The 72,089-nt window shown below is 44.5% G+C and overlaps 2 protein-coding genes and 1 long non-coding RNA gene across 3 annotated transcripts; 1 reads left to right on the forward strand and 2 right to left on the reverse strand.

Moving 5' to 3' along the window:
- Positions 1–26,700: 26,700 nt before the first annotated feature.
- Positions 26,701–39,323, reverse strand: LOC109778186 (MADS-box transcription factor 1). Its single transcript, XM_020336739.4, has 8 exons — positions 38,940–39,323; positions 31,380–31,455; positions 30,421–30,482; positions 30,229–30,328; positions 27,763–27,804; positions 27,599–27,640; positions 27,286–27,401; positions 26,701–27,087 (listed from the first exon to the last, which is right to left on the reverse strand). Exons 1-8 carry the CDS (start codon positions 39,122–39,124, stop codon positions 27,033–27,035), a joined length of 678 nt encoding a protein of 225 aa, XP_020192328.1. The 5' UTR covers positions 39,125–39,323; the 3' UTR covers positions 26,701–27,032.
- LOC141021347 (uncharacterized) lies at positions 28,018–28,640 on the reverse strand. The gene is made up of 2 exons (XR_012182321.1): positions 28,388–28,640; positions 28,018–28,271 (listed from the first exon to the last, which is right to left on the reverse strand). It is a non-coding gene; the product is annotated as an uncharacterized lncRNA (long non-coding RNA).
- LOC109778185 (uncharacterized) lies at positions 29,221–34,446 on the forward strand. Its single transcript, XM_020336738.4, has 2 exons — positions 29,221–29,837; positions 34,073–34,446. The coding sequence occupies exons 1-2, from the start codon at positions 29,221–29,223 to the stop codon at positions 34,146–34,148; spliced, it is 693 nt and encodes a 230-aa protein (XP_020192327.1). The 3' UTR covers positions 34,149–34,446.
- Positions 39,324–72,089: the final 32,766 nt, after the last annotated feature.

A 72,089-nucleotide genomic window follows, 5' to 3' on the forward strand; every position in this document is an offset into this window, starting at 1 on the left:
CGGGCCCGATCCTCTGCCCGTGCTGCTCACTCCGACACAGCACCGGCTCGAGAGGTCCTCCGACCCTTCTTCCTCCCTGCCGTATTGTCCGTAGATCCGACCTGACGCCGCCGACATCCCGATGACCCTCAGGTATAAGTTCTTCGAAAGCGGCCTTGCTCTACTGCCCCAGCTCCCCACGTGTCTGCATGTGCATCTTTTTCTACTCCCATCAGCTCTTCCAAAGCCACCTAAATTTTTAGTATTATTAGAGGTAAAGCTACTTCATGCATTCGAATCTAGGGCTTTGTTCAAACAACGAAGAAAGGGGGAAAGTTGTAGCATAAATCTTGGACTTTATTCAAAGAGGAAATAATATGGTGAAAGTAGTAGAGACCGAACACCCAACCGGTCTCTTGGTTGAAAAGGGAAATAATAGGAAAACACAGTACAAACTGGATAAGGAACATATCTATTATTGATTGAAAAAAGGATAGAAAGTGGCGGCTGGTGGAAAAGTCAACAGAGTATGTCCAGGATTAGATTTGTTGCCCTCACATAGTAAAAGGTCTCCAGGATTAGAATTGCTGCCCTCACATAGTAAAAGGTCTCAGAATTAGATTTGCTGCCCTCACATAGTAAAAGGTCTCCAGGATTAGATTTGCTGCCCTCACATAATAAAAGGTCTCCAGGATTAGATTTGCTGCCCTCACATAGTACAAGGTCTCCAGGATTAGGTTTGCTGCCCTCACATAGTAAAAGGTCTCCAGGATTAGATTTGCTGCCCTCACATAGCATGAACAAACTCTGCATCACCACTTTATGCCTCCTTGTAGGTACATTGTGCTGATGCGTCCACTGTCGCATGTCCTTATACCAACCTTTTGATGTTGTTAATGTAAGGGCGCATGTAAAATGAAGCGATCACACTGTTACCTTAGGGACATGTCTAACCAGTGTTATTGTTAATCTAATGCCTCCAATGATAAGATGCAATTAAACTGTGTTACAAATGGCACTCCTGGTGTTTTCCCTGGTATGATAAGTAAGTTGCTCCTTTACGCTGCTGAGTGTCCTGGTGTCCCCACGGTCCCATGCCCTTAAACCAACTCCTTAGCTGCTGTTGATTTACTGTATCTGGTAAACAAGCAATGCCACCATTAAAGTAGTCCCATATTTGAGGAATCTCATTGTTGATCGTAATGCTTCTGGTAACATGAAGCATTGCTGGCGTTTGAAAATTTCTACTGTCCTTGCGTGATTGCCATGAACATAATTAAGTTGCTTCTTTTCATTTCGTATATGTTTTGTATATTCTTATTGACCAGCAACTGTTACTTTCTATCTTTTTGTGCAGATAGGGATATACATTTCACCTTGTTGCTATTGTGACCTTTTGGTGAACTGCACAAAACACTTTTTTTGGAATGAGTGTCTTGTGCAGTTCAACTAAAATGTCACGTGGGCAACATCTCTCAATTTTGGTGGAACTACACAAAATGGTGATTGGAGTTTGCAAAATCTCCGTCAAGTTCTGCTGGTAAGCTCGTGCAACATTTTATTAGCCTTTGCAAGATCAGTCGTCACTGTCACCACAATGGCACTTTATTTTAGTGGAACTGCACAAAAGGATAAGAAAAATATAGTTGCACCTTACATGAGCCGGACAGCCAACCTTAATGTTCCTCAATTTTAGTGCAACTACTAAAGAAGTACCTGCTAGCTCATGAGAGCAAGTACTTCTTGCTAGCTGAATGATGCAATATTTGCTTCATTTCAGGTGAACTGCAGAAAAAGGTGCATGAAGTGAATCATGGAACTCAAGGCAGGCCTCATCCTAGTGGATCTGCAGGTTGAGTAAAGGTGGCCACTATTAAAGTGAAATCATGTTCTCCTGGTTTGTGGTGCACAAACAGGAATACTCAACTACAGATGTTGTGACGGTCAAGAGCATTCGCCAAGTTCTTCGATTGTATGACATGGCTAGCCAAGATGGATTTAATCCCGATATTCACTTCATAAAAAGGCTCTAATGGGTTGGTTCTGAATCTTGCAAGCTGGGAATCAATGAGATGTGTAGGCATCTTTGTTGTACTTATTATTTGAATCTTATTTGTTGGTTCTGAATCTTGCAAGCTGGGAATCAATGAGATGTGTAGGCATCTTTACTGTACTTATTATTTGGATCTTATTTGTTGGTTCTGAATCTTGCAAGCTGGGAATCAATGAGATGTGTACGCATCTTTGTTGTACTTATTATTTGGATCTTATTTGTTGGTTCTAAATCTTGCAAGCTGGGAAACACGGCAAGATGATGCAGAGGACAATAACCATAACAAACAGTTCAAACTTGGTAGTATTATCTTTGTGAAAGTGCGACAAATGTGCTGATCGTGTGCGTCCTGAGAATAATAATTCTAATTGTTGTGCATGTTGATCCTGTGGCACTGATAGAACGAGCGAATGCATTGCTTGTTTTAAGTATAAATTTCTATTAAAGCTAATTAAATTTAAGTAAAGTGGCCACTAACTCCTGTTATTACAGTACCAATACAGACCCGCTCGTGAACCGACGTGTAGCCGGAGTAGGTTTCTTAATGGAGGCGTTTGAATGCGGCGAGGGTGCATCTTCTGCCGGGTGTGCAGCGGACGAGGGAGGGGTAGTAACTGTTGTCGCCTGTACACACTCAGTTTACTGTTGAATCCAGTTCCCCAAGAGTTGAAAAACGAACTGCCGCCGCCGCCTACACACTCGTTCACTTGAAGAGACTCCAATGGCGATCCGAGGGGTGAGCTGCTGGAGATGGACTTCAGCATGGAGTTCCCCTTTGAGTTCGCCGTTCAGTCCTATGGCTGCACCAAGTTGAATGTGATGTACACCAACGATCCGGACTCGGTGAAGCTCTGCCTTGCCGAGTTCAAGCAGTACCTACAGGATGAGAAAGCACAAGGTTGCAGGACTAGACCTTGTGCCCATCCATTCATCTCCTGACAGGGACCAGCGGATCGCCGTCGCCCAGGTATGTGTGCGGGACGAGGTTCTCATCTACCACTTCTGTAGGGCCATCAGAGGTTCTGGAGCATTCGCCTGTTTCATCGGCAGCGCCGACTGCACCTTCGCTACAGTGGAGAGAAGGAAGAACGCGACGATTCGGCCATCTGGTGCAACAAGCTTGTTAACATCTAGAAGCAAATACAGGATCATCCGCAACGGGCAGGAGAAGAACTCCGTGGTTGACCTCGCCGAGACCATCATCAACCCCTGATACGCCAACATGAAAGAAGACAATGATACCAAGGACCTGAACACGTGGGAGGTACCTCTGAATCTAGCCTACATAACCTACGCGGCCAAGGACGCATACGCATGCTATGACATGTACAGGCAGATCTTGGACATGATCAAGTACACTGACAGCCGCAGCGTCATGATCAAGCTTGCCAGGAAGGTCTAGATGTTGTACTTTATCTGTTTATAAGCACCTTTATCATCTGAGTGTTTCATGCATTAACCTAAGTGTCGTAATTATCTGTTTTGACCGAAATATTTCTTTTAAGAACCCATTAACCTGTTTGCTTTTTTTATTGGCTATTTGCTTATGTATGTAACTAGTTCACTTGTCCGTTAAAAAAACTAGTTCACTCGGCTGCCATGCTTTGAATCTACTTCCTCCCAACATACCCCTCCTCAGGTGGACCCAGCAGGTCTCGTACACAGACATATGGGACCAACCACCTATCCATTTGTATTTCTTTATTTTGTTCAATCTTTCGTCCTCTTCCTATACAGCTCAGTTCTATTTTTCGTTTTCATTAATCCTATATCTGAATTTTGAGTAATTCTAACATGCTCCCTCTTACCCCCTCTTTTCACATGGGAGGTAAGAAGGTAAGAGTAAATCAGACCACTATTTAATCAAATCAATGGCTCAGATCTATTATGTACTCTTACCTCTCATGTGAAAAGGGGAGGTAAGAGCGACCATGCTAAAATTTGCCCTGAATTTTCTCCCACTTTCTTTTTCGATGTAAACTGAGTTTTCTCCCAGTACTTTTCCCTAGAACCAACTCAACTGTCCCACGTCTAGCCTAAAAAATAATAATACCCTATGTACTATTAACTCATCGAATTTAAATGATATTTTATTTCGTAAGTTGAAAGTTCTTACAAAATAATAATAATAATTGTTTATATATAACTTGGCAAGTTAACTCCTAGTGATTGCGTACATAAGCTTGCAAAGATTTTACTGAGCAATGCAGTAATAGACGTGCAATCATGTGTTTATGTTTTTATAACATTTCTCCGTCTAGCCCAACATGATATTTTCACCCAGCCCAGCAAGTACGCGGATTTCAAGAAAAATGCAAATGGGCTTTAAATTCTACCATATATATAAACGGGTTGTATAGATGCTACATCATTGTTTCACCCAGCCCACCAAATGGACTAAAAAGACAAATGGACTGGATGACATGTGGGCCAGTAGGTCGAAGCCTAAGAAGGCGTTGGATTTACATCCAACGGCCGGCATTCTTGTTCAATCTCTCGTCTTCTTCCCCCAGCGCTGTCGGGACCGCCTGCTGCAGCCTCCGGCGTCCAGCGGCGTTGTTTTGCGCTCCTCAGCGAAACACTACCCCGCCGACGGCCAGGCCATCCCTCCAATCCGCACCTCCTGTTATTCTCTGCCGAGTGTAGGCCCACCCCGCACCCGAACCAGTCAAGTTTCCCACTCCTCTCGTCTGCGACTCCACTGCCGCGTCTTCCCCATCTCCGAGTCGTTCCAGTCTGGGGCCTCGCCGTCGTCCACCACCTCGGTGCGCTCGGCGCGGCGTGGTCAACATACGAGAGTCATCGGAAGAGGACTGTACGTGGAGAGCCTGATGGCTGGGGCCCACGAGGTCCATGCTCGCATGCAAGGAAAGTTCCTCCTTATTACGCAATGTACGTGGACTGTACGTGGGAAGGGCTTCTGTATTTCGCGAAAAAAACGTTCCCCCCGCTGACAGGTCGGACGCACCAGCTATATCTTCGCACGCAAGGAAGTGCCTCCTTATGACGCACAAAAAAATGAATACCCCCCTGCTAGCTGGGACCCACCATAGTGGGTGGCTGACTTGTGGGCCTACTAAGTTGACGGGGATGAAGGGCTTTGTCAACTTAGTCAATATGAACGATTCTAGCTCCAGTGGCCGTACTATCCATCCAACAGCCATAGTGCTTCTTCAACCTCTGGTCTTCTTGCTCTAGCCGCCCAAAGCAGCGCCGGTCGTGTCGCGTGCTCCTGCCACCCGTGGCCGGCTGTGATACCGCGGAGGCCTCACCGCCCCCTACTACTCCCACTGCTGGCCAGGGTATCCCTCTACTCACCCACACCCCTTGTTATTTTGCGGCAACGACAGCCTCACGCCGCAGCCGAAACAGTGAACCCTCGTACTCCTCTCCGCGTGGGCATCCACTGCCGCGTCTTCCCCGGCTAAACGCCGTTCCCTTCCTAGGCCTCGCCGTCGTCCACCGCCTTGGTCCTCTCGGCGCGGCGTGGTCAATATGGTCAACGACCGACTTCCATCGGAAGAGTACTGTACGTGGAGAGGCTCACAGCTAGGTCCCCGGCCGCAGCTGGGTCCATGGCCACAGCCCAGTTTTTTTGTGATTTGCCAAGTCGCTTTGTCAGGCCTGTTGGGCTGCAAATATTTCAAGACGAGGAGAGCTTCATTCGGCTGGCCGAGAAAATGGCCTATCAGTAATGAGAAATGGGCTGTACATTTTTAAAACACATCAAACCAGCAATTAGTTTCAAATTTCTTTTTTTCATTTCGAGATTTTAAATTGCATTGATTTTTATGCGTGGACAATTTGTTGGATTTTATATTGATATACATTTATTTTTAAAATCAGTTTGAATGTGACTCGAAATTTTGGGATTAAAAACAGTTCGGACCGCACCGAAATATGCAAAATTTTGTATAATTTTTTAACCGTGGCGACAATATGGGCTGTAATGCTAACAAAAAGAATATGGGCTCTAAAAAAACCTTAAGAATTAGCAAATGGGCTGTAAATTATTAGAAATAATGGCAGATGGGTTGTATGCTGTTTTCCACAAATTTGAGGCTTTCCTAAAAAAAAGGTTGACGCACAAGCAGTGACTGTTGGATTTCCATCCAACGGCCGTCGTGCTTCTTCAATCTCTGCTCTTCCTGCTCCAACCGCTCAAACAAGCGCCGGCGGGACTGCCTGCTCCCTCCTCCCCGCGGCCGGCTGTGCTGCCGCGCAGGCCTCACAGCCCCACCGTACTCCCATCGCTGGCCTAGCCATCCTTCTACTCACCCACACCTGCTGTTATTCTCCGGCGACGGCAGACAAAACCATAAACCCTCGTACAGTCGTACTCCCCTCCGCGTGGGAAACAACTGCCGAGTCTACCCTGCCTCCGTGTCGTTCCCTTCCTAGGCCTCGCCGTCGTCCACCGCCCTGGTGCTCTCGGCGCGGCCTGATCAACGTGGTCAATGACCGACATGCATCTGAAGTGGAATGTACGTGGAGAGGCTGACAGCTGGGTCCACGGCCGCACGCAAGGAAATGCCTCCTTATTACGCGCAAAATAGTGATTCCTCCACTTGACATCTGGGACCCACCGAAAGGGCCTCTGTATTTCGTGAAAAAAACGTTACCGCCGCTGACAGCTTGGACCCACCAGCTATATCTTCACACGCAAGGAAGTGCCTCCTTATTACGCATAAAAAAATGAATACTCCCCCTGCTAGCTGGGACCCAGTATAGTGGCAGGCTGACTTGTGGGCCTACTAAGTTGACGGGGAGGGAGGGCTTTGTCAACTTCGTCAATATGCACGATTCTAGCTCAAGTGATCGTACGATGTGCATCCAACGGACGTAGTGCTTCTTCAACCTCTGGTCTTCTTGCTCCAGCCGCCCAAACCAGCGCCGATCGTGCCTCGTGCTCCTGCCTCCCATGGTCGGCTGCGATGCGGCGGAGGCCTCACCGCGCCCTACTACACCCACCGCTGGCCAGGCCATCCCTCTACTCACCCACAGCCCCTGTTATTCTGCGGCGACGGCAGCCTCACACCGCAGCGAACCAGTGAACCCTCATACTCCTCTACTCGTGGGCATCCACTGCCGCGTCTTCCCCGGCTCCGCGTCGTCCCCTTCCTAGGCCTCGCCGTCGTCCACCGCCCTGGTGCTCTCGGCGCGGCGTGGTCAACGTGGTCAAGGAACGACTTCCATCCGACGTGAACTGTATGTGGAGAGGATGACAGCTGGGACCACGGCCGCAGCAAGGAAGTGCCTCCTTATTACGCGCAAAATAATTATTCCTCCACCTAACAGCGGGGACCCACTGGACGGGCCACCGTATTTCGCGAAAAAAACGTTTCCCCCTAACTGCTAGGACCCACCAGCTACATATTCGCATGCAAGTAAGTGCATCCGGGCAAAACAAAAAAACAATTCGCCCCCCTGATTGCTGGGACCCACCAGCTACATCTTCGCAGGCAAGAAAGTGCCTGATAGTCGGGACCCACCTGGTCGAAGCGTACGTAGCGTTGTCATTCTGGTCACGAACGTGTACGTATATACTAGTCGATGTAGAGGCGCGCACGTGTCGTAGTAGAGGCGCGCACGTAGCATGTACACGTACGTACAGCGGCCAGTGTGCAAGAAAGAAAATACGGCCACGTACGTACATACGGGCAGGGTCTCGAACGCCTACTCGTGCATACGTACGGCCAGGGCTCGTGTACATGGCTGGGTCGGAACGGAGAAACAGTGTCGTCGTCGTGTTCATGGGGAGCCAACCGGCTGGGTCGGAACGGAATGCGTCGTCGTGTTCATCGGGAGGGCTTGGACGGAACAACCGATGGAAACGAGCCCTGGCGTACCGCAGAACAGAGGAAACGGCCTTGTGTTCGACTAGCCACGTTCGAAACGGGATCCTGTTCATCGGGAGGGGTCTGGCGTACCGCAAAACGGAGGAAACGGACCTCCTACGGTCGAAACGGGGGTCCTGTTGATCGGGAGGGGTGCGGCGTACCGCAAAACGGAGGAAACGGACTTGTGTTGGAGCGCTACGGTCGAAACGGGGGTCCTGTTCATCGGGAGGGGTGTGGCATACCGCAAAACGGGACTCCACAGGATAATGTTCATCTCCACCGTCGACCCCCTCCAGCCTCCACATGCTACTGTTCATCCACCGTCGACCTCCTCCAGCCTCCACCTGTGACTGTTCATCCACGGGCTCCTGTTCATCCAGCCTCCACCGCGCGCTACTCCACCGGCTACTGTTCAACCAGCCCTCTCCACGGGCTCCTGTTCAACCAGCCCTCCACGGGCTACTGTTCATCCAGCCCTCCACCGTCTACTATTCATCCTGCCCTCCACGGGGTCGTCCTGTTCATCCTGCCCTCCACGGGGTCCTGTTCATCCAGCCCCAACCGGCTCGATTGATTGGGGTCCTGTTCATCCAGAGGCAACACCACGGGGTCCTGTTCATCCACCCCCACCGGGAACTGTTCATCCAAACCCCCCCCCCCAGCAACGCTCACTGTTCATCCAGAGGCAGCATCGATCGGCTTCAGTTAGCAGCTGTAGCGAAGGAATCGCTCGATTGGGTTCAGTTAACAGCCATTGATCGATCGCTCGGGTTCAGTAACGCGTAGCCTGCAGTGCAATCGCTCAGGTTCAGTTAGAGCCCAACGCCTCGCTCGGGTTCAGTTAGAGCCCAACGCGTCGCACCCACGCACATGCGTGTACGAGAGAAACGCGCATTGCTCGGCCCCGACCACCCACCGTAACCGGGAACACCCCGATATTTTCCTTGCCCTCGCTTCTACCACGGTTTTTTCCGTCATGGACGGCCCAAAGAATGTCATGCAGTTGCGTCTCTGGCCCGGCCAGGAAGAAAAGCCCATTTTCTGTCATGATTTTTTGTCATAGAAGTAGGACCCCACCACATCTATGATGATACCGGGTTTTGTCACAATTATCGTGATAGAAGTGTCATAAGTATGACAGAAAAAACTTTCGTTCAGCCCAAAATGTCACGGATGTGTCTTTTTTTTTGTAGTGTATCGCTATCCATGTGCTTTTAATCTTGTAACAGGCAAGACAATGGGACTGACAACCCCCTTACCAAGTTTGGGCAAGCATTTTTTTGGTGTTTGTGTGCGGTGTTGTTTACATTATTAGCTTGGTGACTCCTACTAGTTCGACAAACCTTGGTTCTGAACCGAGGGAAATACTTTCTATTGTTGTGCTATATCACCTTTCCTCTATGGGAAATCCAACAACTCCTACGGGAGTACTAGAATAATTTCTGGCGTTGTTGCCTGCGAGTCAACATCTACCAAATCAGGTACATGCACACAAATGCCTTATTTTCTTATTGATTTCTTCCCTAGTTATGCTATCTTTATCGTTGACTCAAAACAGGAATACAAAATAAAAAATAGATATGGATCCTTCTCCACTAGCTAGACTTTTCAAAAATTCTAATTATGATAAAGCAAAATCTAGTGATAAAAATGTTATTCCTATGAGCTATGTGAAAGAAAAGATGAAGTTGAGTGCGCTTCGTTATCTTTATGAAGTTTTTCCTGAAAATTATGAATCTGAAAATTGCTATGAAGTGTTAAAAGATGAATAATGATTAATGAAAGTCCCTTGAATGAAAAGCATGATTTCAATGATATTAGTATGAATTCCATGAATATCGATTGTGATAATGATATGCAAAGCTATAAGCTTGGGATGATTAGTCCCCCTACCAATGAAGAAATTATAAAAAGAAAAATATGATAATCTTTATAATTCAAGCGATGAAGATGGCACACTTGATATTGCTTTTTTCGTGACACTATGTCTGCAGGCACTATTGATGATGATGTTGTTATGCTTACTAATTGCTATGATTATCATGATTGGGGAGATAATTAGGATGCTTCTTTTGTTTTCAAAATTTTATTTGAGCCTCATGATGTATCTATTTATTAAGATAATATCTGCAATACTATTGAGTGTGGGTTTGGATGAGTGTAAATCTTAGGTAGAAAGAATCCCACTACTTTGGGGAATATTTAATCATATGAATTTTTTGATAAAAGTGGGTTTAGAGAGGTCATGACTTTAGTTGATGTTACTCATAGTATCTTGGAAGATTATAAAATTTGTATACATGGTGGATCATGAAGAGATAGTTTTACATGATAGCTATATTATTGAATATGACTATGATCCTACATGTAGTTATTTCCAGACTAGCAATTATGGTTATATAAATCTTGATGTAACTAAATTACCTCTCTTTATGTCAAAGTTGTTAATGTTTCATTCTTCTTCCTTGAGTATGCTAAATATTGCTTTCCTTGATAATTTGTTTATTTATAAAATGCCTATGCATAGGAAGTGGGTTAGACTTAAAAGTGTTTGTAACATGTTATTTGATGCTCTATCTATGCTTCAATTCTTGTCTTTGATGTGAGCATCACTAAAATCTCAAGCATATCTTAATGGCTATAAAGAAAAATCTTGTTGGGAGAATCATTTATGTTTTTTGTGAGTAAACATGATTATTGCTACTATAGTAATTGTGGTCTTATCTTTTATTTTGCTTTTATTGCAAGTTAAACCTGTAGGGTGATGTGAATGCTTGTTTATTTGGTTTTGTGCAGAAACAGAAACTTTTGGGTCCAGTGTTTGAATTTTTGTTATGTAGTGGAACGCGATCAACTGCTGCAATTTTTACACAGCACTGAGTTGCAAATTCTCTGCGTTGTCCTAATTTTTCAGAAGTTTTGGAGTTTCATAAGTGTGACGATAAATTACATATTTACATACTGTTTTGCTTTTTGACATATTCTGTTCTGTTTTCTTAGTTTGCTTGTTGTGGAGTTTCCATGTCTTATATTGGGGAGTATAAATTGCGGCAATGATAGAATACAGTAGATATCATTTGGGAATAATTATTAATCTTATCATGACAGTGCATGAGTGAATGATTTATTTTTATACTAACAACGCCTATCTCCCTTCTTCCGGATCGTTGCAATATGGGATAAATGGAGACTGCATTAGCTGCGCCCACGGGGAGACCCTTAATTACTATTTGGTAACCAGTGGGGATAAATGGTAGTGGCATATGTGATACGGGGCTGCTGCATGTATGCATGTATCTGTACTTGGCTCCACTCATAAAGAGGAACATATAAAGTGGCTTAGAAATTCGACATAGAATTATACTTAGGCATCGGTCGTGTTAGATACATATTACTGGGGAAACAGGACTCTCTGTGAATGTTTTAGTCCTATCGATTTCAACAGTCATCACTCACGTCTTGCACTACTTTATTTTACTTTTGCAATTTACATTTTCGTTCATCACCTCACTCAATATTTCAAATCGTTTTGATTTTTCTTTGGATTGCAATTAACTTGCAGGAACTGTTATTTAAACTCTACAAGAGACAAAGACCGATTCCTGTGGTCCTCGTGGGATCGATACTCTTACTTAAAAAATGCTACAATTAAACCTTGTGCACTTGCACGACATCACACAACATCCTAAACCTCACTTGATTCTTTCTACAATTTTTTATGAGTTTCAAAACATTCTCTATGAACTATGGATGTTTTATAATTTCACTAATGTTCAAACTTCACTGCTTGTAGTCGTTATTAGGTGGTCTACGTATCTGGATGTATTTTTATTATTTTTGGTATTCGTTGTACTACCATGATTAAAGGTGAATAGATCGGAAGTTTTCACACACACAAAAACTAACCATTTTCCATGCTTGCTAGTGATGTTTCGCAATTTTATGAGTTTTCATTGGCTAGGCTGCCACGTGTGCAACACCACTATCACATTATCCACTAAAAGCGCTTTGAGTTAGGGGAGATATAAATTTGTTTGGCATAAAACCACTATCAAGTTATAAGTTCGCGATCAGTTTATCTAGTCTAATCTTAAAGATTAGAGACCAAAACTGGATTTGAAAAATACTTCAATGACCAAGAGGTAAATATGTTTTTAGGACAAGTGCCTCCAGGGATAGACCAAACATATGGAGCAACTAAATGGGGGGGGGGGGGGGGGGGGGGGGGGCTTCACTGGGCGTCCCAGCGCACACTTTGCCTGGGCGGGAGCACGCCATGTGGCGCGTCCCACCGCTGCCATGTGGCGCGCATTGGATGCTTCTCGCATCAGGATATTTTTTTTCCCTCAATTTGATCTTGGGTTTATGGTTTTTTAGGTTCTTTTTTGTTCTTCCAGGTTTTTTGGCTATTTTTGTTTCTTTGATTTTTCTCCTTCGGGAGCGTGAAAGCAAAGTAGTGCTTGACATGAAACATGATTGTACTCCTGCGTGAATTTTACTTTTTCTTCTCATGTGAAAGCAAGTACGACTGTGCTTTTCTGAAAAAATAAAGCACATGCCTGCTTTCGTGTGAAGCACAATTGTGCTTCTATAAAAACTGAAGCATAGTTGTGCTTCCACGTTCTCGTGTGAAAAACACGACTATGTGCTTCTCCAAAAAATTGAAGCATAATTATGCTTCCGCATGAGCTTCTTACAGAAGCATAACAGTACTTCACATAGAAAAAGTGAAGCACGTTTTAGTATAGGTGCAAAGCATAGTTTACTATAGTTTTGAAGGACGGTTTAATTTAGGTTGGAGAATAAATTTTGCTCAAAGAAAAGTTGTCGAAACTTATCAACATGGGATCTAATTTTAAAGATCGCTCTATACATAACGGTGAAAATGGTTCGTGATTTGGATGTATGGTTCGAGCAATAAATCATGATGAAAAAATCTAAGAAAACAAGCACAAATAGAAAACCTCTCATCTCCACCACCCGGGGTGAGAAAAATCACCAAAACTCTCTGGTTGAGACAAGTGACGTGTATGCGGTGCGTCATTTATCACCATTAGAAAAGGTGGTAGTAACCCTTGCACGGGGTACCCTTGTTAGTTATTTCGCCATATCGTAACACCTCCCAAGATGTTGTTTTGCGAGATCAACCTTCATGGGCAGAAGTATGGGTCGGACACACACATGCTGCATGGAGAGCCCAAGGAACGAGTGTTTCCCCCCTATGCGACAGCGCAACTAATATGTATCCGCTCCGAGCGCTAAGGCTCCGATCGCCTACGCGCTCGCAATAGGCCTTCCCATTCAATCGTTGTAATGCCCCAAGACCGACGCTTCAGATGCCTTCCTTGTTTTGCGAGTCAGTTGTGTTTTTTATTTGTTTGTTGCATCTCATCATGGCATCATCCGCATTGCATCGGCACTCGTTGCCGTCATTGTTTTTAAAACTTGCATCCGCTCGTAGTTGCCGCGTTTCCCTTTGCTTTTGTTGACCGTTTCGAGATCAACCGTTTTCTTCGTTTTCCCTCTTGCCTAAACCGGAGTCTCTCTGTACAGTGCTCAAACCTCTCGCACGCGTCCGAAAGCTGCCCCGAACCCGACCTGCTCAGTCATCACCGTTGGATTCGGATCATCCCCGAACATCTATAGAATATCTTTGTTTTCTTATTTGGGCTACCTAACCTATTTATTCTCGACCGCCCGATTACGATCGGACGGACTAAAACCACTCTCTTTATGCTATATATAAACCACCCCATACCTAATCTAGCTAACCCTAAAACCTAGGAGGTTTGTCCCTCCCCGCCGCCGCTCCACTTCCACCTCGGGATCTCCTCCCGATCCAAATTCTCTCCACCAAGTCCTCCTCGGGATCCCTCCCGGACCAGCCAGCAGCCTCGTCAGCTCCCAGCGCACCCTCGTGCCTCCTCCTCCCTTGCTCCTGGACGCGTCCGGCCGCCCGCAGCCGTCGTCGCCCGCACCCACAGGAGCCAGCAGTTGCAGCCCCGAGTCCTCTGTTTCTTCCCTGCCGGCGTCCGAGGCCGCAGCCTCCTCGTCCACGACCACCTCAGCTCGCCGGACTCCTCCTACAGCTTACTCCGCTCCAAGCCTCGCGCTCGTCCAAGGTCTTCCTCGCCCGGATCCGCCCAACTCCATCCTCCCTCGCCTTTCCCGCGTCACCGGAGATCGCGCCAAGTACAGCGCTGCTTCGTCCCTGCGTTGCAGCGAGCCACTGCCTACGTTGATCTGCTGCTCACCCTCAAGGTCGCCTGCATGGGTCCCGCCAAGCCGACGCCCGAGGCCTCCTACCCCGAGCTCCCTGCTTTCACACACCTTCCTTCCCTGCTGCCGAAGTCAGCCACGAGCGAGCGCCCGAGCCCATGTGTCGAGCTCCTCCTCTGCTCGCGCAGGAGCGTCTCGTCTCCGTCACCATGCGCCGGCGACCCGAGACCAGGCGTCCCCAGCAGGCAGGCCCCCGTCGCGCCCTCTCCTTCATCCTTCCCCTCCTTCCTATTTCTCTAACCTCCCCTGCTCTCCCTGTCTTCTCTGTTGGACAGGAGCAACCAGGGCGTCCCGGAGCTCCAATCACCGCCAAGTCCAATCGCCGGCCAGATCCGTCGAGTCTCGGCCATCTCCACTGTTCTCGGTCCTCCCCGCCACCCAAGTCCCTCGGCCCCGCCGCCTCGCCAAGTCCCCGCTGCCGCCGTCGTGCCCTGCTTCTGCCTCGCCCGCTCGTCTCTGTACACGAGGGAAACGAGCGCTCGACCGCGTGCGTTGACCGCGCCCGCGTGGACCAGGATGGCCTCGATCGCCTCCAGCCAAGCCACCTAGGCCCAGCCCAACAGCCGCGTCCTGCGCCAGCAGGCCAACCCAGCACCGACCGGGCCAAGAGCCTATGGTGAGCGCTCAGCCACACCCAGTAGTTTCAGCCCAGTGCACGTTTTTCCCCGTCCTGCGAATTTAGCAATTATCCCAGGTTTTACTGTTTTTGCAGAAAAAATCCTCATGTTCATGCATGTAATAACTAATTAACCATGCATCATATGTAAATAATTTATATATATATATATAATGCTCAGAATTTCATTTAGTTTCATAATATGCTGCTCTCATCCATGTTTAAAATGTTTAAGTTGATGCTTACATTTATTTTGCATAAATGCCATGCTAAATGATTTATTTCATAACTAAATAACCGTAGCTCCAAATTTAATAAACTTTATATGTAGGTGGGGTTGAAAAATGCCTAGTTTAACTTGGTGCACTTTATTTTGCTGTTTAACAACATTAAAATTGTGTTTAGGGCAGAACAGTACCAAATTCATAATATGCGTATGGGGATTTTTAGAAATTGTTGTTTGTTGTTCCGGCCTCATTTAAACTTGCCTAAATAGTTAGTTTATTTATGCTTCACCCCTTGCCATGTTGAATAACATTTAATATTGTTGGGTACATAAACGAGAGCAAACTAAATAACTTGAATGTGGTGTTTCGTCAATATGCAAGTCGTTGCATATTGAGCTCCACTTAATTTATAGTGTTGTTTGTTGCACCTTGCCATGCCATGCTCATTAAATCGGACATGCATCATACTTGATTGTGCATCATGCCATGTGTATGTGATGGTTGTTTACCATGTTGTTTTGTTTCTTTCCGGTGTTCCTTCTTCTTGGTAGTTCCGGTAACGTTGCGATTGTGAGGATTCGTTCGACTACGTCTGTTTGTCTTCTTCATGGACTCATTCTTCTTCCTAGCGGGATTCCAGGCAAGATGACCGTCACCTTAGATCTTATTACTATCATTGATATGCTAGTTGCTTCGTTCTATCGCCATGCTGCGTTACCTACCACTTGCTAATCAAGCCTCCCAAATTGCCATGAACCTCTAACCTTTGTCACCCTTCCTAGCAAACCATTGTTTGGCTATCTTACCGCTTTGCTCAGCCCCTCTTATAGCGTTGCTAGTTGCAGGTGAAGTTGAAGATTGCTCCATGTTGGATTATGTTTATGTTGGGATATCACAATATTCTACTATTTAATTAATGCATCTACATACTTGGTAAAGGGTGGAAGGCTCGGCCTTATGCCTGGTGTTTTGTTCCACTCTTGTCGCCCTAGTTTCCGTCATACCGGTGTTATGTTCCTTGATTTTGCGTCCCATACACGGCTGGGTGATTTATGGGACCCCCTTGACAGTTCGCTTTGAATAAAACTCTTCCAGCAAGGCCCAACCTTGGTTTTACATTTGCCTCACCTAGCCTTTTTCCCTTGGGAGTCGCGCATCCCGAGGGTCATCTTTATTTTAACCCCCCCCCGGGCCAGTGCTTCTCCAAGTGCTGGTCCAAACCGAGCGACGTCCGGCGCCCTCTGGGCAACCAGGGTCTATGCCAACCCGACGTCTGGCTCATCCGGTGTGCCCTGAGAACGAGATATGTGCAGCTCCTATCGGGATTTGTCGGCACATCCGGGCAGCTTTGCTGGTTTTGTTTTACCATCGTCGAAATGTCTTGTAAACCGGGATTCCGAGACTGATCGGGTCTTCCCGGGAGAAGGATTATCCTTCGTTGACCGTGAGATCTTATAATGGGCTATGTTGGGACACCCCTGCAGGGTATTATCTTTCGAAAGCCGTGCCCACGGTTATGTGGCATATGGGAATTTGTTAATGTCCGGTTGTAGAGAACTTGACACTTGACTTATTTAAAACGCATCAACCGCGTGTGTAGCCGTAATGGTCTCTTCTCGGCGGAGTCCGGGAAGTGAACACGGTTTCTGGGATATGTTTGACGTAAGTAGGAGTTTAGGATCACTTCTTGATCATTGCTAGTTTCACGACCATTCCGTTGCTTCTCTTCTCGCTCTTATTTGCGTATGTCAGCCACCATACATGCTTAGTTGCTGCTGCAACCTCACCACCTATCATTTCCTTACCCATTAAGCTTTGCTAGTCTTGATACCCATGGTAATGGGATTGCTGAGTCCTCGTGGCTCACAGATTACTACAACACCAGTTGCAGGTACAGGTTTTGCGATGATCATGACGCGAGAGCGATGTTTATTCGTGTTGGAGTTCTTCTTCTTCTTCGTCGATCTTGGGTTAGGTTCCGGGTCGGCAGCCTGGGCTAGCAGGGTGGATGTCATTTGAGTTTCTGTTTATGTTTCATCTGTAGTGGGATGTTGTTCTCATGATGTTGTTGTATTCATGTGGCATTGTATGCCTCTTGTATGTATCCCCAACTATTATGTAATGTTGATGTAATGATATCCACCTTGCAAAAGTGTTTCAATATGCGGATCTATCCTTGGTGGGACCTTCGAGTTCCTCTCGGATAGGGTCGCATATTGGGCATGACAAGTTGGTATCAGAGCCTCGACTGACCCTAGGAGCCCCCCTTGATTGATCGTGTAGTTGGCCGTTGTTGAGTCTAAAAAAAACTATTTCGGAGTCTAGTTATATCGGAGAGTAAGAATTCTTTTTACTCCTCAGCCCCTTCGTCGCTCTGGTGAGAAATCTTGACGTAGGTGTTTTGAATTACTCCTCTTCCCCTTCAAACTTTCCATAGGATCACACGGTTAGTTTTCGTTCGTTGTCCATCATCTTTTCAATCCGGTGCACATCTCTTCGGGTGGTTTCGATCCTCGTCATCTTTTGCTAGATTAATCCTCATCTCTTTTCAACCGATGTTGTTTCCCTATCCGAAGTTGTCCTTGTTTTTCCCACCTGCCCACCCGTCTTCTTCTCAAAACCGGAGTCCGAAATCGAGTATCCATCCTACTCGTGCGAAGCTTTTGCATTTTTTCCTCAACCGGCGCTTCTCTATTCAATTATTCGTCATTCCAGTTGCCTGTGTTTTTCCCGCCCTCCCACCCCTTTTTCTTCCCGGAGCTTGAGTCTCTTTCGAGCATCAGTTTCATTCGTGTGGAGCCTCTTCAGTCTTCCCTCAATTATTTCAACCGGTGAATTCTCGCCTAGTTAATCATTGTTCATCGCATTTCCTTTTCCGATGGATCGAATTCAAGTTTTTTTTCCGGGTTGATCATATTCTTTTCCTTGGATCAAGTGTTTTCCTTGCTCGTTCGCCTCTCGCCAGTTTATCCTTCCGGAGCGCTCAAGACATCTCAGGAGATTCGTCTGTGTTCGAATTAATTCGAGGTTGTCACCTCATTCAAATATTTCAATTTTTCCGGTGCATCATCTATCTCGTCAACAATCCTTTCCAATAGTGTTTTCTTTTAGTGGGCCCTAACCCACATGTCTTTTCCCAGGATCTTACCTGACTCTTCTAATTTTCCCGGAGCTATTCCCAAATTCTTTTCGAAGTTTGACGTATGAAGTATCATCAGTCATATTTCTTCTCCAAGATCGCTTTCAAATTCTTTTCATCGTTGGTTCAACCTTTCCAATTTTCATTCCGGAGTGCCTCAACAATTCATGGTGGTGTTTCTCGTCGTCATTCTTGGATTTTGAAGACCGAAGAAGAGTTTCCCTTAAATCTTGTCCATTCTCTTGAAGATTCATGGTTCTAGCTTGATGCCATCCTCTCATAATTGTTTTCGATTGCGAGAATTCTTTTCACCCATCCGGAGCAATTCAGGAGCCTTTCCATTTTGATTCTCCGGAGCCCATCATCTCAGTATTATTCATTCTCAGCTTTCAGCTCTCGTTCTCCAAATCATACCGGTGCATCATTCAAGTATTATCTAATCAGCTCGGGATCTCTGCGTTCACTTGTATCTAAATTCTCTCAAGTATCTTCGTTCATTTTCTAATTCTTCCCGGTGTTTCTTTATCTTTTCTTCGTTCATTATCAATTCTTACGGTGGTTCGTTCAAGAGTTATCTTCCTTCGTTATCATATAGATCCATTGCTTGTCATCAATTTAATTGGTGAAGGATGAGCATAATGTAATTCTTATTCTTGTTTCATCGAGTAAATTCAATTCCTTATTCCGGAGGTTCATCAAAATTCTTGATTCCATTTGTTCATCTTTCTTTCGGAGTTCCAAGTTCTCTCGGTTATATCATTTCAAAGCTTCATCTTATCACTGCAAGGCTTCACCTTGTGTTTTCAACTTCTCTTTCTTTCTATCATCCTTTTCTTACCGGAGTTCTTCATGGAGTTTCTTCATGGTGGTTCATCAAGGATTTAATTCATTCTCGAAGTGTTCTCAAGATTCTTGTTGGAAGAGCTCAAATATTCTTCTTGATGCATTCCAAAGTGCAATTCGTTCTACCTTATCATTTGAGGTGGTGTTATGTCATTCTTGACAATTTGAGTTCGCGTTTCATGATTCACATGTTTTCAAGAATGAGGTATTTTAAATCCATCAATCTCTTCGTTGGAGTTATCTTGGTAGAGATTTCATCTAAAGCCTTTCCTAAGGAATGTTGCTTTTGTGGTGTTATCCCAATGATCCAAGTTATCTCTCTATCACCTTGGTGGCAGAAGTGTTTCATCTCACTCGTGTTATCAATTATATTATTTGTTTTCGTTAGTGGCAGAATTGCAACTCAAATTTTGAGGTCTTTTCTATAAGCCCACTACAAGCTTATCCTTTTGTTGTTGGTTTTCCAACAACTCCGTTCTAACCTTCTTGGAAGGGTGCTTTCCAAGATCATTTGTGGCAGAAGTTGGCATTTTCTTCTCCATTCCTTTATTCCAATGATCTATCTTCTACTTCTTCTTCCGGAGTAATGGTGATGTTTCTCTCTTCACTCATCATCTCGAATTGTGAGGATCGTGTTCTTTTCTTGCTTATCCATTTAACCGGAGTGGTTTCAATGTCTATCTTGTCACTTAGGCTCTTCTTTCTTGCCTTATTCCTTGTTCCTTGTCCAACGGAGTGTTTTCATTTTGTTCATCTCCATGGTATTCTTTCTTTCAATTTGTTCAACCTCTCAAGGTTCTTTGGTTTCACTCGTTTGTCAATGAAGCAACTTTGTTTTACCTCTTCCTCTTCCGTTTCTCTCCGGTGCCATCCTAGATCTCCGGACGAGATCCTCTCGTAGTGGTGGAGTGTTATAACGCCCCAAGACCGACGCTCCAGATGCCTTCCTTGTTTTGCGAGTCAGTTGTGTTTTTTATTTGTTTGTTGCATCTCATCATGGCATCATCCGCATTGCATCGGCACTCGTTGCCGTCATTGTTTTTAAAACTTGCATCCACTCGTAGTTGCCGCGTTTCCCCTTGCTTTTGTTGACCGTTCCGAGATCAACCTTGTTCTTCGTTTTCCCTCTTGCCTAAACCAGAGTCTCTCTGTACAGTGCTCAAACCTCTCGCACGCGTCCGAAAGCTGCCCCGAACCCGACCTGCTCAGTCATCACCGTTGGATTCGGATCATCCCCGAACATCTATAGAATATCTCTGTTTTCTTATTTGGGCTACCTAACCTATTTATTCTCAACCGCCCGATTACGATCGGACGGATTAAAACCACTCTCTTTATGTTATATATAAACCACCCCATACCTAATCTAGCTAACCCTAAAACCTAGGAGGTTTGTCCCTCCCCGCCGCCGCTCCACTTCCACCTCGGGATCTCCTCCCGATCCAAATTCTCTCCACCAAGTCCTCCTCGGGATCCCTCCCGGACCAACCAGCAGCCTCATCAGCTCCCAGCGCAGCCTGGTGCCTCCTCCTCCCTTGCTCCTGGACGCGTCCGGCTGCCCGCAGCCGTCATCGCCCCCGCCCACAGGAGCCAGCAGTTGCAGCCCCAAGTCCTCTGTTTCTTCCCTGCCGGCGTCCGAGGCCGCAACCTCCTCGTCCACGACCACCTCACCTCGCCGGACTCCTCCTGCGGCTTACTCCGCTCCAAGCCTCGTACTCGTCCAAGGTCTTCCTCGCCCGGATCCGCCCAACTCCGTCCTCCCTCGCCTTTCCCGCGTCACCGGAGATCGCGCCATGTACAGCGCCGCCTCGTCCCTGCGTTGCAGCGAGCCACTGCCTACGTTGATCTGCTGCTCGCCCTCAAGGTCGCCTGCGTGGGTCCCGCCAAGCCGACGCCCGAGGCCTCCTACCCCGAGCTCCCTGCTTCCTCACGCCTTCCTTCCCTACTGCCGAAGTCAGCCACGAGCGAGCGCTCGAGCCCATGTGTCGAGCTCCTCCTCTGCTCGCGCAGGAGCGTCTCGTCTCCGTCACCATGCGCCGGCGACCCGAGACCAGGCGCCCCCAGCAGGCAGGCCCCCGTCGCGCCCTCTCCTTCATCCTTCCCCTCCTTCATGTTTCTCTAACCTCCCCTGCTCTCCCTGTCTTCTCTGTTGGACAGGAGCAACCAGGGCGTCCCGGAGCTCCAATCACCGCCAAGTCCAATCGTCGGCCAGATCCGTCGAGTCCCGGCCATCTCCACTATTCTCGGTCCTCCCCTCCACCCAAGTCCCTCGGCCCCGCCGCCTCGCCAAGTCCCCGCTGCCGCCGTCATGCCCTGCTTCTGCCTCGCCCGCTCGTCTCTGTATGCAAGGGAAACGAGCACTCGACCGCGTGCGTTGACCGCGCCCGCGTGGACCAGGATGGCCTCGATCGCCTCCAGCCAAGCCGCCTAGGCCCAGCCCAGCAGCCGCGTCCTGCGCCAGCACGCCAACCCAGCACCAACCGGGCCAAGAGCCTATGGTGAGCGCTCAGCCACACCCAGCAGTTTCAGCCCAGTGCACGTTTTTTCCCTGTCCTGTAAATTTAGCAATTATCCCAGGTTTTACTGTTTTGCAGAAAAAATCCTCATGTTCGTGCATGTAATAACTAATTAACCATGCATCATATGTAAATAATTTATATATGTAAAATGCTCAGAATTTCATTTAGTTTCATAATATGCTGCTCTCATCCATGTTTAAAATGTTTAAGGTTCTGTTTACATTTATTTTGCATAAATGCCATGCTAAATTATTTATTTCATAACTAAATAACCGTAGCTCCAAATTTAATAAACTTTATATGTAGGTGGGGTGGAAAAATTCCTAGTTTAACTTGGTGCACTTTATTTTTCTGTTTAACAACATTAAAATTGTGTTTAGGGCAGAACAGTACCAAATTCATAATATGCATATGGGGATTTTCTGAAATTGTTGTTTGTTGTTCCGACCTCATTTAAACTTGCCTAAATAGTTAGTTTATTTATGCTTCACCCCTTGCCATGTTGAATAACATTTAATATTGTTGGGTACATAAACGAGAGCAAACTAAATAACTTGAATGTGGTGTTTCGTCAATATGCAAGTCGTTGCATATTGAGCTCCACTTAATTTATAGTGTTGTTTGTTGCACCTTGACACGCCATGCTCATTAAATCGGACATGCATCATACTTGATTGTGCATCATGCCATGTGTATGTGATGGTTGTTTACCATGTTGTTTTGTTTCTTTCCAGTGTTCCTTCTTCTTGGTAGTTCCGGTAACGTTGCGATTGTGAGGATTCGTTCGACTACGTCCGTTTGTCTTCTTCATGGACTCGTTCTTCTTCCTAGCGGGATTCCAGGCAAGATGACCGTCACCTTGGATCTCATTACTATCATTGCTATGCTAGTTGCTTCGTTCTATCGCTATGCTGCGTTACCTACCACTTGCTTATCAAGCCTCCCAAATTGCCATGAACCTCTAACCTTTGTCACCCTTCCTAGCAAACCATTGTTTGGCTATGTTACCGCTTTGCTCAGCCCCTCTTATAGCGTTGCTAGTTGTAGGTGAAGTTGAAGATTGCTCCATGTTAAATTATGTTTATGTTGGGATATCACAGTATTCTATTATTTAATTAATGCATCCATATACTTGGTAAAGGGTGGAAGGCTCTGCCTTATGCCTGGTGTTTTGTTCCACTCTTGCCGCCCTAGTTTCCGTCATACCGGTGTTATATTCCTTGATTTTGCGCCCTTACGCGGTTGGGTGATTTATGGGACCCCCTTGACAGTTCGCTTTGAATAAAACTCTTCCAGCAAGGCCCAACCTTGGTTTTACATTTGCCTCACCTAGCCTTTTTCCCTTGGGAGTCGCGCATCCCGAGGGTCATCTTTATTTTAACCCCCCGGGCCAGTGCTTCTCCAAGTGCTGGTCCAAACCGAGCGATGTCCGGCGCCCCTGGGCAACCAGGGTCTATACCAACCCGACGTCTGGCTCATCCGGTGTGCCCTGAGAACGAGATATGTGCAGCTCCTATCGGGATTTGTCGGCACATCCGGGCGGCTTTGCTGGTTTTGTTTTACCATCGTCGAAATGTCTTGTAAACCGGGATTCCGAGACTGATCGGGTCTTCCCGGGAGAAGGATTATCCTTCGTTGACCGTGAGAGCTTATAATGGGCTAAGTTGGGACACCCCTACAGGGTATTATCTTTCGAAAGCCGTGCCCGCGGTTATGTGGTAGATGGGAATTTGTTAATGTCCGGTTGTAGAGAACTTGACACTTGACTTATTTAAAACGCATCAACCGTGTGTGTAGCCGTGATGGTCTCTTCTCGGCGGAGTCCGGGAAGTGAACAAGGTTTCTGGGATATGTTTGACGTAAGTAGGAGTTCAGGATCACTTCTTGATCATTGCTAGTTTCACGACCGTTCCGTTGCTTCTCTTCTCGCTCTTATTTGCGTATGTCAGCCACCATACATGCTTAGTCGCTGCTGCAACCTCACCACCTATCCTTTCCTTACCCATTAAGCTTTGCTAGTCTTGATACCCATGGTAATGGGATTGCTGAGTCCTCGTGGCTCACAGATTATTACAACACCAACTATGATTATTACAGGTTTTGCGATGATCATGACGCGAGAGCGATGTTTATTCGTGTTGGAGTTCTTCTTCTTCGTGGATCTTGGGTTAGGTTCCGGGTCGGCAGTCTGGGCTAGCAGGGTGGATGTCGTTTGAGTTTCTGTTTATGTTTCATCCGTAGTCGGATGTTGTTCTCATGATGTTGTTGTATTCATGTGGTATTGTATGCCTCTTGTATGTATCCCCAACTATTATGTAATGTTGATGTAATGATATCCACCTTGCAAAAGCGTTTCAATATGCGGGTCTATCCTTGGTGGGACCATCGAGTTCCTCTCGGATAGGGTCGCATATTGGGCGTGACAATCGTGCTACGGGGTGCTCGCAGCGGCCAGCTTTGGGAACATTTTGAAAACTTCCCGCCAGCTTTGGGAGCTTTTGGACTGTTTTATTTCTTTGCTTGCTGTTGTTTTACAGGTTTTTTGGTTTCTTATTTTTTTTCTGTTTCCATTTTTTGTCTTTTATGTTCATCTCTTTTGTTTTATTCTATAATGCACAAATTTCAAAAAAATTGAATTTTTGAAAAAATGGATTTAAAAGAATCATGCTTTCAAAATTTGTTTTTTAATGTTCGGAAATGTTCACAAATTTAAAAGATTGTTCACTTTTCGAAAAATGTTCAAGATGTCAAAATTGTTCGCAAACTTTTTTCTAATTCTCAAACATTTTAAGAATCCATGAACATTTTCTGAATTTCATGAACGTCTTTTGAGTTCTTGAACATTTTCTAAATTGAATTATTTATTGTATTCAATTTCCTTGAACATTTATTGAATTGGTGGACATTTTGGTATTCGCGTGAACATTTTTTGAATTCTGAACATTTTTTAGGACAATTTTGAATTTTGAATTTTCACGAGTTTCTTGAATTCATGAAGATTTTTTGAATCTCATGAATATGTTTTGAATTCATGAACATTTTTTGAATTTCACAAATATGTTTTGAATTCATGAACATTTTTTGAATATCACAAATATTTTTTGAATATGTGAGAGCATTTTTTCTAATTGAAAACATTTTGTTTTATGTTAACGGAAATTTTCAAATTATAAATTATCTGATCGAGAAAATGAAATGAGAACAACAAAAAAAACATCCGCCATCTGGCCGGGCCAGGCCCATCCGAGCGAGAGAAGCGGGCGACGCATGGCAGACGCGCACATATCGCTCGCAGCAAGCGACACACAGAAGCGCCCGTGTGACAGAGAGGGCTTGCATGACAATATATAGTACGCTCCATGCCCGGGCGCATGGTGCTCTACCGCACTTGTGTCGCCGCGCCATCGATTGTTCTGGCCTTAGGTGTTCAATGTTCACTTAATGTTCATCCAAGAAAAAGAACACGTAAATGCTAACTGGCGACCGTTCGCTAGGGGGGGGGGGGGGGGGGCAATCCCCGCAAACGCTTCTCACTCTCCCGTGAGATTCATTGCATGAATATTGGCACAAGGACTAAAGACACATCCGAGTTTTAAACCGTTCGCTGTGATGCAAAAGTCAAAACACAACCACCCATCAAACTCGCTAGCTACGTGGGCCTCCACCGAAGGAACCTGGGACTGAATCCCAGACCCTCCTTTTTCTCTCCCTTTTTATCTAGATGGCGAAATAATATATATATTTTCACTTAGGTACATGGCATTTCTACTAAAAGAAATTAACATGACAGTTTTATTACTAAGAGGATGTTTTTTTACTTAGGTACATGGTAATTTTACTAAATATTTAACATGGCAGTTTTCATAATTTTTTGTACATGGCATTTTTATTATAAGAGGTTGACAATTTTATTATTTAGAGGTTGGCTATTTTCTCTAATGTTCACACGTCAAGTTTGCTTTTGTATTGTCCCTTCGGGGATATCAAATAAGTTTTCTTTTGTACATGGCAGCTTTATTATTAATAACATGGCATTTTTATTTTCAACAATAATAATATGAATTTTCCATTTTTAGGAGGATGCCAGTTTTCTTTTTAGAAGGATGGCATTTATTATTATTGTTATCATGCCAATTTTATTATTAAGAAGATGGTAAGAGCATTGCAATTTTTTCTGCTGGCATTGCAATCTTTTTTTTATTTTCATTTGGCACGAACTTTTTGATGATTTTTGCACACTGGACATAAGAAAATGTACATCATATTTTTTTTGTTTTAGGTCCATGACAAATACAAAGAAGAAAAGAGTTAACTAGGCGTATGGGCCTATCACGGGTTCGCCCTGGATCTCCCACCTGGCGAACCTTCGAACAAGTAGCAAAACATTCGCTTTATCTGCTTCCCCTGGGAACGAAAACGTTCGACGTATTTGAAAAAAATGTTGAACAAGAATTCAAAAAATGTTGAACAAGTATTTGAAAATATTGAATAAGTACTAAAAATCATGAACAAGTATTTGAAAATTTTTGAATACATATTAGAAAATGTTGACAAGTATATGAAAATGTTGAACAAGTATTTAAAAAATGTTGACCAAGTATTTGAAAAAAATGTTGAACTAGTATTTAAAAAATGTTAATGAAGCATTCAGAGAAATTGTTGAACAAGTATTTGAAAAATGATGGTGAAGCGTTCGAAAAATGTTGAACACGTATTTGAGAAATGCTAATCAAGCATTTTAAAAAAATTGAACAAGTATTTAAAAATGTTAACTAAGCGTTTGAAAAATGTTGAAGATGTATTTGAAAAATGTTGAGGATGTATTTGAAAAATGTTGAATGAGTATTTAAAAACATGTTAATCAAGCATTCGGAAAAAAGTTGAACAAGTATTTAAAAAATTGTTGATGATGTATATAAAAAATGTTGAGCAAAGTGTTTAAAAATGTTGAACGAGTACTTGAATAGTGTAGAACAAGTATTTTGAAAAGATGTTGATCATGTATATAATAAAGTAGAATGAAAAAACAAAACCAACAAAAATGAAAATCAAAAGAGGAAAACAAAAAAATGGAGAAGAAAAAAAGAAATAAGATACAAAGAAATAAAGTAAAAAAATAAATGAAAAATAATAACTGGAGAAGAAAAAGGAAAGAAAAAAAAAGAAAACAAAAAAACCTGAAAAACGGAATAAAACAGAAAAACGTGGAAACAAAATCGGCTCTTTTACATTAAAGGTGATCGCTCCTTAAAGTCCTGAAGGATCGATAGCCAGCTATAAGCTATTAGGGTCCAAACAACAATAGCGACCTCAGCACACCGCACAAGCTGTCAAACTTTTGGGCCTTCTGCGTACCACGCAGCTTAGCACACACGTAATTTCAGTAGATACATGTGGTGCTCATCACCACAACTCCAGTACACAAAAAAAATATAACAATTGTCACCGAAGTACAAATACATTAGCTACAGTACACATGACGCAGCGCCACATCAGTTAATCATATCCAACCTGCAGACGATCCTCCACCAGGGCGCTCAGAAGCCACGTGATCTCTGTTTGTTCAGCTGGTCCATGTAGGCCTGAGGATACCTTCACAGGGGGAACACAAATCTATTTAAACTTTGGACCGGTGCGTATGATTTATTGTTTAGTTTTTTCGAAAAAATAGGCCGTTGGTAACTGATGTGGTTATTTATACTCCAACGTGTGTGCCTAGATTTACCAGCTTCTTTATTTTGCGGGTGAGATTTACCAGCTTTTCACTGATTGACATGTAGAAAAACATACCCAATTTGCATGGAGGTATCATGCTCCGGGTGTAGTACTCTGGAGCTACACTGCCCTCCGTCTTGCCAGGACATATGGACCGCATTGTCTCCGCAGCAACTGGTGGTATCTTGCAACTGACACGTACAAGAAATCAGTCATCAGATTCTTATTAGCCGCATTTTACTGAAAGAATCCCCTTAAGATAAATGTACTTTTATGTTGTCTTGTTTAAATTTTTAATCAAGCATTGGCAGGGAAATTGGTGTTGTTACGTCAGATACTGTAACCTGTACCCCTGAAAAAAAAAATACTGTAACCTCAGTGATATTACCTTCTTCCTCAAGTCATTGTTTTCATCCTGCAATTCTTGCTCCTGCAGAACATCATTTTAGGCAGTTATTAAAGAAACAATATCAACCGAAGAAGGATGCAAAAGAACTGGACGAGAAAATGATGCAAAATTTGGCATCGAGATAATCCTAATTTCATGCTTACCTTACTTTTCAGTTCAAATAGCTGATCGAGTAATACTTGATTCTGCAAACCATACGACTTTGTCATGCACGACCCATATCACATATATACTAAAAATATTGAACAATGTATTAATATCTCATGAGCACAGAAGATCAAGGATTGGATTGAACAATTTTTACAATAATTTTTATGATGTTCCCTAGAATAGGCATCAGCTAAGTAGACGATTTTGTCTCTTTGTATACTTTTGTACATAATTTTGATTAATGAAGGTTTTATCGAAAAAGGCTTTCTCCCCACTTTATATATAAAGCAACGATCAATAGCACCCGGTATAAACGCACACCCTCACAACACACACACACCCAAGGCAGGATACATAGGCGCTGAGCGCAGCAATACCAACCCAAGCACTCCACGAAGAGGTGAAGCCGCATATGACGAACCGTGGGCTCCAAGGCGGCGCCTTCAGGAAAGGAACGACACCGGAGCGCCGCCATCGCCCGATCCGAGGATTAGAGTTTCCCCTGGAGCAACACGACGGGCAATTAGAGCCGCGACGACGCCTTCAAGAAGGGAACGAGTTTCGTTGGCGCCGGTCCGTCCGAAGATAGAGCAGGTTTTCACCCCGGCCACAACTCACCGCCACCGAACGCCACACCCCGGCTACCACGCCGCCCACACGGTCGTGGCAACCGGGCAGCACCAAGCCACTGGCTCTGCCCATGAGCACCGCGGAACCATCACCAGGGCCGCCACCCTGGCATCCAAGACCTTGACACCACCACACCCGAGATCCGCGGAACCATCAATTAGAGCCGCGACGACGCCTTCAAGAAGGGAACGAGTTTCGCTGGCGCCGGTCCGTCCGAAGATAGAGCAGGTTTTCACCCCGGCCACAACTCACCGCCACCGAACGCCACACCCCGGCTACCACGCCGCCCACACGGTCGTGGCAACCGGGCAGCACCAAGCCACTGGCTCTGCCCATGAGCACCGCGGAACCATCACCAGGGCCGCCACCCTGGCATCCAAGACCTTGACACCACCACACCCGAGATCCGCCGCTACCCCAACCAAAGAACCATGGGCGGCCCCCAGTGCAGAGACCCAATAACCGGCCAAAACTGGCCTCCATCGACCCGTTCTGTGGCATTGGGCGCGAGATGAGCTCGGTCCTACCACCCGGCGCGAGACGAGCATGGTCCTGCTGCCAGGCGCGAGACGAGCACGGTCCTGCTACCGGGGGCGAGAGAAGGTCAGTCCTGCTGCCGGGCGCGAGATGAACTCAGTCCTGCTGCCGGGTGTGAGACGAGTGATGGACCGCAGCTGGGGGAGGGCCAGCCCTTCAACGAAGATAGCGGCCGAACGCCGCAAAGATGGCTCGAAGGTCGAACCAGGCCGCCTACAAACGATCCGACGCTAGAAATCCAGCCGCAGCCGACCCGCCAAACCGCCGTGGTGCCGGCGTGACGAATGGAAGCCTCCACTCCCAGAGGACTGAGCCGCCTCGCCGCCGCCGCCCACCGCTGGAGCCGCAGCCAGGCCGAGCCAGTGGCCCAACCCGCGTCGCCCATCAGAAAACGCCAGATTCGGCCGGCACGCACCGCCACCACCGCCACCAAGCCGTTGTTGCGCCGATCCCCTTGCTGTCAGCAGCCGCCACCCGACGCCCACGGCCGTCGGGCCGCGCCGCCCGCAGCCCTCACCGCAGGAGCCCCAACGCGCCAGATCCGCCGCCACGTCTGGGCCCCGCGCGATCCACCAACGGCCGCGCCGTCAGCCACGCGACCACCACCCAGCGCCGCCAGCGCGCCAGGCGACGTCGCGCCGCAGCGCCCGGCGCCCACGCCGCGCCCCAGCCGGAGAGAAGGGCCCGCGCCGCTCCTCTGCGCGCGGGGGAGCCAGAAGGCCTGGCCGCCGCCGGACCGGGCGAGCTTTGCCCGGCTAGGCCCTCTGGCGGCGACAGGAGAGGAGGAGGGAGGAGGGGGACTCAGGGGCGGCCGCACCGGAAGTCCTCCCCGCCGCCGCGCGGGGGCGGCGCGGGAGGGAGAGGGTAGGTCAAGGGAGAGGGTCTGTATCGTTGGAAGAAGGTATATGAACTGCTTAACTGTTGTCTAGATTTTTCTTTTGACATGATTAATGAAGGTTTTCGGGTTAAAAGAAAAATCTAGACAACATTATTAGGAAATGTTTGGTTAAGAGAATTCAAAGTTGATATATTTAACTATTGTAGCTTGTCACCACTCCCGGTGTTTGCTCCCTCCACTTAGTTTTCCGTCGTTAGGTAGATGAGTAGGCAAGAACCCATGTGGCTTGAGTGGAACCATAGCCCAATTGCCATTAAGCTAGAAGGATCTTCCCACAGGTGGAGAGTTTCCTTCCATTTTCTTTTTATGTTTTGCTTAAAATGAAGCATTGAATGAAAAGCATCTGAACTTGGTGAACGTTAGCTTATGTGACATGAGAGTCTAAGTTCTCTACCTTTTTTGACCTGATATGCTTGAGGGATGCATCTATTTGGTTCTCTATCTGGTCAAGCTCCTTCATGCTAAGTGGGCCCAGATCCTCACCGAGAATATTTCTACGTATGAGAACGAGAACCAATATCAGAACACTTCAATCCATATTATATATGCAGGAAAGTAACTGTTCACCTGCATCTCTGAAGACTACCTTTGTGAACTTTGAAGAAATTCAACTCTGGTCTTGAGCTTCAAATATTCCTGGTAATTAATCTAGTTTTCAACAAGAAAGTGCGAAATATTACATGTCAGTTCGACTGATATAATACTTGTGGAAAAAGGAAGCTCAAAGGTTCAGAATAATAGACCATGTTGGCCAAATAAACAAGATAGTTCCAAACAAAATTGTTGTCCCAACAAATGGGAAGCAGGGAAGGATTTCTTTTTTTTTTAGGGGAAGCTGGGAAGGATTTCTTTTTTTTTAGGGGAAGCTGGGAAGGATTTCTTTCTTTGAGAGGAAGCTGGGAAGGATTGAGTTAAGAAAGACAACGATATGCATGGTAGGTCAGTGTTCACTTAGAGCTAGTCTCGATTAATTCACAGAATATGATTGTTTACACACACATACAGTGATCACCTTAGAGCTAGTCTCGGTTCATTCAAAGAATATGACTACACACACACACACACAGAGGAATACACCTGGTAAGGCTGGCAAATACTCGAGCACTACACACAGGGGTGAAGTTAAATGGTCTGTAAATGCTTTTAATTTACAAAAATATACTTAAACTCGTATCACGCGCACCACATGGACAAAGCTCAGCTTTATAGACAAAGCTCAAACCGGTCCGGACTCTGGACAGAGGTAAAGACCACACACTCTCTGAATCTCGCACTGATAATATTGATTACTGCACAAAATACATCTGGCTCTCCTTTATGTCTAGAAAAGAAAAGGAGAAAAGAGCAAACCAGCTATGGAGGTGGCATGAAAGAGAGACATCGCTTGTCAACTAAATTATATACTCCCTTCGTTCGGAAATACTTGCGTGGTTTTTGTTCAAATAAGAACTAAAACCACGTCAAGTATTTCCAAACGGAGGTACTATATCTCAGTATAAGTGCATTGCATATATCAAGGTATTGTTAAGAACTGGTGAGGCTTACTTCATTTTCTAGCGGAGGTGTTGCTTCCTGTGAGTTGGAGTTGCAGGTACGGTATCTCTCAAGTGTTCTGTACATGCTGTTGACATAAGAACTCTAAGTGATCAGTTCATATTTTCTGACAAGCAAAAATTGTAGAAAACATAAATGCTTTTAGGCTGAACCAATGTTTTAAATAGCGGGCTATTGCCAAATAGCGGCGGACCTCAAAATCAGCTATAGCGGGCTATAGCAGGCTATAGCGGGCTATTTGTATATGGGTCTATTTAGCGGCACCCTGCTGAAAAGGCTATGTAGCGGGCTATAACGGAACATTGGGCTGAACACATATAGGAAAAGTAACACATGAAATTCTTTAGGTATCCTTCCATATCTGATTGTGATCTTGGATGGTATGTATAGTCAAGTGTGGATTACTTGTCCACCTGAGATGAGAGGTTGGTACACATATATTAAACATATAGTCAAGTTACGGAAGCGGAAAATGAATTCCTAACCTCTCCTTTTTCTGAGGAGGAAATTCGAACCGCTGTGTTTCAGATGGAACACAACAAGGCACCGGGACCGGATGGCTTTCCCGCAGAGTTCTATCAATGCTTTTGGGACGTCATTAAGGCAGACTTGGTTCAGTTGTTTAACCAACTGCATTCCGAGGACCTTGATATTTCTCGTTTAAACTTTGGGGAAATTATCCTACTGCCTAAGATTAAGGAGGCTAGTCGTATTCAACAATATCGACTGATTTGCCTTCTCAATGTAAGTTTTAAATTTTTTACGAAGGTAGCGACTAATCGGTTGAACGGTGTAGCTGACCATGTCGTAAAACCCACACAAACAGCATTTATGCAAGGTCGCAACATTTTAGATGGAGTGGTCGTCCTGCACGAAACTGTACATGAACTGCACCGAAAAAAATGAACGGTGTCATTCTTAAAATTGATTTTATGCAAGCCTATGACAAAGTTAAGTGGCCCTTCTTGTTGCAAACCTTACGCATGAAAGGGTTTTCACCAAAATGGTGCCGCTGGGTAGAGAGCTTTGTCTCTGGCGGTAGTGTGGCCATAAAAGTTAATGAAGACGTTGGCAACTATTTTCAGACAAGGAAGGGGCTTCGTCAAGGCGACCCCGCATCTCCTATTCTGTTTAACATTGTGGCCGACATGCTAGCTACCCTAGTGGAGCGGGCCAAGCTGGATGGTCAAATTAGCGGGGTCATCCCACATCTGGTAGAAGATGGTCTATCCATTCTACAATATGCAGATGACACAATTTTTTTTTATGGATCATGATCTTGATAAAGCAAGAAATCTCAAGCTACTCTTATGTGCCTTTGAGGAACTTTCTGGTCTCAAAATTAATTTTCATAAGAGTGAACTTTTTTGCTTTGGAGATGCTGCAGAATCTGTACCCGAGTATGCCGACATTTTTGGATGCCAGCTCGGGCAGTTTCCGATTAGGTATCTGGGTATCCCCATACACTATCGGCGTTTAACTATCGCTGAGTGGAAGCATGTGGAAGAGAGACTTGAGAAACGTTTAGCCAGTTGGAAGGCCAAACTCTTGTCTTATGGGGGGGCGATTGATCTTGATCAATTCTGTCCTAAGCAACATGGTTTTATACATGTTGTCATTCTTCCACCTGCCGAAAGGGGTTCTACAGCGTCTAGATTACTTTAGATCCAGATTTTTTTGGCAGTGTGATAACAAAACCAAGAAATATAGACTGGCTAGGTGGAGCGTATTATGCAGACCTAAAAGCCAAGGGGGCCTGGGAATCCAAGACCTTGAGATTAAAAATATCGCTCTTCTCAGCAAGTGGGTCTATAAATTACTCACTGAGAAGGGAGTATGGCAGGAAATCATTCGCAACAAGTATGTGGGATCCAATGCCATTTCTCAAATTCATTGGAAACCTGGGGATTCACATTTTTGGAGTGGTGTCATGAAGGCCAAGGAATTCTTCTTCCAATTTGGGACCTTCTTGGTTAGGGACGGTGCTCAGGTTCGTTTCTGAGAAGATACCTGGCTAGGGAACACTCCCCTAATGGTGCAATATCCGAGCTTGTACCGGATCGTCTGACATAAATTTGTCACGATCAAACAAGTATTAGGACAGGAAAACCCCGATATTTCTTTCCGTAGGGATCTTTTGGGCACTCGTCTGACAGCATGGAATGAATTACTCACTCGCCTGGAGGACATTCAACTGTCAGATGATCGGGAGACTTTTCGATGGAACTTGCATCAGAATGGCAAATTTTCGGTCAAATCCATGTATGATGCAATGGTTCATTGTGATGTTCCTGTAGATAACAGGAAATTGTGGAAGCTAAAAATTCCCCTAAGAGTCAAGATTTTCCTCTGGTTTCTTAACAAAGGAGTCATCCTAACTAGAGATAATCTGGCACGACGAAACTGGCATGGCTCCAAGACGTGTCTTTTGCCAACATGACGAGTCTACCAAACACCTATTTTTTGAGTGCAAGTTCGCTCGGGCAGTTTGGGCTATGGTCCAAGTAGCTTCGAATTTATACCCACCACGTAGTGCACGGAATATGTTCGGCAACTGGTTGCGGGGTATAGATAAACAATTTTCTGCACATATTCTTGTGGGAGCGGCGGCCTTATGCTGGGCAATGTGGCTTATCAGGAATGATGTGGTTTTTAACAATAAATGTGTCTCATCTCCTATGCAGGTTATTCATGTTTGTACACGATGGCTCCGTACTTGGTCTATCCTGCAGAAGCCGGAAGACAGGGACATTTTTATGATGGCGTCTACACGGCTGGAGCGTACGGCCAGGGAGGTTTTCTACCCCCATGGATGGCGGTGTGATTTACGGATAGGATCTACCGCTCCTTAGGCTGGACACGATTTATTGCTTGGCATTGTATCAAATTATTTTATTTTTAGGGTGATCTGGATTTTTTGGCTGTGTGCATAGCATCTAGCTATGCAGAGGCCGGGCTTTCTTTCGACATGATTGTATCATCTCGATATATCTATTCAATGAAATGTCCTTTATCGAAAAAAAATTATTAAACATATATTGTAGAATGCATGCACGTATACGATGGGAACACATGTAGTGAAGAACCTGGTCTAGAGGGCCCAACTGCCCAAGGCGTCTTACGAAGGACTGCGCAGTTCGATTAGCCTCCTTGCTATCAGGTGGAAGCAAAGTGTCTCCATCTACGCTATCCAGCCTTCCTCTAAATCTACTGCTTGTGATAAGTTCAGATCTAGATCTTGTTGTGTCTCCCGTTAATCTTATCCTTTTTTCTTCTAAATCTGCCTTTTCTATAGTGATATTTTTAGTTTTTGTTACACTTAGCATCTCTTTTATAATAACTAATGGTTTTGTGCATCTTTAGTTTGTATAGAAACCAGATTCTTGTTATTTCATGTATATGCCATGGATATGCTAACTAATGCAAATTTAAGACCTCTTCAAAAAATGTGATCTCAAAGGGAGTCTCAAGGAAAAGCTCCCATTATTGTAAGAAAATTCTTTCCATCTATATTGAAGATCCTAACCTTGCAATGTCTTCTCTTTTTTTTCCTACCTAAACTTTAAATTACTTTATGACCTCACATGTCTGAACTTGTTTTGTAGTGAGACAGGCCTGCAGTCTTACTAGGTAGAAGCACAGGTTGGTGTGCTAGCCAGCCCAGATTCGAGCCTCACCCCTACCTATTAATTTGAGCATGGTACCTCATATGCTCAACTCGTTTCAGCAAACATGTTTATTTTAGTGTTATATTCATGTGCAAAGTTTCTTGACGGAATTACGAAATTGATAAGAAGTCCATGGAAGTCAATTTTTCATGAAATTTTACACATGAATATAACACTAGACCATGTTTGTTACAAAAATGTAACCGAAATATTTGATTTTTAATTATTTTTTCAATTTAACTGCTTAATCGGGTGTGTGTAAACCCAAGTTCCAAAAATCCACTCAGTGGAGTAAGGACCCAACAACATTTGTGTACTCATAGATCAAATCAAACGGGGAAGTGTTTAGGGCATCTCGAACACTATCCTCTAAAACAGACACACTATGCGCATACGGACCATGTTCGCAGACACGATATGGAACCGGCCATCCAACATATACCTCAAATGTCCTCCTCTTAAACTTAAATAAAATAGAGCACTACCATAACCTTCCTCAAAATTGCATCCCTCAGCTAAATAGACTTCCACCAAGCATGCCAATTAACTACGTGATTCCCCTTAAAATAAAGTAAAAATGAGTAGTAGCTTTATTTGGTGGAAGGCATCCACAGTGCTAGCATAGCTTCTGCCAAAGCCACCTGCTTGCTTCCGCCAAATGAAGGGAACTAGTAGTCGCTCACGCCAAATGAAGTATTTGAAGAAAACAAAGTGAAAGAAAGTGATTAGTGGCTTCCACCAAACTTCAAACATGCTATCTGCCAAACGCCAAGCATGCTGCTGATCCTTCCCCCAACCCGCAGTAGCGGCCTTCCACCATATGGACCGAGAGGAGAGGAGTATGTGGTGCGTGGCTTTTTAATTCCTCATGCAGATGTCTACAAAGCCCCCTGGTTTGCTTCCGGTTTACGGGATTTAAAACAACTAGACTGGTACGCAAACCGATTGGGTACTGTATTGGATGGCAAATTGCGTTTGGACCGTCCTGCCCGAACGATTGCGGACGGTTTGAGGGTCTACGTTTAACTTGAGCCAAAAGGTATATACCCTCCTATTGAGAAAGGAGGGTGTACTATATTGGGTCCTTTTTTTTTGCAAAAAGGATCAGATCTATTATAAAGGCTCACCGGAAGTACAAAGCACCTCAAACATAATAAAAATTACATCGAGATCCGTAGACCACTGAACCACCCTTGCCGCCGCCGACGCACTGCTGTCGCCACTCCCATACTAAAGCCGGCCTGACATTATCGACAGCCGGGAAGTCTTTGTGCAAGTGCCCCTAAGGACCAGCGCGCCGGAGCCGCAGTCTTTGCCGTTGAATCCTAGAATCAATCTGAAGAATACGACACCAAATATCGCCGTTGTGAACGCACGGTGGGAAACATCACCTTAACCTTGCCGCCACAAGGAGCTGGCAAGAATTTAAGCCGGAGCTCCGTCTAATCCGTCCCAACGGACGAACTTGAGGAGGATCGGAGACCGAAAAATTGACTCGAAGAAGGAGCGCCACCATCCGTTCAAACGCTACCACTGCGAGGTCTAAACCCTACCTATCTACTAGCGGGAGCCAAGACACCAGGATTCTCCTTCCTGCCACTGGCCGCCGGAGTGGCAGGCGGAGGGAAGGCGAATCCACGAACTCGCCTGTGGAGATCGAGAGGAGGAAGGCTTTTCTACTATATTGGGTCTTTGCCAACACGTATTCTGACAATCAATGATATTTGTGTGGTGTAGTACAAATCTCGTGTGGAGCTTAGTCAAATATTATAAACCACGTGTATGAACATGTTTGTTAATGTTTAGATTACACATGATATTACACTACTTTCTTAATGATTCATGGCTATATAATTTTTTTTAATTTCACCATGTAAATGTTTAAAATGACATGTGCAGCGAAAACGAGTATACACCAATTAATTAAGCACCTAAACACAAGCAAACAAATAAAGTTCACCATTATCCGTGGTGTCATTCGAGAAGAAAATATATTTTATTTTTCAGAAAGAAAGACAAAATAAAACTTCCGATCTGGATACTATATATATAGTCTTGCATGGAAGCTGTATAATTACTTTAGAAAAAAAATGAAGGCCAACCAAAGTCCTATAGGAATAGAGTAAACTCCACTGGGGATCATATATATATTTGCTACAAATGGCAAGATGAAGCAGAGTCAAAGTTGTGTAAATTTTAGAAGGAAATGCAAAATAAAATTTCAAATATTATATGACCACTTTAGTTTTGCATGAAAGTTGTGTAATGACTTTTAAAAACGGATGGCCAACAAAAGTTGTCTAGTAATAGAGTAACTCCACCGTGGATCATGTATTTTCTACAAAATGGCTAGTTGAAGCAGATTCAATCCTTAATGTAATGTGGATTTCCACCAGCCGTTGACGTTATTTTTTTCATCTTTTTTCGGAAAGGAGGGTTTACCCCCGACCTCTATGCATTATGCACACACCATATAATATCAAGTTTAGAGTACTATAAACATCCACAGTATCTTGCATAAGTCAAAAAAGGAAAAGAACTGAAAACTCGAAGCAACTATGCTAAATAAACGTGGCACAACATATACGGCTATATCTACCTGCAATTTACTTGAAATACAATCATCATAGAAAAGAAAACCAATCCTAACAGAACATATTGTCTTGCATGCATGTGTATAAGTCAACTCGATGTATATTTTCAGTGGATCTGTCAGCTCTTCACATGGGTAATATCGCTACCACAATCAGCACTCCTATATTGCATGCAAAGCTGGTGAAGCTGGGCTGTTGTTTTCTGACTTGATATGAAGTCTGATGGAAGAGATCACTTGGCATCTGACGTACGTACGGTTGGGCAGTCAGAGCACAAAGCACCGAGTAGTTCTACACGGGGCTCAATGAAGATGGGTGGGTTTTTTGATCGGACAGCTGCTACCTTCAATGGAACAGTAACAAATGGAACGGTATGTATCACCTTCTCTCTGCAATTTCTCAACGCACACATCGTAAACGGAGTACTACCTACCAGTACGTCTTAATGACCAAAACAGGCTTCTAGTAGTACTCCCTCCCTCCGTCTCAAAATTCTTATCTTAGATTTGTCTAGATACGGATGTATCTAATATTAAAACGAGACTTGATACATCCGTAGACAAAAATTTTGCGACGGAAGGAGTACGTGTTAATTACATGGGGAAGTACCGGATTGCTCATTTATATTTTGGCAGTGGATGAGGAGTTAGTCGACAAAGTGCACAAATGCACGGCGGATCTGATAAAACATAAAAATGGGAAAAGCAAGGGCCAACAAAACAGAAGCTCGATCTAAAGATGGAAGCAGGTGGATGCATCGTTTCACTGATCCAGATAATAAATCTACCTGACAAGCAAACAATCTGTTTGTCAATCTACCTGAGTGTCGATGCAGTTAACGATCGATCGAACGCCTAATATGATAGGGACTAGCTGATCTCCATCACTATTTTTTTTTCAACAGATAAGAAAAAGAAGAGGTTTATTGCAGGCAGCAGGAAATAGAGGTTTATTTTGCCAGATCTCGGTTATCCGGGCGACCAAGTGAGACCAAAACAACGGAAAAGATGAACAGATAGGGTGGAAGAAAGCTAAGATTTAACCCCCCAAAAAAATCTACAAACAGGTTGCGGACCTAAGCCAAATCGATTTGCCCAGGAAACCTGCTCCACTATAAGCGCGTGAACCCAAAGAGGGGAAATTAGATTCAAGGATTCAAAGGGCATCGGTTCGATTAATCGGCCCAAACCTCGATGGGTTTACTACTAGATCGTATTAGCGTTGTTGCTGTTGGCCGATCTATGCATGCACTGTGGAGAGAAACAGCGAGCGTTGGTTTAGTTACACACCATGAGGAGCTTGAGAACTCGAAGAGGCGGCCGCGGCCGGAGAAGATGATGAGGGCGACCTCGGCGTCGCAGAGCAGCGAGAGCTCGTAGGCCTTCTTGAGCAGCCCATTCCGGCGCTTGGCGAACGTCACCTGCCGGCTTATCTTGTTCTCGATCCGCCTCATCTCCACCTTCCCCCGACCCATCTCCTCCTCCTCCTCTCTTTCTTTTCTCTCTCTCTAAGTCTCCTTTTATTTTCCGCAGCCAGCAGAGCGATGTCTGATCATATGCTTGCTCGGTGCGCCTAAATAGTCTCTCTCTACAAATCTCTCGACTGTCAATCACCAGTTCACAGATCGACCGCTTATTAGCTCGGCCACCCTCTCCGTCCCTTCTCTCGGGCGCGCGTACTGTAGCTTTAGGGTGGTGGTGGGGCAGCGGGTGCGTGAAATGATTGATGAATCCATGACTTGATGTTAGATTAGTTCGTACCGACGCACGAGCTGAGGTGAACCCGCTTGCTGACGAGGCAACAGTGCGTAGCGACGGACCCAAGCCAAAGGGAGGCGTCGCAGTAAAGGTGAGACGAGCGCACGGCAGCTCACGCTCGCCGAGGTGGAAGGTAGACACTACTGTAGCTCTCGATCCATCGAGGCGGAAGAGGACGGGTGGCACGTGTCGACGAGCGTGTGGAGGAACAGACGAGTGAGGTAACCAAACCACCAGCACCGGCAGCTGGCACGGCTATACCTAGCTAGTATAGCTTGTACCCAAATGCTTGTGCGCTATTCGGTTGTTGCGAGTCCCTAGCCACGTCCTATAGCTTGTAGGGCTTGGGTGGTAGCACTTCGCTCGTAGGGCTGTCACTCAACGCTTTGAAAGCAAGTATAATAAGGTGACATAAGGACTAAAATATTATATCTTTAATTAGTTGAAGGAGAGAGAAGAGAAGCGGGCTCTCGACTAGTAGCTAGCTGCAGCACGAGCCCTAAGAGCAAGTACAACAATGCCTAGTCAGCTGGCTATAACAGTTGCCACATAATGAGAAGAGTCATTTTACAGTGCATCCGGACGATATGGACCGTCCGTCGGAGCGAATTCGACGGTCCAGATCCGATGCAATACGCTGATGTCACGTGTATTATATCAGACCCCGAGGGGCATTTTCGGGAGAAAAAATATTTCGAACTGATCTGATTTTCCCTCCCAAATATTTCGAGGGTATTCTCGGTACGAATTTCACGGCTATTTTCGGTTCGATATTTGTCCCGTTCGCTAGGGTTTATTCCTCGCCGCCGCTACGGTTTTAATCCTCGCCGGCAGGATCTAGCCGCTCGTCGCGGCCCCTCCCTCCCTCGTCGCCGGCAGGATCTAGCCGCGCGTCGCGGCCCCTCCCTTCCTCCACCCCAATTCCCTCGCGATCTCGCACCCCCTTTTCAACGAACACGAGAGGAGGCCCACTGCCCTCCCCGCGGCGGCCGCCGGCGAAGAGTCGGCGCCATCCCACCTCCCAGTCCTCCATGCGGGTGCCTATAGCCACAAGGTTATAGGCAACCTCTTTCCCACACCCCAATTGGTTGTTTGCGTCCTCTACATATCATTTCTCAGCCATGGCTGCAGCTTTGATCTGGCCATGCATCTCGTCTGATGGCAAGGTGGTTGGGCATGGATCATGTTTTGCGGGACTAGATGAAGCCGGCCGCCGGCCTCGACGGCCAGCCCCATTCGTCCAGCCCCGACTGGTTGATCTACGAACGTTCAACCGTTGCATTCAACATGTATTCTTTCAATTTGGCTGATAGGTGAGATTTGAAGATCAATAGAGATGATAAGCTATTAATTTTGGAATGTACTATAAACAATTTATAGCTTATGTTGCACAATATTTATGATGCTCGCTTCTTCTTGTGCAATTGTTGGACTGGGATCAACAGACTTGGCATGTGCTTTATATGAAAAATTAGATTCACATGGGATATCCACCTTTTCAAGATTGCTGTTAAGTCTTATTATGATGTTTTAGCCTTGTTAAAGGGAGAGTAATGGTCCTCGCAAAAAGCAGAGAAAGGAATGAGCATTCGATTCTTCCATATGTTGCATTTCATTCTTCCCTGTTTAGTTATGTCCAACATTTGTTACACGCACACACTTGACAAGGTTAGTACAAGTAGTAATTTTTCCTCTGTTTTGCAGGGCTATGACAGAACATGCTATGTGATTCCCTGAGGCATGATGGATGTACCATGGCCACACCACTGTGCTCCTGAAGGTGATCGCTTCAATTCAGCGTTGCAGCACCTGCAGAGGCCCCCTATGGTACGTGCTTTTACTCTTGTTATCCTATGCTCTATTTTTTTGGCTTTGCGGCCTGCCTACGAGACATAGCTGGGATTGCGTGTTGAATCAGGCAGTATTTTTGACTTCTGTTGTGAGGCTATGCTCATGCTTTAATAATTTTTTCTCTCGTATGAAAATAGACATATCATAATCCATTATTCTTCTAGGGTTGCCCCAGGCACCATTACTGTCACATGGTAGTAAAAAGCAAATATAGATTTCTACGAGATCCCGTAGAGACCAAATTTATTTCAAGCAAAATATAGTAACCAATATTATTGAAGTTTTACAACTTGACTCATGTGCAATGGACTAGGAACACGGCTAGGAAACCTTCTTCGGGACTAAAACCCAACCACACCCTACTCTATCACTTTATGGCCAAGTGTACACTCCACATGTAAGAATGAACCACAATGCTGGACTAACTGCTTGCATCCTCGTCGTCTTCAACCGCAGATGCATCCGATTGCCTAGCATGGTACTGCATGAACTCTGTATTTCATTTTGTTGTAGGGTGAATCGACAAGCACAACATGTAGCTCTCTTCTGAATTTGTCGATGTAGGCCTGCATGCGAGGACATGTTAGTATCGTTCCATATGTTTCAGAAAATGACAGAATTTTAGGTGTTACTCTACGTACTTCGTCATATTGCAACCTCAGTTTTAGTCCCGTAAATAATTCGATGTTCTTCAGCATGTACAGTGCACAATAAGAACTGCAACATTTTATGTTGTTAGATCAGCATTTCAGATATTAACAATCTAAAACAAAAACAAAAGCTAATATTGTTGACTGACGTCTCATCGGATTTTGGCACATTAATATTCCGTACTAGCCATTGCGTCACGTTAATGTCTTCCCATGCATTGCTTTCAATCCCATTGACTCGCATCGCTGCTCTCAGATGTGCTTCCATCCCACGTACCTGCAAGCCCAATGGGATGAGAAGTTGCCTACGACTAATATACTTACATACGATGTTAAATCCTTTCTTATAATTAAATATGTTGAAATTCTCACCACGTTATTTACTTCTCTGGGTATCATATAGTGGAAAAGTGAATCAAGAACCTGAATCTCTTCCTTCTGGGGTTTACGACCACAAGGAACCAGTGGGTGTTTAAACTATTCATAGGTAGGAAAACCTGGAGTGCACAGATAATTAGATCAACGTGCATAGTAATAAAAAAATATGTTCTACGTCAGCTTAAAATACCATATCATGTTTCAGGTAGGTGCTGCCTTGTGTTGTTCCAGGAATGCCTGCCAAAGCGTCCTCGTAGCACTCCTCTATCCTACCATCTCTTTCGAGCTTAGCAACGCCGGCCACCCTCTCAATGTAAACCAGTTGGCCGTCCCTTGTGTCAATTGGTTGATCATGACGCATGAGCTGGATCGCAGCATCAACCACCTACAACAATAATCAAGTTAATTGTATTGTACAAAAATGAAACTTCATAAACTAATTTGCGAAATACCATCTTACTTCGTCACCCAACCATACGCCATCTTCAGATTCATCTTTATGGGTGAGGCATTGCAAATGCTTTGATAGCACGACAATGTCATCAACTAAGACCATTTGTTTTTCATGATTTGTAGTGCTGATCAGTGACGCCACGAAATCCTGTCGAACCACGTCTAGCTGGTCCCTCTGGGTTTCAGGAACTTCTGACCTCTTTTTTAAGTTGCTAGAGTCGATTTTCCTCTTTTTACTGTTCGTGTCCTCGGAATCATTTGTACACTCTGATGGAGTCTTGTTTTTTCTTTTTTTCTTCTCAGTGTCGTACGAAGCATACTCGTCATTCTTAAATAATAGCAATACCACCCTTTTCTTTTCACCCCCATGATTTGGTGGCGTCGATTCAACCACACTTACTTGTTGCTGCTTTTGAAAGGATTCATCATGGCTGTCATCATCTATGAAGGCACGGGGCTCTTCAGGATCTCGCGATCCCGTAGCCTTCACAAAGTGCTGCTTACTCCGTCTGTTGAACGGATTCTGTCCGATGAAATAAACCGCGTGTTAGCCTTTAGCCGATTCTTGCTCAATTATAGGTAAAATGTGCATCACCTGGAAATCTTCAAGGCTTGTGGTGGCTTTGGAATGCATTTGCTTATCAAAACTAGGAGCTCCCTGGATATCATCCACCTCTTTCAAAAGCTTATGAACACCACTGAGATCTTGTTTGATTTCTGCAGCAGCTCTTTCGAATGCTTCATCCTGTACGTGGAAGATCAAATTGTCGGGGAACGTAGTAATTTCAAAAAATTTCCTACGAACACGCAAGATCATGGTGATGCATAGCAACGAGAGGGGAGAGTGTTGTCCACGTACCCTCGTAGACCGAAAGCGGAAGCGTTAACACAACGCGGTTGATGTAGTCGTACGTCTTCACGATCCGACCGATCAAGTACCGAACGTACGGCACCTCCGAGTTCAGCACACATTCAGCTCGATGACGTCCCTCGAACTCCGATCCAGCGAGTGTTGAGGGAGAGTTTCGTCAGCACGATGGCGTGGTGACGATGATGATGTTCTACCGACGCAGGGCTTCGCCTAAGCACCGCTACGATATTATCGAGGTGTAATATGGTGGAGGGGGGCACCGCACACGGCTAATAGATCAATAGATCAATTGTTGTGTCTATGGGGTGCCCCCTGCCCCCGTATATAAAGGAGCAAGGGGGAGGCCGGCCGGCCCTTGTTGGCGCGCCAGGAGGAGAAGTCCTCCTCCTAGTAGGAGTAGGACTCCTCTCTTTCCTACTCCTACTAGGAGGGGGAAAGGAAGGGGGAGAGGGAGAAGGAAAGGGGGGCGCCGCCCCCCCTCTCCTAGTCCAATTCGGACCAGAGGGGGAGGGGGCGCGCGGCCCCTCCTGGCTGCCCCTCTCTCTCTCCACTAAGGCCCATAAGGCCCATTACTTCTCCCGGGGGGGTTCCGGTAACCCTCCGGCACTCCGGTTTTCTCCGAAATCACCCGGAACACTTCCGGTGTCCGAATATAGTCGTCCAATATATCAATCTTTATGTCTCGACCATTTCGAGACTCCTCGTCATGTCCGTGATCACATCCGGGACTCCGAACAGCCTTCGGTACATCAAAACATATAAACTCATAATATAACTGTCATCGTAACGTTAAGCGTGCGGACCCTACGGGTTCGAGAACTATGTAGACATGACCGAGACACGTCTCCGGTCAATAACCAATAGCGGAACCTGGATGCTCATATTGGCTCCCACATATTCTACGAAGATCTTTATCGGTCAGACCGCATAACAACATACGTTGTTCCCTTTGTCATCGGTATGTTACTTGCCTGATATTCGATTGTCGGTACCTCAATACCTAGTTCAATCTCGTTACCGGCAAGTCTCTTTACTCGTTCCGTAATACATCATCCCGCAACTAACTCATTAGTTGCAATGCTTGCAAGGCTTAAGTGATGTGCATTACCGAGTGGGCCCAGAGATACCTCTCCGACGATCGGAGTGACAAATCCTAATCTCGAAATACGCCAACCCAACAAGTACCTTCGGAGACACCTGTAGAGCACCTTTATAATCACCCAGTTACGTTGTGACGTTTGGTAGCACACAAAGTGTTCCTCCGGTAAACGGGAGTTGCATAATCTCATAGTCATAGGAACATGTATAAGTCATGAAGAAAGCAATATCAACATACTAAACGATCAAGTGCTAAGCTAACGGAATGGGTCAAGTTAATCACATCATTCTCCTAATAATGTGATCCCGTTAATCAAATGACAACTCATGTCTATGGCTAGGAAACATAACCATCTTTGATCAACGAGCTAGTCAAGTAGAGGCATACTAGTGACACTCTGTTTGTCTATGTATTCACACAAGTATTATGTTTCCGGTTAATACAATTCTAGCATGAATAATAAACATTTATCATGAAATAAGGAAATAAATAATAACTTTATTATTGCCTCTAGGGCATATTTCCTTCAGTCCCCCACTTGCACTAGATTCAATAATCTAGATTACACAGTAATGATTCTTACACCCATTGAGCCTTGGTGCTGATCATGTTTTGCTCGTGGAAGAGGCTTAGTCAACGGGTCTGCAACATTCAGATCCGTATGTATCTTGCAAATTTCTATGTCCCCCACCTGGACTAAATCCCGGATGGAATTGAAGCGTCTTTTGATGTGCTTGGTTCTCTTGTGAAATCTGGATTCCTTTGCTAAGGCAATTGCACCAGTATTGTCACAAAAGATTTTCATTGGACCCGATGCACTAGGTATGACACCTAGATCGGATATGAACTCCTTCATCCAGACTCCTTCATTTGCTGCTTCTGAAGCAGCTATGTACTCCGCTTCACACGTAGATCCCGCCACGACGCTTTGTTTAGAACTGCACCAACTGACAGCTCCACCGTTCAATGTAAACACGTATCCATTTTGCGATTTAGAATCGTCCGGATCAGTGTCAAAGCTTGCATCGACGTAACCATTTACGATGAGCTCTTTGTCACCTCCATAAATGAGAAACATATTCTTAGTCCTTTTCAAGTATTTCAGGATGTTCTTGACCTCTGTCCAGTGATCCACTCCTGGATTACTTTGGTACCTTCCTGCTAGACTTATAGCAAGGCATACATCAGGTCTTGTACACGGCATTGCATACATGATAGAGCCTATGGCTGAAGCATAGGGAACATCTTTCATCTTCTCTCTATCTTCTGTAGTGGTCGGCCATTGAGTCTTACTCAATTTCACACCTTGTAACACAGGCAAGAACCCTTTCTTTGCTTGATCCATTTTGAACTTTTTCAAAACTTTTTCAAGGTATGTGCTTTGTGAAAGTCCAATTAAGCGTCTTGATCTATCTCTATAAATCTTGATGCCCAATATATACGCAGCTTCACCGAGGTCTTTCATTGAAAAACTCTTATTCAAGTATCCCTTTATGCTATCCAGAAATTCTATATCATTTCCAATCAGCAATATGTCATCCACATATAATATCAGAAATGCTACAGAGCTCCCACTCACTTTCTTGTAAATACAGGCTTCTCCAAAAGTCTGTATAAAACCAAATGCTTTGATCACACTATCAAAGCGTTTATTCCAACTCCGAGAGGCTTGCACCAGTCCATAAATGGATCGGTGGAGCTTGCACACTTTGTTAGCTTCCTTTGGATCGACATAACCTTCCGGTTGCATCATATACAACTCTTCTTCCAGAAATCCATTCAGGAATGTAGTTTTGACATCCATTTGCCAAATTTCATAATCATAAAATGCGGCAATTGCTAACATGATTCGGACAGACTTAAGCATCGCTACGGGTGAGAAGGTCTCATCGTAGTCAATCCCTTGAACTTGTCGAAAACCTTTCGCAAGAAGTCGAGCTTTATAGACAGTAACATTACCGTCAGCGTCAGTCTTCTTCTTGAAGATCCATTTATTTTCAATGGCTTGCCGATCATCGGGCAAGTCAACCAAAGTCCATACTTTGTTCTCATACATGGATCCCATCTCGGATTTCATGGCCTCTAGCCATTCTGCGGAATCTGGGCTCACCATCGCTTCTTCATAGTTCGTAGGTTCGTCATGGTCTAGTAACATAACCTCCTGAACAGGATTACCGTACCACTCTGGTGCGGATCTTACTCTGGTTGATCTACGAGGTTCAGTAATAACTTGATCTGAAGTTTCATGATCATCATCATTAACTTCCTCACTAATTGGCGTAGGTGTCGCAGAAACTGGTTTCTGTGATGAACTTCTTTCCAATAAGGGAGCAGGTATAGTTACCTCATCAAGTTCTACTTTCCTCCCACTCACTTCTTTCGAGAGAAACTCCTTCTCCAGAAAATTTCCGAATTTAGCAACAAAAGTTTTGCCTTCGGATCTGTGATAGAAGGTGTACCCAACAGTTTCCTTTGGGTATCCTATGAAGACACATTTCTCCGATTTGGGTTCGAGCTTATCAGGTTGAAGTTTCTTCACATAAGCATCGCAGCCCCAAACTTTAAGAAACGACAACTTTGGTTTCTTGCCAAACCATAGTTCATAAGGCGTCGTCTCAACGGATTTTGATGGTGCCCTATTTAACGTGAATGCAGCCGTCTCTAAAGCATAACCCCAAAACGATAGCGGTAAATCAGTAAGAGACATCATAGATCGCACCATATCTAGTAAAGTACGATTACGACGTTCTGACACACCATTACGTTGTGGTGTTCCGGGTGGCGTGAGTTGCGAAACTATTCCGCATTGTTTCAAATGTAGACCAAACTCGTAACTCAAATATTCTCCTCCATGATCTGATCGTAGAAACTTTATTTTCTTGTTACGATGATTTTCAACTTCACTCTGAAATTCTTTGAACCTTTCAAATGTTTTAGACTTATGTTTCATTAAGTAGATATACCCATATCTGCTCAAATCATCTGTAAAGGTGAGAAAATAACGATATCCGCCATGAGCCTCAATATTCATCGGACCACATACATCTGTATGTATGATTTCCAACAAATCTGTTGCTCTCTCCATAGTTCCGGAGAACGGTGTTTTAGTCATCTTGCCCATGAGGCACGGTTCGCAAGTACCAAGTGATTCATAATCAAGTGGTTCCAAAAGTCCATCAGTATGGAGTTTCTTCATGCGCTTTACACCGATATGACCTAAACGGCAGTGCCACAAATAAGTTGCACTATCGTTATCAACTCTGCATCTTTTGGCTTCAATATTATGAATATGTGTATCACTACTATCGAGATTCAACAAAAATAGACCACTCTTCAAGGGTGCATGACCATAAAAGATATTACTCATATAAATAGAACAACCATTATTCTCTGATTTAAATGAATAACCGTCTCGCATCAAACAAGATCCAGATATAATGTTCATGCTTAACGCTGGCACCAAATAACAATTATTTAGGTCTAAAACTAATCCCGAAGGTAGATGTAGAGGTAGCATGCCGACCGCGATCACATCGACTTTGGAACCATTTCCCACGCGCATCGTCACCTCGTCCTTAGCCAATCTTCGCTTAATCCGTAGCCCCTGTTTTGAGTTGCAAATATTAGCAACAAAACCAGTATCAAATACCCAGGTGCTACTGCGAGCATTAGTGAGGTACACATCAATAACATGTATATCACATATACCTTTGTTCACCTTGCCATCCTTCTTATCCGCCAAATACTTGGGGCAGTTCCGCTTCCAGTGACCAGTCTATTTGCAGTAGAAGCACTCAGTCTCAGGCTTAGGTCCAGACTTGGGTTTCTTCTCCTGAGCAGCAACTTGTTTGCTGTTCTTCTTGAAGTTCCCCTTCTTCTTCCCTTTACCCTTTTTCTTGAAACTAGTGGTCTTATTGACCATCAACACTTGATGCTCCTTTTTGATTTCTACCTCCGCAGCCTTTAGCATTGCGAAGAGCTCGGGAATCGTCTTATCCATCCCTTGCATATTATAGTTCATCACGAAGCTCTTGTAGCTTGGTGGCAGTGATTGAAGAATTCTGTCAATGACGCTATCATCTGGAAGATTAACTCCCAATTGAATCAAGTGATTGTTATACCTAGACATTTTGAGTATATGCTCACTGACAGAACTATTCTCTTCCATCTTGCAGCTGTAGAACTTATTGGAGACTTCATATCTCTCAATCCGGGCATTTTCTTGAAATATTAACTTCAACTCCTGGAACATCTCATATGCTCCATGACGTTCAAAACGTCGTTGAAGACCCGGTTCTAAGCCGTAAAGCATGGCACACTGAACTATCGAGTAGTCATCAGCTTTGCTCTGGCAGACGTTCATAACATCTGGTGTTGCTCCTGCAGCAGGCCTGGTACCCAGCGGTGCTTCCAGGACGTAATTCTTCTGTGCAACAATGAGGATAATCCTCAAGTTACGGACCCAGTCTGTGTAATTGCTACCATCATCTTTCAACTTTGCTTTCTCAAGGAACGCATTAAAATTCAACGGAACAATAGCATGGGCCATCTATCCACAATTAACATAGACAAGCAAAATACTATCAGGTACTAAGTTCATGATAAATTCAAGTTCAATTAATCATATTACTTAAGAACTCCCACTTAGATAGACATCCCTCTAATCCTCTAAGTGATCACGTGATCCATATCAACTAAACCATGTCCGATCATCACGTGAGATGGAGTAGTTTCAACGGTGAACATCACTATGTTGATCATATCTACTATATGATTCATGCTCGACCTTTCGGTCTCCGTGTTCTGAGGCCATATCTGTTATATGCTAGGCTCGTCAAGTTTAACCTGAGTATTCCGCGTGTGCAACTGTTTTGCACCCGTTGTATTTGAACGTAGAGCCTATCACACCCGATCATCACGTGGTGTCTCAGCACGAAGAACTTTCGCAACGGTGCATACTCAGGGAGAACACTTATACTTTGATAATTTAGTGAGGGATCATCTTATAATGCTACCGTCAATCAAAGCAAGATAAGATGCATAAAAGATAAACATCACATGCAATCAATATAAGTGATATGATATGGCCATCATCATCTTGTGCTTGTGATCTCCATCTCCGAAGCACTGTCATGATCACCATCGTCACCGGCGCGACGCCTTGATCTCCATCGTAGCATCGTTGTCGTCTCGCCAATCTTATGCTTCTACGACTATCGCTACCGCTTAGTGATAAAGTAAATCATTACAGGGCGATTGCATTGCATACAATAAAGCGACAACCATATGGCTCCTGCCAGTTGCCGATAACTCGGTTACAAAACATGATCATCTCATACAATAAATTTAGCATCATGCTTTGACCATATCACATCACAACATGCCCTGCAAAAACAAGTTAGACGTCCTCTACTTTGTTGTTGCAACTTTTACGTGGCTGCTACGGGCTTAGCAAGAACCGTTCTTACCTACGCATCAAAACCACAACGATAGTTTGTCAAGTTGGTGTTGTTTTAACCTTCGCAAGGACCGGGCGTAGCCGCACTCGGTTCAACTAAAGTGAGAGAGACAGACACCCGCCGGTCACCTTTAAGCAACGAGTGCTCGCAACGGTGAAACCAGTCTCGCGTAAGCGTACGCGTAATGTCGGTTCGGGCCGCTTCATCTCACAATACCGTTGAACCAAAGTATGACATGCTGGTAAGCAGTATGACTTATATCGCCCACAACTCACTTGTGTTCTACTCGTGCATAACATCAACGCATAAAACCAGGCTCGGATGCCACTGTTGGGGAACGTAGTAATTTCAAAAAATTTCCTACGAACATGCAAGATCATGGTGATGCATAGCAACGAGATGGGAGAGTGTTGTCCACGTACCCTCGTAGACCGAAAGCGGAAGCGTTAACACAACGCGGTTGATGGAGTCGTACGTCTTCACGATCCGACCGATCAAGTACCGAACGTACGTCACCTCCGAGTTCAGCACACGTTCAGCTCGATGACGTCCCTCGAACTCCGATCCAGCCGAGTGTTGAGGGAGAGTTTCGTCAGCACAACGGCGTGGTGACGATGATGATGTTCTACCGATGCAGGGCTTCGCCTAAGCACCGCTACGATATTATCGAGGTGTAATATGGTGGAGGGGGGCACCGCACACGGCTAATAGATCAATAGATCAATTGTTGTGTCTATGGGGTGCCCCCTGCCCCCGTATATAAAGGAGCAATGGGGAGGCCGGCCGGCCCTTGTTGGCGCGCCAGGAGGAGGAGTCCTCCTCCTAGTAGGAGTAGGACTCCCCTCTTTCCTACTCCTACTAGGAGGGGGAAAGGAAGGGGGAGAGGGAGAAGGAAAGGGGGGCGCCGCCCCCCCTCTCCTAGTCCAATTCGGACCAGAGGGGGAGGGGGCGCGCGGCCCCTCCTGGCTGCCCCTCTCTCTCTCCACTAAGGCCCATAAGGCCCATTACTTCTCCCGGGGGGGTTCCGGTAACCCTCCGGCACTCCGGTTTTCTCCGAAATCACCCGGAACACTTCCGGTGTCCGAATATAGTCGTCCAATATATCAATCTTTATGTCTCGACCATTTCGAGACTCCTCGTCATGTCCGTGATCACATCAGGGACTCCGAACAACCTTCGGTACATCAAAACATATAAACTCATAATATAACTGTCATCGTAACGTTAAGCGTGTGGACCCTACGGGTTCGAGAACTATGTAGACATGACCGAGACACGTCTCCGGTCAATAACCAATAGCGGAACCTGGATGCTCATATTGGCTCCCACATATTCTACGAAGATCTTTATCGGTCAGACTGTATAACAACATACGTTGTTCCCTTTGTCATCGGTATGTTACTTGCCCGAGATTCGATCGTCGGTATCTCAATACCTAGTTCAATCTCGTTACCGGCAAGTCTCTTTACTCATTCCGTAATACATCATCTTGCAACAAACTCTTTAGTTGCAATGCTTGCAAGGCTTAAGTGATGTGCATTACCGAGAGGGCCCAGAGATACCTCTCCGACAATCGGAGTGACAAATCCTAATCTCAAAATACGCCAACCCAACAAGTACCTTCGGAGACACCTGTAGAGCACCTTTATAATCACCCAGTTATGTTGTGACGTTTGGTAGCACACAAAGTGTTCCTCCGGTAAACGGGAGTTGCATAATCTCATAGTCATAGGAACATGTATAAGTCATGAAGAAAGGAATAGCAACATACTAAATGATCAAGTGCTAAGCTAACGGAATGGGTCAAGTCAATCACATCATTCTCCTAATAATGTGATCCCGTTAATCAAATGACAACTCATGTCTATGGCTAGGAAACATAACCATCTTTGATCAACGAGCTAGTCAAGTAGAGGCATACTAGTGACACTCTGTTTGTCTATGTATTCACACAAGTATTATGTTTCCGGTTAATACAATTCTAGCATGAATAATAAACATTTATCATGAAATAAGGAAATAAATAATAACTTTATTATTGCCTCTAGGGCATATTTCCTTCACAAATGTTATTTCTGAAACGACAATGATTGTTTAATAATTAAGTTAACATGCGTACGTGAAAATCTTCATCAAGGTTCTTCTTGGGGGGCTCCATGTCATCATTTTTTATTCCCTGCTTACAATCGTGCTTAGCAGCGACCTCCGTGACATCCTTTTGTTTCCCCTGGTCAGAAGCCTGCTCAGCATTCTCAACAGAGGCCTCCATTGGGTGTGAAGGTGCCCCGAGGTCAGATAGATGTATGTCCTCCACTCCTGGAAATATTCCATCGTGTTTTTTCTTTAAAAAATCATGTTAGTTTGGGGTGTTTTGATAGTTAACTAAATTAGAAAAAAACTTGTACACGTAAATTTCCAATTATATATACTAATCTCATAATTCTAGGCTTACCTTCAATTCTTTGATGAGGTCCTCCGTGAGCTTGCCATTTGTACGGGTACGCCTAAGGCACTCATCCATTTTGTTTTCAAGGGTGCACATCCTATGGTTTTGTTCTGTACCGGACTCCCGCACGAGGGAGGCAACTTCTTGCAAATCAGTCAATACACGTCCGACAAGTACCTTAATCTGAGACTTTGAAACAGTTAGAATCATATAACTTCATACTAGTTGGAATGTTACAATATATATTTGTGCCTGATGTAACTCATTTACCTGAGCGCCAGTCTTCGGTTTGGCCAGCGTACCATCTCGTGCTGGAATGAAAGGCCTCATCAGGTCCTCAACATACTGCAGTTTAGTGTCGTTAGTATGATTTAGAAAATATATATGTTACATAATCCAGGCAATGTGCTGACATTTTACCTCTCCAACTCCCAGATAATTATTCTGGATTATATTGTCAACCTTTTTTGCCTTCTCCTCACTCCAGTTCTGGATCAACGGCCTTAACCTTGATTCATACGAGATGCTAGAGTCCAATTGGTGCACTCTGAACTTCTCGTAGTACCATGTCTGCATGACACGAGAAGCAGTTTACAAACATTCCCGTACATTATGTAATGTATGTTAGGTAACTGATAATTGTACTACTACGAATTACCTGCAGCAGTGGTAGATTCCCCTCCAGAATTGCCTCACCATTTACAAAATTCTTCACGCTATCCATAAGATAGTCAAGCGTTAGATGTCCAAGATTTGTGCCCTTTATCGTCTCAACGTTTCTAACAATCCCAATATATTTGTTATCCACATACTCCTCTTTTGTTCAGCATACATATTTGCCTATGGTGTACAAGACAAATGGCCTGACAAAATTTGGTGTGCTGTCGACTTTCATCTTGGCTAGCAATCCTTTGAAAGTTATTTTGGTGTCATTACGGTCTTTCAGTTTCTTCCACAACTCCATATTATCATCAATATTTGAAGGGACGTGCTTCTTCCCATGGCAGGGCATGCCTGTTATATGCGCTACATCTTCTAGTGTGATCCTACATGGTCTCCCATTGATGATAAAGGCATCCTGCTCTGCATCATATGAATTAGCGATGGCCAGGCAGAGTACACGTCTAATTTTGATGCTAGGTGTCTTGAGAAGTCCACCCAGTCCTATCAACTGGATGTACATCCTTTGCTGCGTGTTTAATCCGTTTATGAAATCCTCATATGGCGGCAAAGAAGCATCCTGGGTTCAATGGATGTGCAAGTGTGATTAGATTCAGCATGGTATACAATTTAAACACTCATACAGGTGAATACAACTTATATATACCAACATAAAAATTGTGCTCTATGCTGCTGCATGAGGTACAAGCATGCTAAGTTCCATGTATGTGCAAATACTATGATGTGATTCAGCTTGGTTACATTTGAACGGTCATCTAAGGTAATCTCCATTGTAAGGCACTTATCTGAAATAAAATAAAGATTGGAAAATAAAAAACTATCCAACCGTGGTCTCCTCAACTCTAGGCGCTTATCATGGTCAGTAGTATGGAATTAAAACATGGGCCATCGATGCCTTCCATAACTCGTGCGGAAGGAAAAAAAGAAGGCAAGCGCCCGCTGCACTAATTGGCATCAACAAGACCAGACGCTAAGATTTAGCCTGGAATTAATCAATGAACTGCCAATCTGGTAGGAAACAAATCCTAGCGCCCTCCCCTAACGCCCCCCAACTTAATTTGTTTAAAAACGTGCTGAGTTACACGAATATGCAAACAACGAGTGGGGTCGCAACAAGAGATCATGGGAGGAAGATCGTGGCATGAAAAATAGCAGCGGCTAAGATCGTGGGGAGTTACCAGAGGATTCATGTTTGGCTCTGTCGTTCGGTCTTGCTGGATTCCTGGGTTGCTCCGTCCTTCTGTCTTGCTGGTTTGGGCGGCACAGAAGGACGAACTATGATCTACGAGTTTTCAAAGGATCCCTATTTATAGGGATCGTAACAACCCGGACATATATCTACGTATAGATTTCTTTGGTTGGAGGAAATCAAGGGAGGGGACCCATCTGGTTGAATATTAGGGGGGCGTGGAGAGTTTAGCAAAGGTAAGTTATGGTTAAAAAAACCAAGGTAAGTTGCGTAAAAACACGTAGGTCTCCTGAGAATCACGATCATCAAAAAGATATCGTTCCCGTTTCTTTAAAAATCAGCCAAAAGAACTGGACCGCTTTTATTATTGCTTATAAGTAGTTCACTGGACCTCTTTTAGGATGAAAACTGGTTCTAAAGTCAACTAAGATTGAGTCTTCACACGTGAAGTATTTTACTCTCTTGTGAAGCTATTTTATTGCCCATCCGATCTTGCATGCTCATGCTGATACCTTTTTTCCTCGTATATGTGAGACCAAATTTTGTTAATAATACTGAATCATGTCTGGTGCTGCTCAAGATGACACGACACCATGGTTTTCACTTCGGTGAGATTTCGATGAAATAACTGAAATTCATTCATTTCAGCACTCACTGCAATATTTGCCTTTCAGCCAAAATATTTCAGCCTCACTGAATTTCGGCCAAAATATTTCAGCACTCACTGAAATTTTTCTGAAACTTCTAACTAGCGATGTTAAAAAAATTCTGAAACTTCTAACTAGCGATGCCAAAATATTTCAGCACTCGCTGAAATTTTTCTGAAACTTCTAACTAGCAATGTTAAAAAGATTCTGAAACTTCTAACTAGCGATGTTAAAAAAATTCTGAAACTTCTAACTAGCGATGTAATTGTTCTGAATCTTGTCCAAACTCCGACGACACTTAAATATAAATTTAAGAATTCAGTTAACCTTCCTAAGCTTCAAAAGTTCTGGTTGTAAAAAGCAAATATATGTTTCAGCGTCTCCCATGCAGACCAAATTTATTTTAAGAATAGTATTTGGAACCAGTACTGTGAAATATTACAACTTGATTAATCCGCACTGGACTATGAACATGGCTAGGAAACCTTCTTCGGGACTAAAACCAAACCACACCCTACTCTACCGCTTCATAACCAAGAGTACACTCCAGATCTAAGAATCAACCACTGCTAGACTAATTGCTTGCATCTTCATGATCTTCAATCGCAGCTGCATCCGATAGGCTAGCATTGTACGTCTTCAGCCTTTTCATGGACTTCAATTTGTTGTAGGGCGAATTAAGAAGGACAACAGGCAGCTCTCTTCTATAATTGTCAATGTATGCCTGCATGGGAGGATATGTTAGTATCGTTCCATATGTTTACAAAATTGACAGAATTTTAGGTGTTACTCAACGTACTTGGTCATAACGCAGCGCAAGATCTTCCCCCGTAAAGAATTCGATGTTCTTCAGCATGTAGAGTGCACAAGAAGAATTACAACAATTAATTCTGTTAGCACCATTTCACGTATTAACAATGAAAAACATATTTAGAAGCTAATACTGTTGACTGACTTGTCATCTTGTCTTGGCACAGGAACATGCTTTACTGTCCATTGGGTCACGTTAATGTCTTGCCATGCATGGCTTTGTGGTCCATTGATTCGCAGCGATGCTCTCAGATGTGCTTCCACCCCACGTATCTGCCAAAGTCCATGGTATGAGAAGTTGCTCATAGTTCAAGGTTAGGTATGATGCTAAATGCTATGTTATATTGAAAGACGTTTAAAATCTCACCACGTGAACCACTTGTGTTACTACGTAGCTGAAAGGTGAATCAAGAATATGAATCTCCCTCCTTCTGGGGTTTACGACCACAAGGAACCAGTGGGTGTTCGCCATGTTCGTAGGTAGAAAAACCTAGACATCAAAGATGATTACATCAACATGCATAATGATTACAAAAATAAATGTGTTTATGTCATGGTTAGATGGTACCAGATCATGTCTGAGGTAGTTGTCTCCTTTTGTTGTTCCATGGCTGCCCGCCAAAGCGGCCTCGTGGCAGTTCTCTACCTTACCATCTCTTTCGAGCATAGCAACGCCAGCCACCCTCTTAATGTAAACCAGTTGCCCATCCCTTATGTCCTTAGGATGATCATGACGCATGATCTGAATCACAGCATCAACCAACTAAAACAAAATTCAAGTTAATTGTACTGTGCAAAAGAAAATTGATAAAATAATTTGGCAAATATCTTACTTCGTCACCCAACCATTTGTCATCTAAAACTCCATCTGTCATGGTGAGGCATTGCAAATGCTTCTGTAGCAGAACAATGTCATCAATTACCACCAATTGTTTATCAAGATCTGAGGTGTTGACAATTTCGGCCATGTAATTCTGTCGAAACTTGTCAAGGTCGGTCTCCAGCCTCGAAGCACCTGTGTCTGTATCTTTAAAAATGCTTGCACGGTTTTTCCTCTTTGTATTCTTTGTGTCCTTGGAATCGTTGGTAGACTCCGATGGAGTCCTGTTTTTCTTTCTCTTCTTATCACTATCGTACAGAACATAATCTTCATTGCACAATAATGAAGATGCCACTCTTTTCCGGCTGCTCGTACGAGTTGGTTGCATGGAATCAACCACACTATCTTGTCGCTACTTTGCTAAAGAATCATCATAGTTGTCCTCATCAACTGGGAAGACATGGGTCTCTTCCGGCTCCCTTATTGCCTTAGCCTTGGCAGACCGGTGTTTGCTTTTGGTACCTGCCTCTCCCCCCACCTCAATACTGACATCTTCATCATCTTGATCTCTTCTTTCTTCAGCCTTTCGCACATTCTCATTGTGCCTCAAATTCAGAGGATCCTGTGATTCGAAATAAAGCACTTGTTAGCTTGCAATCTGCGCAAAAAAAAAACCCAGTTCACTTTAAATGTGCATCATCAGGAAAGCTTCAAGGCTTGTGGTGGCTTTGGAATGCTTTCGCGAATCCAAACTCGGAGCACCCTGCGAAGCATCCAGCTCTTTATAAAGCTGTGAAACATTCTTGAGACTCTCCTTGCAAGCTGCAGCAACAGCTCTGTCTTCTTCATCCTGAACGTGGAAGATCATATGTTAGCTACGAATCTGCATTAACTTAAAACAAAATCAGTTAGATGTGAAATGTGTATCACCATGAAAGCTTCAAGGCTTGTGGTGGTTTTTGAATGCTTTCGCGATTGCAAACTAGGAGCAGGCTGCAAATCTTTAGCTATGTTCTTCATGGGGGCATCCATGTTATCTTCTTGTATTCCCATAGTAGAAATGCCTTTGGCAATGACCTCCGTGTCTTTTTTTGTTTTTGCTGGTGAGTAGTATTCTCTCCTGGGACCTCCATTGGGTCCGCAGGTACTCCCAGGTCAGATAGTTGTATGTCCTCTACTCCTGGGCAATCAGCATCAAATATTCCATAGCGGTGGTTCTTTAAAAAAAATGTGTTAGTGTGGAGAGTATTGATAGTAAAAATATTTATAGAAACTCATAATGGTATACTTACATTGAATTCTGTGATGAGGTCGTCCGTGCGTCTGCCGTTCGCAAGTGTACGCCTAAGGCACTCGTCCATTTTTTTTTCAAGGGTGCTCATCCTATCAAATTGTTGTGCACTGGCTTCCCGCAAAATGGAGGCAACTTCTTTCAAATCAGCCAATACACGGCCCATGAGTGCCTTATCCTGCAAATTACAAGTAGTTAGAAGCATATGACTTCGATTATACTTGCAAAGTTACAATATATATTTGTGCCTGATGTTCATCATTTACCTGACCATCAGTCTTTGGTTTGACCGGCGTCCCAACTGGCGGCGGATTGAAAGGCCGCAGCAGGTCATCGACATACTGTATGTTAGTGTCGTTAGTATCATTCAAAACATATGGTAGATAATCCAGGCACACAATACTAACACTTTACCTCTCCAACCCCTATATAATTTTTGTTGATTATGTTGTCAACCTTCTGTGCCTTCTCGTCACTCCAGTTTTGGATCAGCGGCCTTAACCTTGATGCATACGAGATGGTAGAGTCCAATTGGTGCACCCTCCACTTCTCGTAGTACCACGTCTGCATTACAACAAAAACAGCTTAGAGAATTTTCCATAAAATTAAATGTATTGTATGTTAATAATGATTGTATTACTTGCAGCAGTGGTAGGTTGCCCTCCAGATTTGCTCCACCATTTACAAATTTCCTGACGCTAGTCATAAGATGGTCAAGTGTAAGCTGTCCAAAATTGGTGCTCTTTATTGTCTCAACATTTCTAACAATCCCAAGGTATCTGTTGTCCACATACTGCTGTGTTGTCGGGCATACATATTTGCCTATGGTGTACAAGACAAATGGCCTGACAAAATTAGGTGTGCTGTCGCCTTTCATCTTGGCTAGCAATCCTTTCCAAGTTACTTTTGTGTCATTAGGGTCTTTCAGTTCCTTCCACAACTCCAAAGTATCGTTGTGATTTGAAGAGACGTGATTCTTCCCCATGCAGGGCAGGCCTGTTATATGCTCCACATCTTTTAGTGTGATCCTACATGGTCTCCCATTAATTATAAAGGCATCATGCTCTGCATCATATGAATAAGCGATGGCCTGGCACAGTAGACGTCTCATTCTCATGCCAGGAGTCTTGAGAAGTTCACCCAGTCCAATCAACTTGATGTATGTCACTTGCTGTGCGTTTAATTCTTTTATGAACTTCTGGTATTGCAGCAATGAAGCAACCTGAGTTCCCTGAATGTACAAATAGTGTGATTAGATTCTGTATGGTATTCATTTAAACATGCATAGAACCGACTAGATCTAATCTATGCCAATATCAAAATTGTGCTCTACAGTACTGCATGAAATTATAGAGCTTCTAGGCCATATAATGAACACCAGACATAGAAAAACAAGCTATCTCTGTCGGCAAATTGACTGATAATAGTATAGATTTTTAGTAGAAAGAGCAGACTTTGGTCTATGTACACTACTAAAGTTTCAGGCGTCACGCTTACGAAAATAATTGCATACATGATCACAAGATCAATAGTTTATAGATAATCACCATATTAGGAATGTAACATGTGATCCTACTGTCCATCTTTCTCTTTAGTTTTCTCCTTTCTTTCTCGTCAACCTAAAATTTAATATAGTACATACATTTGATGTTCTCAATGCCAAATAAGTGAGGCGTGCAACTTACGTACAAAACTACTTTGTATTCTGTCTACTGCGTATTTGATCAGGCATTTAGGAGTACTATGATTATTTTGTTGATTCGGTTGCTGGTTTTAAACAAAGTTGAATTACTAGTCCTTCCTTTCCATATCGTTGCACGTAGAACTTTCCAGCACGAAAATTAGCGCAAGTTTCATTACAGAGAGAGGCATTCACGACAAAAAACTAAGAGAGGAAGGTATCCACGATCTCCCTTATGTTTTGCTAAAGCACATCTAGATGTGCTCTAAGTATTGCTTATCTATGTCCTATGTCATTGATTTTATGCTAAGATTCGTGCAAGCCTTTCTAGACACACCCATCTCCCTTCGGTAAATTAGGGATAGTTCGTTATGGCTGTAACTAAACGAGATCAAAAAGAAGTGCGCCGTAAATAATGGGATTGCATGCAGACTTGGGAAGGAGGGTGTATACAGAATACAAGGATCTCGATCGTTACCGGAGGATTCTCTCGATGGCGACCGGCTCCATTGCCGTTCGCTTTCATCTTTTGATTCGCCGGCTTCTCCGACGTGCCCTTCTCTTTCGTCGGCTTCTCTGACGTGCCCTTCTCTTTCATCTCAGGATTCGCTGACGCAGGCTTTGAAGATGATGGCTCCGTCGGCTTCACCAACCTGGGAGCTACTTTGGGCGGCGTGGGTTGGTAATTCGGTGTAGTCATGGAAGGCTAGGTATGGAAGGCGTGGGGTGGAAGTATACGATCTATGCCGTGAAAAGCTTCATATTTATAGGGGATTCTCTAACAACCGATCACAAGGAAATATTGGGAATTTGGGATCTCAGGAAGAGGTAGTTTTAGATCACGTAATGTTTATTTATAGGGGATTCTCTAACAACCCACCACAAGGAAATATTGGGAATTTGGGATCTCACGAAGAGGTAGTTTCAGATCACGTAATGTTTTTAGCTAGTTTTTTTTATTTTGAGAATGTTTTAGCAAGTTTAGATCAGTAATCTCAACCGTGAAGCGTTTGGGCTTCTTGTGCTTTCTTATACGGGCCTATGGGATGAGCCCATTTTAAATGTGAACATGACAAAGGAAGCGAGGACTCCAACAGGCGGGACAAGCCCCGTCCCAATTATTTAGGACGGGCATGCGCGAGGGCGCTTCGTCCTCACTGCCACGACTCTCCAAAAACGGTTCCTCTGCCTCTGCGTCCTCTCGATTCCCTCTTCCTCTGCGTCGCCCACTCTCCCAACAATCTGGCTTCTGGAACGGTGAGTTCTCCTTCCTGTCAATTTTGTTAGCAGTTCTCCAGTAGCAGCACATACGATGGTATTCTTCTTGTCAATTTCTTGTTCTCCTCCTTCTTTATTTTGTGCGCACAGATTCATCTGCCTGCAACATGTAGTCCGTTGCCTTATGAGAATTTTCACACAGATTCATCTGCATGCAACATCTAGTCCATTGTCTTGTCAATTTCTTGTTTTTCTCCTGCTTCTTTAGTTTGTACACACAGTTTCATCTGCATGGACGATGAACAATTCATAGATACATGTTTATTCTTGATTGTTGATGCAGTTGTTTAGATAAATATTTCAAGAGCATAAATTTTGATTGTTAATTCGCATATACTCCCTCTGCAAGGAAATATAACAACTTTTGGTTCACTTCTTTAGTGATTTCTTTAGGGAGTACTTGTTTAGTTTAAATTGTTCATGCACTTGTTTACATAAACTTTCAATAGCGCCAGAATTCCTATACTATCTGCCGTCATATTCATCTCGGCTTATTGTTATCATGTTATTGTCATGCTTCATGTCTTATACTGGTTTCATCAATTACAGTCCTTCGGCATGGCGTTCGAGGATGATTATGCTGCTAGGGCAGATGGAAATACCGAAATTTGTGTGAAGTACATGAACAAGGCTAGCTGTGTTGAGTACTGCATTGGCAGATTCAAATACTGGTTGCGGAACGACGACTAGAAGATAGTTGCACTGGATGTGGAGTACACCTGGCCTCGTGGTCTGACACAGAAGGAGGCCGTGGTCCAGCTATGCATTGGCATCTACGTCCTCGTGTACCACATAAGCGTTGCTGATGAGCACTGCCGCCTGCTTGCCGCCTTCCTGCTCGACGAGGAGTACACCTTTGTTGGGGTGGATATCAACAATGACGAGAAAAACCTGAAGCATGTTGGTCTGGTGGTACAAAACTTTGTGGATATCCAGAATATGTGGAGAGTGCCTGATCCAGTGACGATTAAGCCAAAGTATGGTTTGGCTGACTACGCTGGTTGCATCATTCACCACAGCTACAACAAGATGAAGGACACTCTCACAGAAGATGACCACCATATATGGGCAGAAGCGCCCTTGCCCTTGAAGAACATCTATTATGCTTCCATGGACGTGTATGCCACCTACGATGTATACAGGTGGTTGGTGAACTTCCAGAAGGGGTTCGAGAGTCAATGCCAGCATCTCGCCAAACCATCTAGGCGGTCAAAGAAGTCCGGAAGGAAGAATGAATCAACCTAAAATGTTTCTTCTATTTATCTAGCTGATAGTCTGTAAACTTTATTATACTGCTAGTAAGTCGTAAGTTCAAATTTCCTGCAAGTTGAATCATCCTTTATTCTAGCTGTCTTGCCTAATTTGATCCACGTTCACGAGATATTATACTTAATACATTTATTTTGTTTCGGTTTCGCTAGCTATGATACAGAATGCGATAGCCATTTTTACGAAAAGATTATTTCAGATTTATAATGAATACTGTTCTCAACTGGGTTTGAATAGAGAAATTTTATTTTTTAATTGCATAGAGAAAGTTCATTTTTTTAATCAAAAGAAGGGTCGCCCCTCTGATTTCCATTAACAGAAACCATATGGTCTTTCAAGCCCCTGATACAAACTACAACTAGAAACTAAAGTAATCAACTAGCAGCACAAATCATACATGGTAGCAAGCCCATCCAGACTTAACATGAAGGTCCAAAAAATAAAACTACGGCAGAGATGCGCATGCGACACCGCAGTACCCTATGACTCCACACTTGCGATGAACTGTACAATTCACCTGCTACATGCTCTAGCCTGCGCATATAGACCATCAACACCTCTTTGCTCCCAACATCAGCACCTCTTTGTTTACCACCTTCATCTGCAATATAGACCATCCCATGATACACAAGCAAATTAGCTAAACAAGAATCATAGGATGACTATACCATTTATTTTGTAATCTCACATTATTCCTGCATTGCCAAAGAGTCAAGAACACAACTGATGCCCTTCCCGCATCTCCTACGCAAACACTCATAGGTAGTTCTACCATCTTAACTCCATGATTTAAAATATTAATAAAACACCCTTAACGATTCCATTTGCATTACCATCGTTCATGATTATAGCCAGGGAAACAGCAGCCAATAAAGCAACCACCCGTGAAAGACCTATTTTCAGTCCTGAATAGGGCCGAATCCTAGCATTTACTCTAACTGCAACATGTCCTCCTCTCATAGTCATCATCACCCAAGACATAATGAAGACGTAACCCCATAGATGCATAACTGCTATCAAAATAGTTTTCGCACTATACCTAGTGTAAAGGACACTCTTGCATTGTCGTGCTACATTTGTGGCTCCTCGGTCAGCATGTTCATAACCACCTCGATCTGAAGATCTTCACGGGTGGTGGTCTTGAAACCAAAAAGAACGGCTTTATGAACCTTAAGCTCTTCACTGTCAACAAAATCACTCCATCCCTTGCCGAAGATGATGCAGCCATCATCACACTTGTGGTACTTGACCGGCATGAAACTGTCCTTGCACAGCCGAATGCCAGCAAGCCCATCTCCCGTTATCTCCCCATCTCATGGGGTCTTCAGGGCGTCGACAACTTTCACCGGTAATCTCTGTATGCACCGTCATAGGAAGAAAAATTATCAAATATGTGAAGGAGCAGTAAACAAAAGGATCTTCAGCTACATCTACATATATTACATAAGGATCTTCAGTTATGGGAAACAAAAGGATATGCAAAAACACACATAAGTGTATTCACTGGTTTCAGCTACAATAGCATATCATTAAACTTTCTCTCCATGAAAAAACAAAGAAAATTGCATACAAAATAGAAAATACTAGTACACCAAAAACATACCATTGTCTTTCCTGCTATGTTCGACTTGGTGAAGTGGTGGACAAAAAATGCACCTATATAACCTTTCTTCATCGCCAAAAGGTCATGTAGGTTACGCTCCTCTTGCTTCGTAAGATTAATTCCCTTTGTTTTGACAGCTAATTCTAGAGGATCTTTACGCTCTTAGTTTTGATCGCATGTCCTTGGCAGGTTGCAGCAGTACACCATAGGAATGTCTTCAGTCAAATCGAAGGAGACAAGGTCGCCTTCTCGTAGGTCGAAGTCTTCAACAAACCTGCACCAGTTTTCACCACAGATGATCGCCCTTGAATTCCCTTTGTACACGCCAAAATCATACATGCGGCTCCCTCTCGCTTGAAAAAGCAATGAACTATCTGGGATGGCGCTGAACTGGTGCCTTGCGTAGCATGGCACGATCTGTAGATGTAGAATTTAATTGCTATTTATTTCCTACATATTGTTAATCTTCAAAGTAGAGGGGAACAAACACAATACAAGTAAAAATTGACATGATTATTTATACCAAAGCTGAAGTGTCCCCATCTAGCCTGATGGTAAATGTCAACTCATCAACATTGGGACTGTTGCAGTCCCGTCGACAGGTTATGCACACCACCTGTGTAAACAAAATAAAATGAAGAAAAGCAAAGGATGAGAATTTTAAGAAAAGGGCTTATGCATGTAAACACACTAGGCAACAATCATACAGTATAATCAACGAAGGTACTGCATCCGTAATCAACAATTATACACTTGAACTGAGCGGGTGGCTCGCCCTCCACTCCTCATAACCCCGCAACGCAGCGCGTGCCCGCCGCACCACAACTTGTTCAGACATGTCCTTCTCTTCATCCTCGACCGGCAGCATGGGCTCACCCCGAGCGTCAACGCCCGGCATTGGCCCCTCCTCCTCTGCAGCACAACTGAGGTAGTGTCTGAGACCGAGCAGTAATCTCTGAGAAAAGTCCTATGAAAACGTAAATCCTACTACTGCTGTTACTCGGCCCACCCGAATGTACACACGCACACCTTCAACATACAACCCATCTACATACATCCGCATCCAACAATATGTTCCTTGAAAAAGAAAAGAAAATCTATTCTGGACGGACGAAGGATCGTCAGGGTAACCAACTCAATTAGCCACTTGTCTGTCATGTTGGAGAAAATGAACTTACTTCACTTTTTCCTCGTACTACATAACCACACAAAATAAAGACTAAAATAATTCCTAAAAACTCTGATATATTGTAAGCCCTCACATTTATAATCTTTAAAATATGAACTAATTTGGGCAACAGAATTAAGAGTTTATTGTTATTTCCCTACAAAGATACAAATATTTGGATCAAAATTTCATATTCTGCAAAAAAAAACACTGCAGTAAATATTATTCTGAGAAATGTTTAGTTGACTTGCAATCTAGGACTACAAGTTAATGGCTGCCTGACTAAACCCAACCTAATTTCGGCCTAAAAAGGAATTTAATCCACTAGCCCAGCTTATAAGTTTTGAGCCCACCCTCTAGTTTCTTCCTGGATTCGCCACTGCACAAGGCCAATATTTTTTAAAGTTCTTAAAGGACTGTTTGCTGAAATTTGCTGCTATTGTGTTACGCATCTGCACTTGTTCATTGTTATGAAAACCCTGGAATACCGAAACCCTAGAAAAAAAATAACCAGCTAGCCATCGATGTAGAAAACTTCCTTCAATCTCTGCATCGCCTTCCACCTAACCTCCGATTTAAAAATCCTAACTATCTAATCTCTGACTTTGAAAACCATATCCAACTCCCGAAACGGCAACACAACAAGGAACAAAGAAGTCGAAGATTACAAGTTAGGGTTTCTCACTTCACCTAGTCGCCGGTAGTGGCTAGGTGCTTGATGGCGGCCTCCCAATCTCACTCCGCGCTCTTCTGCTCCAACCGTCGAGAGCGGCCAGGCGAGTAGGCGGTGGGGTCGCGGCGGGGTGGTTTGTGGGGAGGGTGGGGGTGAGGGGGGGCGGGGGTGTGTGGGCGATGGGGGTAATGACACGGACCCTATCCGTGTCAAGCACAGAAAATAACGGCCCGTGGGTCCAGTTCATAAAGAAACAACCAAACAGGCCCACAGGCCGCTTACCAGTCACAAAGTAAAACCCTATGTTACTAATAAAAAACACAAAGCAAAATCCTTTTGTCTAAAAAACAAAAACAAAGGAAAATCGTAAAAAAGAGGGAAATCCTTTTTGGGTGAGTTCAACGTGAACGTGATGGTGAGAGGCTCAAGGAGGAGTTTTGTGCGTTTACAACACCTTTGTTTGAGAGAAAAAAAATGCACCTTACAATGTGAAATTATAAAATCATTATTAATAAGTGCTCAAAATTCCTTATTTATAAAAAAAAATTCTTTCCAGAAAAAACAAACTTCAATAATGGGGGTAGGTAATTGTGTCGCCTTTCTCGCCCCCCTCGCATATTCGGGCCATTTACCGCATTTCTATGGTTGTAACCTCGAAAGTTCAAGATCTTATGCAGCCACCATGAAATCATAGCAAGGAATGGGATGAGTGCCCCATGTGAAGCTCTTTGGTCCATATATGTGCCATATGCTACCAACGGGAGGCGTGGCCTCGAAGCCATTCTCTACGGCTATGATGCCCGTCTGCTGTCGTTATAATCAATGCAAATTCGCGAGGGGCTAAAAATTCACCGGACCTGGTGTGGTGTCATCGTACAACCCCTAGAGGGTGTGGTAAAACATCGAGAGCAGCATGCATTGGCCCTCACATAGGCTGTGTGCAAACGGGACCATATCACATGTCGGATCAAGCCATCGAGAGAGAATGCGTCCGGCCTGTGAAAGGAGTGCGGGGCCTGTTCCTTCATTTGCCTCAAATCTCGATGCCATGTGATGTTATACCTAGTAACCAAGGCATGTCTCATGCATCGCACTCAACTGGACCCACAACATGCATGCACACATGTCCACGTATGAGTCTAAACGGCGGGGATGCATGGTTCGGGGATTGGCGTAAGTGGTGTGAGTCCAGTTTGGATCTAGCGACCAAGAGGTAACGCATGAGTCTAAACGTCTACCAAGAGGATGCATGTCCACGTATGAGTCTAAACGTCTACATGATGCTCCACACGTGGGTCTAGATGGCGGGTCTGCATGTGCTTTGGATATAGCTACCAAGAGGTAACGCGTCCGGTTTGTGTCTAGGCGGTGCTTCACGGGGCCTGGCGTGATCTCGTCGTATGACCCATGAAGGGTGTGGTTAAACACCGAGAGCGGCACACATAAGCCCTAACGCGGGCTATGTGGAAGGCATGCCATATCGCATGCTGGATCTAGCCAATTGAGGGAACGAGTTCGGCATGCAGACGGAGTGCGGGGCCCGTTCCTTCATTTTCCTCAAAATTCGTTGCCGCTTCATGTGGGCCCTATCCAAAAAGGCCCGTCCAGTGCATCACACACAGCTGGATTCACACCATGCATGCACACTTGGCCACGTGGACACCCACCATAAACCTTTAGCCAAGTTGACCCACACCATCCATCCACCCTTGACCCCACCTCGGTTCGTTGGATCTCCGACGAGTCCCTTCCCTCGGTATGCCAAGCATGTTAAAACGACACACGGCTACACGTCTTGCACACCAAGATTGGCGCATCATGCACTAGTGCCAACAAACATGTCCAGCTGAGCATCTTTGCCCATTATCTGGATCGAGGCGGCTAGTAGTGCATGTTGTCGGCCCGGTTGCCTAGTGGTGCATGCTATGGGTAGACATGAATCACATCACATCGGATCAAGATTCCCCTATCTTGTACCGGACGCCGGAGCAGCACACATGCATGGTAGAAGAATCTGCGTGGTTGATGTGGGAGCTTGGATGAGATGCCATGGGATAGGTGCATGCTGAAATTCAAGATTTAGGAATTGATAACAAAATGAAAACGACTATTCAATTGTTTGTGCAGGTGTACAACATGTATTAAGGAAAATGTGGAATATGACACGTTCACATGCATTTTGGCAACAAGTGCACTTTTGGAGGGGAAAAACAGGTAGCCCCCGTGCCTACCACAATTTTTGTTCCATGTATTTCGCCACAAATATTGGAGGAAAAAAGAAAAATGTATTTTCCCCTCGAAAAACGACTTGGGAAGAAAATCTGAAGTAACCATATTTAGCTACTCCGTGGAGCTTGTCCCCCGTGGGGAGATTTGATCTACCTGTCCTTGATTTTAGGGTGAGTTCAACGTGAACGTGATGGTGAGAGGCTGAAGAAGGAATTTTGTGCGTTTACAACAACCTTTGTTTTAGAACTGTATAATAATAAATGAAAGAGAATATGTGAAAAACAAAAAAGAAAAAGAATATGCATACATGATGGGCCAGCCCAACCATCTACAGGGATGCGTGGTCCAGCACGCGGGCGAGGTTCGCCGGGGATAGCCCAACAAAATTTGGCCCAACGCTGAGACGCACTGGGCGCAACTGACGGGTGGTGGGAGTTTAGTCCCACCTCGCCAAGCGAGACGCGCATGCACCTACTTATGTACGCGGCTGAGAGACCAACTGCATGAGCCTCTCTCACTGAAACAGCACGTTCCCTATCCACTTCTGTGTATGCCCTGTGGGGCCTACTAGCAGGAGAAATCAACATCCCACGGGCCTGCATCCTGGCCAATATGGTTGGGTTTCTAGTCGTATGCAGGCCGTGGGGTTTGATATCTCCTGTTAGTTGGTGGGCCTTTTCTTTTCCAAATCACCCAATTTTTTTTACACAGTCACATCCATGTAATAAACATGATTATCAAAGAAAATTCAGCAATAATGAAGTTTACACTGTCCCCTTAGGGTAAAGTCAGAGGTATGTACCTAAGTTTTACTGAGCCACTATAAACTATATAAAATTCTAAAAAAATTGGAAAACTTTCAAATTCTGTCTATGTTTATGAAAAGATCATGTGTACAAAATTTCAGGTGATTTGGATGTGGTCGAAAAAACCACCTTGTTAGAAAAACTCGCTTAAGTGAGACCAAACGGTCCGTCTGTAATGAAGTGATTTTTTGACCATCTCCAAAATAACCCCAAATTTGTTGTACACGATGCCATAAATGTAACAAACAGGATATCCAAAAATAAAACTCAAATTTTTTAGGTTTACACTGTCCCCTTATGAAAAATTTCGTGGTAAGGCAAGTGAGGTAGCTCATGACTATAGCCATGGCATACATTGTTCAAATGGCCTCCAACCATTCCCCTTTACCCAAGTTGACCCACACCATCCATCCACCCTTGACCCCACCTCGGTTCATTAGTTCTCTGACCAGTCCCTCCCTCCGTAAGCCAAGCATGTCAAAGCAACACACGGCTACCCGTCTTGCACACCAAGATTGGGCATCATACACTAGTGCCAGCAAACATGTCCAACTGAGCATCTTTGCCCATCGTGGACACTACTGCATGGTCTAGATCGAGGTGGCTAGCGGTGCATTTTGTCGGCTTGGTTGGCTAAGGGTGCATGATATGGGTCAACATGATTTGTATTACATCACATCTAGATTCCCCTGTCCGGTACCGGACGCGAGAGGCCCGGAGCAGCACGTGCATGGTACAAGAATCTGCACGGTCGCTGGCGGAGCTTGGATAAAACAAATTTGACCTAACTGACATGGGGTAGGTGCATGCTGAAATTCAATATTTAGGAATTGTTAACAAAATAAAAACGACAATTCAATTGTTTGTACAGGTGACACGTTCACATGCAATATGGCAACTAGTGCACTTTTGGAGGGGAAAAACAGGTGCACTCGTTCCATCGTGCCTCCCACGATTTTTCTTCCATGTATTTCGCCACAATATTGGAGGGAAAAAAAGAATGTGATTTTGCCTCAAAAAACGACTTGGGGAGAAATTCTCAACTAACCATATTTAGCTACTAGGTGGAGGTTGCCCCCCGTGGGGAGATTCGATCTACCTCTCCTTCATTTTAGGGTGAGTTCAACGTGAACGTGATGGTGAGAGGCTCAATGTGGAGCTTTGTGCGTTTACAACACATTTGTTTTAGGAAAAAACAAGCACCTTATAATGTGAAATTATAAAATCCTTATTAAAACAAGCTAAAAATCCTTATTTTAAAAAACTTGTTTGTCTTGCCAGATAAAACAAACATAAAATTATGGGGATCATTTATTGCGTGGCCTTTCAACCCCCTCCCTCCCATCTTCGGGGCATTTACCGCATTTCTAGGGTTGTAACATCGAAAGTTCAAGATCTACGACGGCCATATGAAATCATAGCAAGGATTGGGATGAAATCCCCATGTTAAGCTCTTTGGTCCATATATGAACCATATGCTACCAAAGGGAGGGGTGGCCTCGACGTCGTTCTCTAGGCTAGGATGCTCATCAGCTGCCGTTATAATCCATACGAATTATCTAGGGGCCGAAAATTCACGGGACCTAGCGCAAGTGTAATCATACGACCCTAGAGGGTGTGGTAAAACATCGGGGGCGGCATGCGTAGGCCCTCACATAGGCTGTGGGCAACTGGGGCCATATCCCATGCTGGATCAAGCCACAGAGTGGGAATGCGTCCGTCCTGTGAAGGGAGTGCGGGGCCCGTTTCTTCATTTGCCTCAAATCTCGTTGCCGCGTGATGTTAGACCTAGTAACCAAGGACCGTCCCGTGCATCGCACTCAGCTGGAACCACAACATGCATGCACACATGGCCACATATGAGTCTACACGGCGGGGATGCATGGTTCGGGGGCTGGCACAAGTGTCGCGGGTCATGTGTCTAGGTGCTACTCCACTTGGGTCTAACCAGCGGGGGTGCATTGTTTGGATCTAGCTATCGAGAGGTAACGCGCCCGGTTTGTGCCTAGGCGGTGCATCACGGGGCCTGGCGTGGTCTCATCATATGACCCATGAAGGGTATGGTCAAACACCGAGAGGGGCATGCATAAACCCTCACGCGGGGTAAGTCTAAACGAGGCCATATCGCATGTTGGATCTAGCCAATGGGAGGGAACAAGTCCGGCATGCGTACGGTGTGTGGGGCTCGTTCCTTCACTTTCCTCAAAATTCGGTGCCGCTTCATGTGGGCCCTAACCACAAAGGCCCGTCCCGTGCATCACACTCACTTGGACCCACACCGTGCAAGCACACTTGGCCACGTAGACACACACCGATAAACCTTGACAATAGCTAGGGTTTAATAATTATCCATTCATCTTACCTAATCGGTACAACATAGCTAGCGATGAACAAAAAAGCTAGTAGATGCCATGTGAAATTAAATGTGCCAACTGTCCCTTCTAGTATTTTTTTCAGTAGTTCTCCCTTCTAGTATTTAGTAGTACTGCGCAAAACAAAAAAACGTCCCTCCTATTTTGCTGTTTTTTTAACACACTATTTTGGTGTTCGGTTTATGTTGCCACGTTTGTGGACCGACATTGTGCACTTTTTCTTTTACTTGGTTGGTTGATTGGTTGGTTCGGGCAAATTTCTGGGTGTGCATGATGCCGTATACGTGCATGTTTCTACCTAAATTTCAAAAGTGACGAATTGTGCGCGGCCTTGACTTCTCTCTCCCAAACAAATTGAATTTTCACTCCCCAAATCTCGCTCCCACCTCCAGCGTATCGCCTCTGCCTGTCCACCCACGTCTTCGTCGCCGCCCACTACTCGCCGCCGCCAAAAAGCCCACATTCTTGCCGGCGAGGATGATCCTACCTGCCGGGGGAGGGTGCGTGGCTGGTGCGCTCCGTGCGGCGGATGTGGACCCCATGAAGGAACTGGTCAACAAGGACGTCGTCGCCGCCGATTCGCAGCCGCAGCTGGTCCAACACAGCACCAACGACGACGAATCGGTTAGTGTCTGCAGATATTAACCCTAGAATTTGCCTTCTCGAGGTTAACCCTAGAAATTGCTCTCTTGTTATTCCTCGCTATTCGTATAGACAATCGTACTGTTCGCCTTTTTTTTGATTAATCGTACGGTTATCAGTCCTAGGGTTTGCAAATTTAGATGAATCGATCATTTGTATTCCATTTTATGTCTGTCTTTCATATAACCAAAGTTTTAGGAAACCAATACAAAGAAAAAACAATCCATTTATGTCTGCCTTTGATATAATGTGCAATTCGCCGGCATGAGATTTTTTTCTTCTAATACCAGATTGCAGATTTGGAAGAATGGGAGAA

This window comes from Aegilops tauschii, chromosome 4 (genome assembly GCF_002575655.3).
Source record: "Aegilops tauschii subsp. strangulata cultivar AL8/78 chromosome 4, Aet v6.0, whole genome shotgun sequence".
In the NCBI taxonomy this organism is placed as follows: Eukaryota; Viridiplantae; Streptophyta; class Magnoliopsida; order Poales; family Poaceae; genus Aegilops; species Aegilops tauschii.

Bases quoted from the DNA above. Each gene is read 5' to 3' on its own strand.
- LOC109778185 (XM_020336738.4), top strand. From the start codon at position 29,221: ATGGAAGCCTCCACTCCCAGAGGACTGAGCCGCCTCGCCGCCGCCGCC. The intron at 29,838-34,072 runs GTATATGAACTG...TCTCCTATGCAG, and splicing joins GTCTGTATCGTTGGAAGAAG to GTTATTCATGTTTGTACACG.
- LOC109778186 (XM_020336739.4), bottom strand. From the start codon at position 39,124: ATGGGTCGGGGGAAGGTGGAGATGAGGCGGATCGAGAACAAGATAAGC. The intron at 27,805-30,228 runs GTAGAGAACTTA...TATGGTTTGCAG, and splicing joins AGCATATCAGGTCAAAAAAG to AATCAAGTATTACTCGATCA. The intron at 27,641-27,762 runs GTAAGCATGAAA...GATGTTCTGCAG, and splicing joins TATTTGAACTGAAAAGTAAG to GAGCAAGAATTGCAGGATGA.